General features: G+C 41.4%; 1 protein-coding gene and 2 long non-coding RNA genes across 3 annotated transcripts; 2 read left to right on the forward strand and 1 right to left on the reverse strand.

Annotated features, from left to right (window-relative positions):
- The first annotated feature begins 17245 nt into the window (after positions 1-17245).
- On the forward strand, positions 17246-22985 carry LOC119210675 (uncharacterized). The gene is made up of 4 exons (XM_062558862.1): positions 17246-17305; positions 21135-22169; positions 22250-22405; positions 22947-22985. The coding sequence occupies exons 2-4, from the start codon at positions 21300-21302 to the stop codon at positions 22983-22985; spliced, it is 1065 nt and encodes a 354-aa protein (XP_062414846.1). The 5' UTR covers positions 17246-17305; positions 21135-21299.
- Positions 22986-26520: 3535 nt separating this feature from the next.
- Positions 26521-29266, reverse strand: LOC134124405 (uncharacterized). Its single transcript, XR_009955853.1, has 3 exons — positions 28606-29266; positions 28309-28507; positions 26521-27541 (listed from the first exon to the last, which is right to left on the reverse strand). It is a non-coding gene; the product is annotated as an uncharacterized LOC134124405 (long non-coding RNA).
- Positions 29267-32045: 2779 nt separating this feature from the next.
- Positions 32046-34952, forward strand: LOC134124402 (uncharacterized). Its single transcript, XR_009955847.1, has 2 exons — positions 32046-33750; positions 33841-34952. It is a non-coding gene; the product is annotated as an uncharacterized LOC134124402 (long non-coding RNA).
- Positions 34953-72089: the final 37137 nt, after the last annotated feature.

A 72089-nucleotide genomic window follows, 5' to 3' on the forward strand; every position in this document is an offset into this window, starting at 1 on the left:
GGGAGATCTATAACATATCAGCAGAGGTCATGGATTTCATAGAAGAGGAACACTTAAACCGTCTGTTGCCTGGTGTTTAAACTCCATCAACTACCTTGAGAAGTCAAATGTTATGTTTTTTATGACAGTTTACTAATAGTTTAAAGGTTTAGCTGTCATTTTGACTATGGATGATTTGAATTAGTTTATATACTTTATAAGCAGCTGTTACGATCACTGGCGGTCTAGGGACAGCAGTAACACTAAAATTTGTCGATGTATCACGGGGGAGAGGTAAATGAAAGGAGACAAGGCAGGCACGTTGTAAAAGAAAAAAACTGGGGTTTTATTGTTCTCCCCGGACCCAGTCGAAAAGAGGGGGATAAGCACCCCTACCTGAATACATTGGGGAAAGAACGTAGGCGGCGCCAACTGAGAGAACCAAGTATAACCAAAACACCCCTACCTCGACCTACCCCTAGCCAAAGAAAAAGGTCGAAAGAAAACTGAGTCTTCGCGCACTCGGCGCCTACACCTACTATCTAATAACAAAAATACAGGGGGTGGCGCTCACCTCTAACCTAGTGTGTCTATACACAGGACAACTACGGGCAGGATGTATATCGCGATATACTAACCTACCGTTCTTCCCCCCGGCGTGGCTTTGCAGCTGATGCCGCTGATGACACAAAAACACTTATCCAAAACAGTCTGAGATGCACAACAATCTGGGTGCCGGAGAGCAGCCCACAACCGGCGGCCCTGGCGTCAGCAATACTGAGAGGGGTTTTAGAGAATGAGCCCGCCGTCCCTCTTAAGCAGCGGCTCCGTCTCCTGATTGGCCCTCGTCCTCCGCCCCACTGACGACCGATCCGCCAGTCACAGCGACCTAGAGGAGGGGCAATTCACAGGAAACCAATCAAAGTGAAATCAAACAATAAACAACACTCCTGCAGTGCACGGGGAACGTAACACCTCCCCCCTTAAGAACCAACTATATGTAAAAAAAAACTACTCAGCATATAGTTGTTCAAACGATCGTACTCACACGCCGCAAGAGGCAACTCTAGACAAGGCATCGGCGATCACGTTTTCTACGCCTTTTTTATGTTTGATTATCAAATTGTATCCCTGTACAATCAGCGCCCAGCGCATCAAACGCTGATTCTGATTATACATACGAGATAAGAAAACTAACGGATTGTGATCAGTAAACACGGTAACGGGACTAATACTCGATCCCACATACACGTCAAAATGCTGAAGGGCCATCAGCAAGGCTAATGCCTCCTTCTCGATTGTCGAGTAGTTTAACTGGTGCTTATTAAACTTGCGCGAGAAATAGCAGACGGGATGGTCAATACCATCTTTACCGCCCTGAATTAGCACAGCTCCCGCACCCACGTAACTCGCGTCCACATCGAGTTTAAAAGCAGAATCAAAATCTGGAGCGGCCAAAACAGGTGCGTTACACAGAAGATCTTTGATCGCGTTAAACGCATGCTCACATTCCGTGGACCACAAAAACGTCCGCGACGGACTGAGGAGCGACGTCAACGGCTGGGCAATCGTCGAAAAGTTTTTACAGAAGCTGCGGTAATAGCCAGCCATCCCTAGAAAACGACGAAGTTCTCGACGGGTGGCGGGAGCAGGAAATTCAGATATCGCAGTGACTTTTGCTTCGATCGGCCGCACTTGCCCGTGACCCACCTCCTTTCCAAGGTACGTGATTGTAGCCTGACCGAATTCACATTTGGCCAAGTTTAAGGTCAACGAACCTTCTTGTAATCGCTCGAAAACCGTTCTTAATAAAGCAATGTGTTCGGGCCAGTCGGACGAGTACACTACTAGATCATCCAGATACGCATTACACTTAGGCACCCCCGACAACACACGATTAACAAGTCGCTGGAAAGTAGCCGGTGCGTTACGCATGCCGAACGCCATCACAGAATATTGCAGGAAACTATCCGGTGTCACGAAAGCGGAGATGTCAGAAGCGCGAGACGTAAGCGGCACCTGCCAGTACCCTTTTAGTAGATCCAATTTACTGACATAACGGGCCGAGCCGATGTTGTCAATGCAGTCCTCCATCCGCGGCAATGGAAAACAATCCGGTACCGTGAGCGCATTAACCTTACGATAGTCCGTACAAAACCGATCAGTGCCGTCACTCTTCGGTATCAGGAGGCATGGAGAGCTCCAGGGGCTGCAGCTGGCTTGAGCCAATCCATGCTCCACCAAATACTCAACCTCTCCCCGCATACGCTCTCTCTTCACTGAGTTCATGCGGTACGCATGTTGCTTGACCGGAACAGCATCCCCCACGTTAATATCATGCTCTAATACTGTGGTGCGAGAAGGTACATCATTCAGTAAAGCAGGAAAGTCATTAATTAGTTGCACAACATCATTTCCTTGCTTTTCAGATAAGTGAGATATACACGATGACAGATCAGACAGTACCTCAGAGTTCTTGAGGCGAGCACATTGCTGGTAAGTGTGGCGAACAATTACTCCATCATCATCATCATCCGGGTTAGAGACTTCCACCGCAGCGCATGCCACGGAGGCAGGAGCGGGGGAGGACAGGGGAACAGCTGTTTCCTGTGTCGGCGAAACTTCGGACTGGATACCCTCTCTGCAATAAAAAGTCTTCAACATATTCACATGACAGACACGAGTCTTTCGTTTTCTATCGGGTGTCCCGATTACGTAATCTGTATTGCTAAGTTTCCGTACCACCTCGTACGGACCAGAAAACCGGGCTGATAACGCCGACCCTACCATAGGCAGCAACACCAACACCTGATCGCCCTCGTTAAAGGAACGCTGTACAGATTTGCGGTCAAAAAGACGTTTCATTTTCCTTTGCGCAACTTCAAGTGACTCCTTCGCCACCGAGCAAGCTTTATGTAACCGTTCACGGAACTTGCTCACATAGTCCAACACATTCAGTGATGGACTAGCCCCAGAAGACATCAAGTCCTCTTTAAGCATTTTCAAAGGTCCTCTGACAGTGTGTCCAAACACCAACTCAGCAGGACTAAATCCAAGACTTTCTTGAACTGTCTCCCTGATCGCGAAGAGGAGCAAGGGCACACCCTCATCCCACTCCTTACTGGTTTCCATGCAGTACTTTCTGAGCATTGACTTCAAGGTTTGATGAAAACGTTCTAGCGCCCCTTGGCTTTCCGCGTGATAGGCGCTCGCGATCCTATGGGATATATTTAAGCTGGGCAACACTTGAGTAAAAATTTTCGAAAGAAAATTAGTGCCTTGATCTGATTGCACAACTTTTGGTAATCCAAACGTAGAGAAGAATTTCACCAGTGCTCTAGTTACAACAGGTGCTGTTATCTTTCTCAAAGGAATTGCCTCAGGAAATCTGGTTGCAGTACACATTATAGTCAACAGAAACTGATTACCAGCCTTAGATTTAGGCAAAGGCCCCACGCAGTCCACAATGACGTGTTCGAACGGTTCTCCTACCGCTGGAATAGGAACGAGTGGGGCACACGGGATGACCTGGTTCGGTTTGCCAGTGATTTGGCAGACGCGGCAGGTACGACAATATCGGGTAACATCAGTCTTTAACCGAGGCCAAAAGAAGTGTCTTAAAACTCTGTAGTAAGTTTTCTTAATTCCCAAGTGTCCCGATAGGTCGTGGTCATGAGCCAAAGAGAGAACTTGCTGTCTGTAACAGGACGGAATCACTATCTGATACACACTGGTCCATTCAGCCCCATCAGCCACATCCGAGCACCACTTACGCATTAGTAAACCATTCTCCATAAAGTAAGCAGTTTTCCTCTCCCGTGCTTTCTCCGCGGAGACTGCCGCAGCAATGCACTTTTGCAGACTCCTCTCCTCATGCTGAGCAGCAATAACCCTCTCCCGAGTCACACTCAGCTTTACACCCGAAGTGTCTGATCCAGGCACCTTTTCAACAGCCTTATCACTCGCATCAGGTAACATGTCGCTGAGAAAAATAGGTGAAATAAAAGACGTAGCTAAATCTTCAGCCTCCGTCTTACGGGACTGAGCGCGCGTGACCACACAGACCGGAAAAGTTTCCGGAAAGGACTTCGCCAGCTCATCAGGCTGATCCGATACCACCGGGTTATTAAATACCTCGAGTAAAGGCATAACTTTCCCGCCGGCTAAATCATTGCCAAGAATGAGCTGCACCCCGCTCACCGGCAGACTCTCCCGCACCGCGACCTTCACAAGACCCGTACATAGTTTCGACTCGAGGTGAATCTGGTGCAACGGGACTTGAACCAGACCCATTTCTATGCCCTGCACTAGGACATGACTACCACAAAAGGTCTGCTCCGAGAACGGCAATACATCGGCACAAATAAACGATTGCATGGCCCCAGTATCCCGGAGCATTTTCACACGTATCTGCTCCGCCGAATTTCCTGTAACAGAAACTGCCCCCTCCAACAGAAAAGGGGCATAACTGGAATCAGGTTGATCACTGCGATCGGTATCAACAGGAGCCACTAGCTTAACGAACCCCGCACTCTTAGGCACAGAATTCGATTGTTTTCGTTTTAACCCAAAACACTCTGCAATTAAATGACCGGGTTTGTGACAATAATAACATTCACGATCCTCTTTCGACTTTAACGCAGCCGTTTTCGGATACGGTGAATTACTTGAACTTGCCTGAAACGACGTAACCCGCTCAGAACGTGTAGGGACAAAAACATTCTTATGCGTCAAGGTAAATTCATCTGCCAGGACAGAAGCCTGGGATACCGACGTCACCTTCTGTTCGTTCATGTAAACAACCACACGCTCAGGTACGCAATTCTTAAATTCCTCTAAAAGAATTAATTCTCGCATGTCCTTAAGATCATTCACCTTACTGGAAGTGCACCACTTATCAAACAAAACGCTTTTCTCCCTCGCGAACTCAACAAATGACTGACCGGGATTTTTTTTATGACTCCTAAACCGTTGTCTGTAAGCCTCGGGTACCAGCTCATAAGCGCGCAATATGGCAGCTTTCACCGCTTCATAATTCACGCTATCCTCTAAGGACAACGTAGCACAAACGTCTTGAGCTTTACCAGTCAGCTTGCACTGCAGCAACAACGACCAGACCTCTTTAGGCCACTGAAGTGTAGATGCAATCCGCTCAAATACGTTGAAGTACGAGTCCACTTCTGTTTCTCGGAACTGTGGTACGAGAGAGATGTGCCTACTGACCTCAAAGGTGGTCCCCGCCGAGCCAGCATCGGCAGACTGCGACGGTTGTGTACCCGGAACCGGTGTTCTGTCCGCTGCCCTTATTTCCAATTCCCGCAGCTTAATCTGCGTTTCCGCCTCGATTTCAAGTCGACGGATTTCAAGTCGGAACTTCATATCTGCCTCAAGCCGACGGCTTTCTGCCCGTTCGCGTGCCTCTACCTGCATTCGCGCTAAGCGGACCTTTAGACGCGCGCCACCTCCTTCCGACCCAACTGAGCCCGGAGAGAAAGGATCGGAGGGCGAAAAAGCAACCTTGGCCTCGGAGGTCTCCACCTCAGCAGTTTCGCCGCGCTCCTCCTCACCAGAGCGACCATCAGCCTCCGAAGGGATTTCACCGCCATCTGAAGACAGCTTCAGGACACCTAGTTCCTCCAAACCCCGAGCTACCGTAGACCTAATCTCCAACTTGCGCCACTGCTTCGAGACAGCAATTTTATAATGTGCCGCAATATCCACCAGGTCCTCCTTTCTACTTTTATTCAGCACTTCCACGGTGGGTGAACCCACGAAAGCGTCTAGATCAAAATCAGCCATCCGCTAACCCTTCAAAACAAAACCCTGAACATCCCATCAATCCACCAGTCACACTCGCAATAATCAACCTTCCGGGAAAATATGAATATTTTTAGTATCCCGGACGAGCCCCCATTTAATGTTACGATCACTGGCGGTCTAGGGACAGCAGTAACACTAAAATTTGTCGATGTATCACGGGGGAGAGGTAAATGAAAGGAGACAAGGCAGGCACGTTGTAAAAGAAAAAAACTGGGGTTTTATTGTTCTCCCCGGACCCAGTCGAAAAGAGGGGGATAAGCACCCCTACCTGAATACATTGGGGAAAGAACGTAGGCGGCGCCAACTGAGAGAACCAAGTATAACCAAAACACCCCTACCTCGACCTACCCCTAGCCAAAGAAAAAGGTCGAAAGAAAACTGAGTCTTCGCGCACTCGGCGCCTACACCTCCTATCTAATAACAAAAATACAGGGGGTGGCGCTCACCTCTAACCTAGTGTGTCTATACACAGGACAACTACGGGCAGGATGTATATCGCGATATACTAACCTACAGTTCTTCCCCCCGGCGTGGCTTTGCAGCTGATGCCGCTGATGACACAAAAACACTTATCCAAAACAGTCTGAGATGCACAACAATCTGGGTGCCGGAGAGCAGCCCACAACCGGCGGCCCTGGCGTCAGCAATACTGAGAGGGGTTTTAGAGAATGAGCCCGCCGTCCCTCTTAAGCAGCGGCTCCGTCTCCTGATTGGCCCTCGTCCTCCGCCCCACTGACGACCGATCCGCCAGTCACAGCGACCTAGAGGAGGGGCAATTCACAGGAAACCAATCAAAGTGAAATCAAACAATAAACAACACTCCTGCAGTGCACGGGGAACGTAACAGCAGCATATATTTGAAGATGTTGTGGACTTTACGAAGGGGGTTAATTTCTTTTTATATTGCTTGTAAAGTCCCTCTACTCCAATGAGATGAAAAATTGGTTATATAATGTGTTTTCTTTATATCTTCAATGTTACCATATTTGTGAGATTTCAATGGTCATTTTGAATGAAATATTTTTGTTTCTTACAAATTTGTCACCACCGTCAGTTTTGTGTCAACACCGTTGATGCCTGGTCAACTCCGTCAGATTGACGTATTGTTGTTATTTTTTGTAAAGATGAGCTGTTTTGTTCCCTCAAGAATATTTGTTAATAAAATGGTTGCATTTTCAAAGTTATTATGTAATTTGTATGCTTCTAAGTATCACTGTTCATTATGGAAATTAAATGATAAATTGATTAATCCATACAACCTAAACCGCAATCATTAAACATTGACTAATATAACTTTTAAAAGGTGATCTGATTCATTTAAAAAAAAAATCTGTGATTAAGACAATTAAAAACCACTAAGAGTCAAACTATCTGTGATAATTTAATTAAAAATAATTTTATAGACATTTCTAGGTGTCTGATGGTGTTGACAAAAATCCAGTGCTGATCCCGCTAACCTCTAATTTATAAAAAATAAAAAAAAACTGGGAGGTTGTTCCAAAACATGGTTACATAGCCAAACCCTTATTTAACAAATATGTATATGCTGGTTTTTAAAATAATGAAGATTTCTTTTTAGAAAATCAAAACCTGTTTTGTCCCTGATCTCAAGAATCACTGGCATATTAATCATATCATTTAATCTTAGATCCATGCTAATTGTGCAGGAACTAAAGATATGTAACATATTGAAAAGCATTGAAGACCCACGCTGCGAGGACGAGTCGGGAGAATGAGCGAGCTGGACGCCGGCTCGTTACCGAGCACGGACCACGTGAAAATAAAATCATTATATATTGCCACCCTGGTGTAGAGTACCTTTGTCCCGAGTCGTACAGACCCACATTACACTCACATTTTGAATTCTATGCATTGCACTTTTAGTTCTGACTGTTAAACTAGACTTTGTCACAAAATATAGTTGTAGTAAATAGCAAATGTCCGTCTTTGAAACTACCTACAGATTCGAAAATTCCGTTGCTTAATGACAGGACCTAACGTTAAACCAAATGATGGAAATAATTGTAACAGTTTTGTTGCAAAGCACATATTATGGAGAAATTACAAACCTTGTGTTTGTTGAGTAAAAAACTATTATTGTTGTATAAGCATTAAGCAACATAGTAAGAAGGCTAACAGACGAAAGAGTTACCCCACCAATTAGGAATTATGCTTAGGAATCTGTAGACCTGGGTTTGATTCCTGGTTAAGGCACTTAAGTTTTTTTTTTTTTTTTTCTCTTTTTGACCCGCGTAACCGGCTGACCGCTGCCCCCCCGACATGCAAGGAGAGGCAAAGGCCTGTTCATCGCTGATTATTATTATTATTTAGGCTGTGTAGTTACATTAGACAAAATCTATGTTTGGCTCTTGTCAGGAATCTGTGAAGAAGCAGATTTTTGAAAAGAGTCCAGAATGTGACAACTCTCAAAAAGAAGCAGGGAGCAACTCCTTCAAGAAAGAGGCCACGGAGCCTTAGCTTTCAGAGCAGCCAGGCAGGCAGGAGACGTCCACTGATGACACTGACGAGTCCACCACCTCAACTTTGATCTGGGAGAGATCACCACAATTTAGATGCAGTACCCCAGAGGTTGAATAGCTGGATGGTAAGTACACAAATGTAGTTAGTCCAATAATACCATATTATTTTCAACACTTTTAACTCTGCTATTATTGTCTTTTTTCAGTCACTGTGAGAGTTTGTCTGTTATTTTTCCAGACAAACTATAATGACAGTGGTATTCATTTCAAAGTACGTTTTTGATGTTGTTGGGTATGTTTTCTAGCAGCCGAAACTACTGACAGCTCACAGAACCAGGCGAGCCATTATAAAACTACAGGACATGTACGAAACCAAGGCCAAACCCAACAAGAAGGATGTTTCCCATTTGGACCTTGAATTTCAAGCAAGACGTGTCTTCATTGACAGTGGTGTCATTAAGGAGCAGGACAGGGCTACCACGATTCTTGAAGCATATCCCTGCTTCAGATAACTGGATCATGTAAGCAAACGTATTTGTTTTAAGTCTATGCTTCCTTAACCTGGTTAATACCTGACATAATCTTAAATGAGAAATGGTCGAGTATGAATATATAAAACAATAAAGTTCGAAAATGGGTTTCTGGTGCACATGCAAAATATTTTGTAGGAATGGAGCAGTGTTAGATTCCATAGTCGGAACAGGGGTATTATAAATAAAGATCATTGTTTTCTTTTTTTAAATTCAAATTAAAGATGAGTTTTGTTTATCTTTAAAAAATATTTATCTTTTTAAGTTTGGTGCTTTGGACATTATGTGAGAATGTATATCTCCGTCTCTTTTCTGCTCTGAAGACAGCTATGTATGGTGACCCCTTTCAATAGCTGGTTTATGCATGGTCAAGCTGTTTTTATTGTGACCAGATAATTTGGTTATTTTATCTGATCAGGTTCGGATCTCTTTGTCTGTCTGTTGGTCTGTCAGCTAATGGATGAACTTAGGCGGATGCTTGATCGAGGGAACTCCCACTTCCTGCATTAACTGAAGACCCGCTGTGGGGCCTTATTTTAAAAAGCAGTTTTATGGGGTTTTCAAGAATGTTGTGAGGCCTCCGCTGCTGGACAAAGGTAGTTAAACACTGACCATGGAAAAATCCCTCAGAAATATTAATATTTGTTTAGAAAATTGCCTACAGTAAATTAAATGAAATTTTTTGTTTTTAACAGTAAAGCACTCAATTGCAATGATGAAGGCTCTGCCATCACCCGTGGCTCCTCCCAAAAAGTAAGGACATGCAAGTGAGGCTGTGCTTCACTTTCTGGAGGTAAGAGATTTGTGCATATGAGAATTTTTACATTACTTCATCATAATATACAAATGGTGAATTGCTTTTAATGGTGATATTTCTTTTTTTTGTGTTTTTGCCAGTCTACAGGAGACCCCAACACCTTTCATCAGGCAAGACCACTCTTCAGCCCTGTCCTCATTGTATGCAAAACTACCTGCATACTGGCCATTGGTACCATGCCGTTACTGACCTTCCCGAAATAGGACATGTAGAGCCTGATGTATGTTATGGCATGTTACTACGTCTTTCACCTTACCTATCCTAAGTGCATAGCGACACTCCTCTCTGTGCTGCAAACAGAAGTTGTCTTGACCAAGACTTGACATCTTCGTATGAAAAGGCTATGGCCGAGTGGAAAAAGTTCTTTACTGAATAGGGTTGCAGACCATTGTTTTCATTTCTGGTCCATGATAACAGTGTATGGTGTATTGGCTGATGTGTGAACTGTGAAGTCCAGTGTTGTAAGAATGTAAAATGTATGTTTTATTACTTTAATGACACATCAGTTTTTTCCTCACAGGAAAGGGTGATATTGGTTATAAAACTTAAAAACAATAAAGAAGGGAAACAAAAGGATATTGGTTGATATTCATGTCTTTCTTTAAGCAAGCCTATTACATTTCTAGTTGTATTTGTATTACATGTATTACTTATTTTAAGTGAAATATGGTATTTTTCTCTGTGAATTCCAGGGTATTTTACCTTATTTCAAGAACATTGGAATAGCATTTGATGCTAAAGTAAAGCAACTTCTCATAGATATTGAGAAAAAAATTCTTAAATATTTTCTTTGTATCAAGACAAATGTACTATTTTGTAGTGTAGCTTTACTAATTCAAAGATGTTGTCTAACATACATAGCCTTATTTCAAGATGTTGGTACTTGCATTTGCTGAATTTAAGCACATTTTCCTACATATTGAGAAAATAATACTTGTTTCATTGTATCAAGACAAATGTACTTTATTTTTTATTTGCCCACACTAGTTAAGATGACGCGACCACCTAAGGACTCAGCAGGGTTTGACCTGAAAAACCTGTTTTTGGGAATTCGGTCCTTGAGGGGGGGGTTCTGTCACGGTTTGGGTCTGCTCTATGTCTTATTTTGTAGTTTTCATGTCTCCTGTCTCTCTCCTGGGTGACTACACTTCCTGCCTTGTCCTGTGATTGCCTGATTGATTCCACCTGTGTCCAATCACCTGCACCTCCCTTGTGTATTTAAGCCCTGTGTGCCAGTTGTCCTTTGTCGCGTCATTGTCTACTGTCGATTGTCGTGGGAGCACGTATGGTCTTTGTTGGAATAAAGAGCAGGTTTCGTTTCGGAAACCCCTGCGTTCGAGTCCTCCCTTCCTCCCTGCAACCAGCTTCCACCGACCCGTTGTGACATAAGATATTTTTGGGTTCTTCAAGGCTAGGTAGTTTTACTCGTTTTAAAGAAATCTTGGCAAGTCAAATTTTCCTGTTCTATTGGCAGATCATTTTGCTTATTTCAAGTAATATTTCCCTCACTTTATTACTTTTTTTTCTTGTTTTGAAAGCTGAATTTTTGCAGTGTGAGCTTTTATTTTCCTTGTAGACAGGCTGTTTTGAATCCCATCTTTGTAACCTCTGGGGAGATGATCCATGTGTGTGTGTGTCTCTCTGGCCATAGGTAATCTCTCATACTATTCTGCCCTCTAAGAATGCACCAGCCAGTCATGGACATTGACATATATATATATTTGTCACTTTCTTGACTGGATAATGTCCCTGTTTTTCTATCAGTGATGGAAGTTTTATTAAATCAAACTTTAAATAAAAGACAAGAATGAACATTCAGTACACATTTACGTCACGCAATTTTTTCATATAAGATTACAGGAAACGCAAGTTATTGAGAAGGAAGCATGCTGACATTGCAGTGTCTTATCCTTTGTCTCAGTGTTACTCTGCATCTATTAATAGACATATAATAGCATTCTGATTGCCAAACCACTGCCCCTCTTTTAAACAAGCTGCTATGAACATCAGCCTTCTCTGCATTTCATTAGTTTCATGTCAGGAAACCGTGTTCCTTCTGCTAGACAAGCTTGAAATGTCATTAAAGCTCCAGGACAGCTTCATTTCCTCATCAAAAGAAGGACCCATGTGGAACTGGATTGGTGCCATCTAGATTTTATCGATACTTATTTTGTATGCCAAAGGACACATTCAGCTATGTGGATTATTAACAGACATTTGAATTAAAAACTTTACCCGATGTTGGAAAGGTTATATTTCCCAACTGGCGGTCCCAGAAATGAATCTGACTTAAATATGTTGTCTTATTGTTAAAGGAGATTTTTAGCAGCAGGATACTGATAAGAAAACATATTAAATTATCAAAACAACTCATAGATATATGAATGTATGGATGTCCCTCTTGCTTTTATGTTTATGTATGCTTTTATTTCCCATCCAACGTGGGAAGTGGACAAAAAAAACAAAAGAGGTAAATAGTCAAAAAAGGGGAACAGAAAGCGCTCCTCAGGCTCAACTGGAGTCGGAAGGGAAACTCCACTGACGTCTTGTGGTCGGGGGAGATGGCAGGGTTCCGATGTGGAATTCCGAGGTCCGACACCATAACCAATTAAAACGAGTCACATGTACTCTGTGGTACTCCGCGGGTCTGACATTGCAGGACAAAACACAAACATGCAAACGAGTAAGCTACATCTGATTGCATGCATTAACGGCACCTTCATGACAGTGAATTGGGTCCTGTCTCAGAAGTGACAAATATGGAAAAATACATATTTCCGGGGTCGATGGCATACAACATGCAGTCAGTGTAACGTGGCTGATTTTCAGTGGTCACAAGTACATCCGCGAACAGTCTTTAATTACTAATGCAAATAAGACAGTACCTAATTTTGGAATTATATAAAAGATTTATGTGATACAAAGTGGTGTGTGGTGACTTGATACTGACGAAATTATTTTATGTCTAAAAAAATGTGTTGTTGACACATCAACAGTATTTGGAATAAGTACAATATTGAATTGTTATTTCAGCAGTTGTTACTGGGCAGTCTTGAAACCAGTCTCGAACAAATATAAAAGTTAAAATACTTTCAATTGTTGTCTCTAAAAGTAATTCTGCTTGGAGTACATAAAAAATAACTAAATTGAAGATATACTAAGTAAGGAAAACTATTCCTAAAATAAGCAAAATTACCTTACACAATCTGCTTTATAACTGCTGCTGTATATTATTCTTAGAATAAGATCAATAACACTTTTTGACTGGATAAGATTATGTGTTGTTTAGAGCAGGATTTTTTGCAGTGATGGCACACAAAATAAATGGTTTAAAGACATGAATATTCCTTTTCCATTTTCAAATTCTTCTTAACATATCAAACAACTCCACCACAAATGTCATAACCACAACTGAGCCGTCATAAAGAGTTCAGAGCATACAGGGGCCGTCAGAGATTAGTTGTCGGGGAGGGTTTTTACCATTGAAAAGATTTCCTGATTAATTATATGCAGTGGTATTTCTGGCTATTGAAATGAACATATAATAAATTGTAAAGTATAAAGGTGTCTGTAATTCTCTCAAGGCCACCTTTGTAAATAATGTAGGTTAATATGGTCAATATGAAAGCCAGATATAAAAAAGGTCACATTTAGTAAAAATTGATGTAAATATGAAAAAGATTCAGGGAATACCTACATACTTAATTGACATATTACCTTATACTGTAACAATTAAAATAATATTCATATGAATTTATTTATTTATTTTGCACAATTGCATGTATATGGATAGAGATAAAACTAAAATTATTCTGCAGTAAAAGCTCTTTGGAAATATCAGGTGTATTACATAAACTTAAGAAAAAAATGAATTGAACAAAAGTATATAGGTCCATTCATAATCTTCAGTCTTCCTCCTCATTGTCCTTAGTGGGCAGGTCCCTCTGTAACATCCTCTACCTTAGGGACCACCGCACACGTCACTGTGGACATTCTAGCATTCTTTAATTTTCTATTTACTCCTGTTTAAATGTTTAGTTTTGTGAATAGAAAATCTAAAAGTAATGTTACTACCATGGGCTGTTGAAGACAAATCATGAAGGAGTTACCAATTATATTTTACTTTCAATTAGTAATGACTTGAAATCTTCCTGCATGAGTTTCTTTTCTGGTTGTTTCCTGTCCTGACACAGTCCTCATAAAAAGTGAGACTGAAAAAAATGATTTTGTGGTCTAGTAATATTTATTAGGTTAACTGTCATAATTTTTATAAGTATCAGTGAGAACTGGAATTATTCAAGTAAAACTATATATGTCATTCAAGTAATAAATAAACTGTGTGGGATGAGTACGTTTTATTATGTATTTTCAAGTAATATTTAAAGGTTTCATAGTCATTGCACATGAAATGCCAAGTAAGTTTAAATACTGTTGGTGTTTGGAATCCGCGCATGCGCCTTGTGATGCGCATACAGGACGCATCTGTTACAGGTCTCACCATGTGTGACGCACACATGGTGTATGGTCACATTTGTGTTAAATTCTTATTCATTTAAATGAACATTTCGTCATTGCGTGTGGCGCTATCTATGCCCAGTAGGGGGCAGTGCAGCGTTGTGGCTTCGCATGGGGGTCCTAACTGTATTTGCGCGTGCAGTGTCTCATTGTTTGAGGAGACGCTGACAGGAGAAGCCACACGTCTGCTTGTCTCATTGATTTCTACTTTCCTCAGGTCAGTAACCAGTAAAGTGCACTTACCAATATGGGTAAACAACTTTTAGAAGATCGATATTAATTACCTACAATTCTTAGGGGCAATTTGGTTTTAGTCAGTAGCTGACGCTACGTAGTTAAGAAGGACCCACTGTTAGCTAGGATAATAGTAGCCCTGTTACCTCCTTGTTTTATCTGGCTCGTGAACACTTTACTTTTCCTTTGTAATTAAACCAATCAATTTGTTGTTTTGTTATGTGATGTGATGTTAAATTGACTTAGATTGCATATGCTAATTCAGTTCCTTGCAATATGTATTTAAAATGTCTGTTAGCACGTGTTAGCCGTTTGCTGTACCAGAAGCAGCGCCGCCATTTTCAATAGTGTCCTTCTCATGTACGCCACAGTAGTGTGGGCACCTTGCCAAAGGTACGGATTTAATCCAGAATAGTAAAGCAAGCCTCTATGGTTTAGTCTGAGGATTTATATTGTTTGTAATGTTGAAGTATGTTGTTAGGAAAAAAGAGGCATTTGTGAACATTTGTATATGCTTGCTTTTATTTGAGGAGACGCTGACAGGAGAAGCCACACGTCTGCTTGTCTCATTGATTTCTACTTTCCTCAGACACAAGTCTGTCATCAGGCTCTCTCATCCTGAGACCTGTAACACATGCACTCCGTTTTCCGCCAAAACACAAGAAGACGACGACGACGGTCAGGTTTAATGGAGGCAGGAGCACCTAAATTATCTTGAAGGTAAGTAATTCAGGGTTTTTCCTGCATATGTAACGGAGTTAAAATATAATATGATCCCACTTGCCATTATCACATAATACGTACCATTTTACCATGGTCACGAAACGCAACTTACTTGTGGACTTGGGTCGTGCGCCCCGGGGGTACAGCAGTCAGACCTTGCTGTCCCCTTGGTAAGTGCACAAGTTATGAGCTCCACCATTGTTTTTATTAATTATCTTAATTGTATACAAAACGAGTGGTTTATTTGGTTATGAAACGTATACCTCCTTTTATTTAAAGTTGATGGTGGTTTTCTTTATTTAAATAATGTGGCCAGTGTGATATGTGTTGCTAGCTAACCAGCTAACCTCTTTTTATTTTGCACTTGCAGTAAGACGTATTTGTGTGTCTAAACCGGGACTGACTATGATTAATAACAGAGCTGCCAACTCTGACGCTTTCGCCGTGTGACACCCGTTTTTGCCTGTTTGCACACACACTCACGCCACACATCCGATTTGTCACACAAAAAGAAATCCGGCCGAGACTCGTTCGTTCCTTTTTCAAAACCCCCCAACGATAGATGGCGCTGATGAGCGCCACTGAGCCATATGCGCTGCACCCCGAAATAAGCGACAGAAGAAGAGATACCAGTGGCGCGAAAGAACCAAAACGGAAGAAGAATATTGGGCCTTTTGACCGGGTAGTTTCTGCCGAACTTTTTTTTTCCACCAAACCCCAACTCGGCGGATGCTCATTAGCTAATGTTAGCTTTCTAATTTCACCCACCCATCAAGTTCTGAAAATGATGTAAATAGTGAGTTTTAATCACACTATAATTGACCATTTCCTTTAGACTGTTTTAAACTCAACAACATGAATTTCTCATTTGGGTGCTTTTAAACAAATACTGGTTTAGTCAGAGAGACTAAATCTGATCAGATTATAGATCATCTACAGTCTGTTAATTAAAATCAGCAACAGATCGCAGGTAGAGTATTTTGATAGCTTTGATATCAGATATCTGATCATTAGACAATAGTTTTCTGGTTGAATGTTCAGCTCAAGTCTAGAATGCTGAAGATGAATCAGAATTTCAGGTATTGCACGTTTAGCAGACCACTCAAAATCCACTAGAATGCAGGAAATCACATCTAAATAATCCAACATGTCATGGGGGGGTGGACCTTCAGCTATGTCTGCTTCACAAAATGTAACTAACATTGTCTATAGGCTGCCCCTATCAATGGCTTTGTGCCTCCCAACAAACCACCAGAATGCAGGGTACAACATAGGTTCAATGATTAGCCTTAAGTATTGGAAATTCAGATTAATTTGTGGGAATTTAAAAAAATTTAAATTATCTATCCAAAAACATTTGTTGTGATAATTTGCTTCCACATGCTTCCTAAGGACCATCACCTTATTTGGATCGGTTTATTCTCTTTATTTTCTAATGTTTTACTCATAATTTGATATAAAGCCTCATTGTTCTCTATTCTGATTCAGTTTACACTGTTTAAATTTGTATTCTGGATTATTCTTGATACATATGAGACAGCTCTCCCTCTCTCAATGCTATACTGCTTTTTGAGGAGAGGAACAGAATCACTACGGCAAAAAAGCAGGATTTTCTTATTTTAATATTTAACATGTAGAAATGGTTCAGATTATGTACGAAAGATGTAATATTTTAGATGAGAGCGATTTTTTCAAATATTTTGACAGCATATCAAAAATACATTGGTTTGACAGTGGTAGAGTTAATTTTGGTTACATGATTCTGTAGTTTTAATGTAGTATTCTGTAGTTTTAATGTATTCCTTTGTCTTTCTATTTTTGTCCTTAAGCCCAAAGCAACAACTTTCTACATTTGACAGTGCCCTCTCAAGCAGCAACTACAGCAAGCTGTGTCACAAGCAAAGCCATCTGGCTATTCAGGTAAAACACAAAATATACTATTCCAAATTACAATGAAGCAGAATATATTTTGAACTGTGAAGTCATGTGTTGCGCCACATAAAATGTAATGTATACAAAAGCTGAAAGGACAATCTGATGTTATATATATTCTAGTGATATGAACATAGCCCAAGAAATGCTGCTTCTTCATTATCCCTGGCATTAAAGTAACTGAGTATGATGCATTAATAGATTTCTTTGTATTTTTCAGCCTCCACTGGAAAAGTTCTCCTGCTACAGGATTGGATTTGAACGGCTAATGTAAGGTAAATCTAAAACCATAGGTACTTCTTATTCTTAGTTTTAAGTTGACTTTTACACTGATGTGAAAATGTAGTTCAGTGAGGTTTGATTTATTTCTCTGTATTTTCCAGATTTAAAAAAAGATGAAATGGCCTTGTAAAACATGCAGATTTGAAGCTGACACAAGGACAGAACTGTTGAAACACTACAGACTAAGACATGGATTGGTTAGCCGTGGACACACAGTGCCTTGCCTTTATAAGGATTGCCCTTGTTCATTTAAGACATTCAATGGCCTTAATATTCATTTATCCAGGCAGCACCCTGAGTCAGTGACATCAAAAGAGATTCTATCTTTTAGTTGTGTCCTGTGCAGTTCTGCTTGTTTTGATTGAGAGAGGCAATATTTTGAACATCTTGGAAGCCATTTGAGGAGATTTGAAGTAGTTGTGTGTTCAAAAACTGCACCTTCAGCTCAAACATATATTCAACCTTCGCCTCGCACAGAGATAGGAAACATTCTCTACATGGCCTTGAAGACTTTAAAGATGAAGTATTGAAATAATACTCAGATCCAGTTGTTGCTCAAGATGAGCCATTGTTTGACACTGAGGAAGAGGATCTTCAACCTTTGATTGAGGAAGACAAGGATCTATCTCGGATCATTAAGGAGAAGTTTGGCCGCCTTTTCCTTAAGTTAGAGAGCACCTTTAATGTGTCCAACAAGTGCATTGATGAAATTGTGGATGAGCTTCAATTCATATCGTGCACAGCATCAGTTCCTGTTATAAGAGAGTTGATCGAGTCCACTCTAAGGACCCATAGCTGTGAGTTGGACACAGCTGTAATCTCTGATTTGGTTAAAATTCTCAGCGAGGCACACCCAATCAGCTCAGCTTTGGCAAGCAATGGTCCCTTTTCAACATCCTACAAGAGAAGACAATTCATAAAGGAAACATTTTCAGTTGTTGAACCGAAGGAGTATATACTCGATAAAAAAGAGGGCAAAACATTCCAGTATGTGCGAATATTGCAATCTCTTAAACAGGTTCTGAACAACAAACGCAATCAAGAAAAACTATTGGATACTGATAGAAATTCGGCAAGAGCCTTACAGTACCAATCTTTTCATGATGGATCCAACTTCCAGAAGAATGATTTTTTCTCTGAAGAGGACAGACTTAGTCTTATCTACGGTGGCCCTGAAGTGCAAAGCAACATTACAAAGAATGAAACACTTTTACAAAGCTCGAGACAAATTAACATCTTGCGTGTAAATTTGTTTTATAAAATGTTTATTTGTTAGATCGGCTAGATGTGTTTTCCAAAATGTTAATTTGTCTCGAGCTTTGTAAAAGTGTTTCATTCTTTGTAATGTTGCTTTGCACTTCAGGGCCACCGTACTTATCCTGTACATTGATGACTTTTGAGGTGTGCAATCCTTTGGGGACTTCAAGGAAAAAAAAGTGACAGCTGTGTATTGGATCTTGGGAAACATTCCGTCACAGTCTCAATCAGCGTTAACATCCATATATTTATCCGTTTTGTGTAAGGCAGTGGACACCAAGACATTTGGATACCAGAAAGTTTTAGAGCCGTTGCTAACGGACCTGAGGACTTTAGAAAGAGATGGCTTATTTGTTTCAGCTCTGGGAAAAGTTGTCAAAGGCGGAGCTGAAACTCCCTCTCTACCTCAAGACGCATTAACCGTACCTTTAACCTGGCGTCAAGCTTAGATCCAGGAGATGAATCTACAGACATTGGTTCAAACGGTGGCAAGGTGACCGGGTGTCGCTCGGCTTCCTCACGTCGAACAACCGGAGTAATATTAACGGCCTGATCTTTCACATCAGGTGCACTCACCTCTTGATCAGGTCCGCTCACGGGTGCAGCAAAAACTCCCTGGCTAACAAGACCATCGAAGACATAAGCCTTTAGCTCAGCTTTTCGGAGGAAAACGGACAGAGAAATATCATAATATTCGGCTATTGCATACAGATCTTTCTTTCTACACCGATCAAAAGTACCCAGCGTTGGGTCAGACACAAAAGTATCTATCTGAAAAGCCGCCATATTCAGGTTACAAGCACAATCACGCTGAAAACGGCAAGTTTGTTTGATTTTAATACACCCAAACTATAGGCACCTCAGCCTCACTTCAAGGTAACAGCAACCTCCTCAGAATCTGCCTAACCACCACTAATCCCTAGCTATCTTCTGGAGTCATGCCGGGCTCGAGGCAACTTACAGGCAACACTTCAGCGGCCGAATCCCTGAAACGCCAGCCCCCTTTCGAGAGCGCTGTCTCCGCCCAGGATTGACTCCGAAAACAATAAAGGCAAAACACAAAATTAGTGCCCGAAGGAAAGGCTGATTAGGCCAAGCTGGACACTACCCTATCTAGACTGAGGAGAAGCAGTTTCCCAAATACACGGCAGCACACAGGGATATATCAAAATATCAAACAGGTAAACCTACCGCCACAGACAATGATGCAGGTACAAACAAACAAAAAAGATCCCAGACGAGCCCCTAATAGGTCTAGGGGTGGGGGACGTAAACAATGTAAAATTATAAACCCGGGAGGTCTTAACAGACAAGTATTTAATGAAAAAGACTCAACAAAAAGCAAATGAAAACAATCTTCAAACGGAAGACGAGCTTGGCTTCTTTGGTCTGCAACTGAATCCACCACCTCTCTGCTCACTCTGGGCTCCAGTGCCACAACCACCCTAAACTCTGGCTTGGCACCGCCATATATCCTTTGCTGATCAGCGACGTCACCTTCACACCTGAGGAGAATCACACTCACACACACACCACACAGCAAAACAAAACAAGGCACGTAACAGATGTCCTCATCAAGAAGAAGTATTTTTCTCTCGTTGAACTAAACAATGTCATCCATCAGTTCCCTTACAAGTCGGTGGGAGGCAATGCTCATGAAAATTGGTGCCTGCTCCGTCTGCTGCCTCTGATGATAGGTTTGAAAGTACCTGAAGATGAGCCTGCGTGGCAGATGGTAATGACTTTGAAAAGCATTGTGGAGCTTGTTATTTCACCAGGCCATACAGAGGAAAGCATTTGCCATCTTGACAGTTTAATATCTGAACATCGCAGCAGACTTCTTGAAGCTTTTCCTCAACAGAAGCTCATCCTTAAGCACCATTTTCTTGAGCACTATCCCCAGCTTATCCGAGAATTTGGTCCTGTAGCTGCTCTGTGGACCATGAGATTCGAAGCAAAACACAGCTTCTTCAAGAGAGTTGTCAGACACACAGGATGTTTCAAGAATATCTTGCTTTCTCTTGCAAACAAGCATCAGCTCATGATTGAAAACCATCTCCATGAATCAAATGTAGTCAAACAATCACTCTTGGTTACAAAAACAACAGAGGTGTCTTTGGATGTTCTGAAGGATGGCATTAAAGACTCATTGAAGTGCAGATTTCCAGGTGTCACTAGAGTACATGTAGCCAACTCTGTGAACTGTTCAGGGACAACCTATGCTGCTGGAATGGTGGTGTGCCATGGTTCTACTGCTGGGTTGGCAGACTTTGGAGAAGTGCTACAAATTATGGTAGTTCATAACAAACCAGTGTTTATCATCAGACTAAAATGGCATGGTACAATGAGCACCTTCGAGCAATGAGCAAGTAATTGAGCAAAACGATCTTCCAGATTTTTATCCTTTGGCAACATACACTCTGGCAGGAAGACGTCTGGTAACCTTGAAGCACATTTGCCTCCCTTATTAGTGGACACAAATCAGCACACTGTATATAGTTGCAACTTCAGATCAGAATGTATGTCTGTAAAGATTAACAAACAATTTTTGTGTTTATTATGCAGCTTTCCTTGTCAGGATGGGCACCCCAGCAAAGCTCCGCATCATTTTTGGAGACGACAATATTCTGCATTCTACCTGCAGGCATACCAAGCAGCGTCACAGACCTTATTTGTGCTATCAGAGATTATTTTGATATTCCTGGGGAATTTTCTGTGCATTATCAGGACATGGATTTCAATGGACAGTTTTTTACTCTAACCCACATTGGAGATGTGGAGGATCATGCAACATTAAAAGTTGTGCCAGTAAAGCCAGTTGTCCTCACTCTCAGTACAGTGGAAGAAATAGAGGCTGACTTGCCTCCACCACATGAATCCTCTGATACTATTTCCACCCACTCATCATCATCAGACACTATCATTCTCTCCTCATCTGATGAAAGCAGAATTTCCAGACGCTCTCAACAATCAAACAGATTTGAAATACCGACATTTTCCTTTGATGTAGAACAACATTTGCAGGCTGGAAACCAAGCATTCCTGAAGGATGGTGCCCTGCTCAACCACCCAAGTTTGACAAGCAGCATACTGGAGAAGCTTGCAGAGGTGGTTTTTGGTTACACAGCATACCCCACAGGGATTCAAATTTTGACAATGGTTGAAGCCTTGATCGAAAAGTTCCCATGTCTCAGGGAACCAGGGTCTTTTAATGGCCTTTATGGGTGGCAGCAGAGGATGAAATGGAAAATGGGGAATTACCGTGCAAAATTAAGAGGCCGTCAACTTCCCTGTCCAGAGCTGGAAGTGAACTCGCGGAAAAGACCGAGGTCAAATGAGAATGGCTCAAGCAAAGGCATCAAAAAGCCCAAGAAAGCGGAGGTAAACTACCTGCCTCCACTGCCAATTGGGGACACGGAAGCCACTTTAGATAAGGAGAGGGTAGACGTGCTGCACGAAGTTAAGAAGAAAAACAATGAGCGCATAATATCTGAGAAAATGGACAGATCTTTCTCCTTCCGAAGACAGGAAGTTGTAAAGCAGTGCCCCGCCATCCACGATTTCCGGGAGAGATGGCCTGCTCTTCTCTCTGAAGCTCAGGTATGTGTTGCATTTATAAATCCATTAAGAAATAATGTTTGTTAGAAAGTAAATAGCATAATCGTACCTCCTTTTTTCAGATCAAGGAGGAATTCAAAAGAATCACAACGGTTCCCTTGGAAAGAACTTTTCTCACTAAGCTGGACTTCTACACTCCAAAAATGCTGGAGATATTTAGCAAAAAAGGCGGCTTAGCTGGGACCAAAATACGACCACTTCCGGATTCACTCAGCCAGGTAAAGCAGGGGTTCCCAAACTTTTTCGGCTCAATGCCGATTACAGACAGTTGATGTGTTGCTGGAAACCAAACCTGATCTGTGTGCGTGTGAAAATAACTTTTTTTATTTGAAATTGTTCACATTTAATTGTTTACAGAACCGTGACAACAAAAAAGGTTTGTCTCTAAGAGTCTGTGTGTCGGTGAGACGGGGAGAGAAATGGAGAGAGGACAAAAAATAGAGGAACAAACTTCCCGGTTGGTTTACAGTTAGAAGACGGCTGTGTCTCATGTTACGTTGTTTTTTGTACACGGTGTGACTCTACAAATCACTAATTGTAAATAGGAACATGTTGGCGTTATTTAGTCACTTATTGGGAACAGTAGGCTAGTTTGAACCAGTTACCTGCAGAATTTGAGCTAGGATAAGTTAATGCTGGAGCCGTCAGACAGCGTTACAGCACGCACAGAGATGAGAAAGGTATGGATTTGTCTAACTCCGGGGGTTACCGTGAATAATCTTAAGTCCCAATAAGTCGCCGTGTTCCTTTAACCTACAGCAGTTCAGAGTAATGACCTCAGAGGAGCAACCAATGTAGATCTAGGATATCAAAGTGTTGTATGAATTTAGATGTTGCTTCTATTGACAACATGTATAGATTAGTAAATTCATATAGTATTTTCTGTCTGTTAAAACAGCAACACGTTGAAGCGAGACGGGAGGCGATTATTCGCGCCCTGATGGAATTCCTGGGGGAGTCTTCAGGGGAACTCATCAAGGACTACAAGGTAAACTCAAACATTTTCAGATCACAAAGTTCACTTGAGTACATTATATTGAATGCTTATTCACTTCCCCTTTAAATACAACTTGCTTGAACCATCAAATAATTGTCGGAACATTTCCATTTTTTTTTATTGGTCCCTTTGAACAAATTCTTTTTTTCCCCAAATATTCTCCAAATTTGATTTTCACAAATGGTTTATATTTCTTCTTTTTTTTTTTAACAAGCAGAAATGTAATATATATGGGAGCCCATTTCCTCTAATGGAAAAAAAAATTGAAAAGAAATCCCTATGGATATAATAATGATTAAAAGTCCCAATACTTATTAAGAAATTATTTTTGGCTTATTTTTCGTTTGCAACTTCTTTATTTTACATGACCATCTGTATTATTCAGTGTTTCCAAAGTTCAGGACTCACTAGAGTTGTGCATAAGGTCCATAAGGCCTGATTTACTACAGGTTGGTGTAAAAGCGAGTGCAAACTCAAGCTGTTATCGGTACTGTGGAACAAGAATATTTTTAGAATCAGAAAAATGTATTTCAAACTGAATTTTCACAAGACACTGAATTCCGCTTGAATTCACATATATTTTATAGGATATCAGCAGAGAGGAAGCTCAAGAGGACCAGGCTGAGCAAGTCCTGAGGATCTGTGTCTTCCACACGTAGTAAAGAAGATGAAAGTGCATTCAAAACGGATGTGTCAATTGTTATTGAAGGGATTGAGGTACTTAAATGTGGAAGTGTTGCAAAGGCCTGCCTCCTTCTCATGGGCATCATATATGCCATGAACCTCAGTTATCCCCCTAAAATGAAGTACACTTTTGAGGTTTTTCAAAAGATCCTTCTAGAGCTCGATGTCCTTAAAATCCTGTCTCTGCGAAACAGTTCATATTTGAACGTTTAGAATTGTCAAATGTTTTTGTTCAGAGTTCAAGGTTAAAAAGCCTATCCAAAAGAGGCTACATATTCTCGATGCAAATAGTTCCTGAATGTTTCCTTGTGCCTTTTACTTTTAGCCACCCTAAGATGACATTTCTGTCTGTCTGTCATCTACTCACCCCGATGCTAAGATTGAAGTGTTGTCGAACATTCATGGTCTTCTGGGAGTTTGGAACACGGATGGGTTTGATGGAAGTTAGTAGTTAAGTTTGTGTGCGGCGTTGGAAATTGTTTGATTAAAAATTGTTTGATTAAAAAAAATATTTTTTCACTTGAAAATAAATGGGTTTTTAAATTAAACAGTTGCCTAATTTTTTTGAAGCCATTGTTTCAATAAACAAAAACATTAAGAACAAATTTAGCAAATTTACACTGCAGAAGAATTATGTATAATGTTGTGTAAATGTTACTTAAATATAGTCCATAAATAAGAGTTAGAAAAAGTATTTAGAAATTACCTTGAAAAGCCATTGGTTTCAGGTGAGATTCTTCAGTTTGAAGCACTCAGAGTTTAAGTAAAACTTACAAAGAATGTGAGAGTAAAAATAAACAACAGTAAATTACCTGAGGTTTGCTAGTAAAAGAAACTTGGGATCTGCAAGTAAAGTTTACTTGATGATCGCCCTTGTAGAATTTACTTACAATTTTTAAGTGCAAAAACTTTCCTAGGTTTTCTCAAGTAAATATCACTCAACATTTTCAGTGAACCTAGGGAGAGCTCTTGGGTCATATATTTAAGTAATTAATTTATTCGAGTTTTTGTTTCAATTCATACAGAACAGTCTGGTGAAATAGATCCAATAGGACTTGCTGCTAGATTTGGGTATTGCACTAGCGCTAAATCACCGTACTAAGTATTTTTCTGGCATACCGGATAGAATGGTAGTATTTGCATTGGAGCACACTTAGTATTTCTGAGCAGAGAGTTCGGCAAGGCAATCATCTATGTTATCGCTTGTAGTGAGTGAGGAATCGGCAACAGCAGTATTAAAGAGGCCAAAATTGGTCTTGAGAAAGCTTGAGTCAATGCAAACTGAGAGGTCCTTTAGCCTACACACAGCCACCAATTACACAGCTGCAGCAGAACAAGACACAGGTTGAAACATGGGTAGATGTTTCTACATAACTAAAGGAAATCATGGTAAAAACACAAGATAATTAGGAAATACTTAGAGAAAGTAAATTTTGTGCAATATGAGTGAAGGTCAGAAAATAGATTTGAAAAATGATTATTTCAACCTTTCCTTATCAAAAAGTTCCACATGTTTGCATAAAAACGTTTCTTTCAAAAGACTGAATTTTTCCTCTTTAAAATAGTCAAGCAGTTGAAGGTGACATGCTTGTTTTGACCAAAACATGTTTGCATAAATATATGTATGGAAATAATAATTTGGGGTTTTAACCCAATCACCTCCACATGGATTGGTCCTCTGTATATAAACACTTGCATGAGTTCAATTTATTTGATTTAGTGTAATTCAAAATCTCGCACCACAATATTGCCTCAGTAGGTTTCATTCCAGCATATCCCCGTTTTATGGATTACATTCAGCATAAACCATGTCTCCTATCATGTCCTTTTGTTTGAAGCATTTGCTTCCATTTTTTAAACAACATTATCGCCGTCCATCAAGTTTACATACAGGTTAATTTGATGCATAGTGACACGTAATTGTGAAATTTAATTTAAAATTAAACAACACAATGCTTGTCTTTGGTTAACAGATCGGCAATCGTCATTAACTTTTCAACTGACTAAAAATCTGAAAGTGAGTTTTGGTTTGCACTTGGGAGCAATGTACAGGAGATCCCGTGAGGCTTTATGTTTTTTCCGTTTGGTTTGTTTTCTTCCTCCTACAGCTGTCATTTCAGGAAATGTTCTGGAGGGATAAGCAGCAGCAGAGTTATTTAATGATCCCTGCTTGACCCCCACAGCATTTTTCACTTGATTGATCAAGGCTCAGACTCTATAAAAGTTTCATATGCTTAGGACCACGTGGCTGCAATTTACCAGCAGCAATGTGGTGCATCATCAGAAAATCTTTAGCATGCTCAAACTGTGTCTCCTTCACCCGGTCCTGGCCCCGTCATCGGCTCCCTCCCTGCCTCCCTCCTGCCAGGCACAACGAGAGCTGGAATTCGTAAAACTCTTTGATGGAGTCGTCGGCATAATTATCTTGGCATTGGCACGGATGCACCAGCATGTTTTCATCGATGACTGTGGTCAGGAGATAGAATGATGAATAGGGTCATTTTTTTAGGAGGGAAGTAGAAGAAAAATGCGGGATGGAATAACTGAGGAGAGAGAATAAGAAAAGGACAGTCTCCTGGGCCAGTAAATTGGACTGAGATCTAGTCCCTTTTAACCTGGGTTTGAGAAGGCAGAATAAATTAAAGCTGCAAGCAGCGATGAACGGGCCTTCGCCTATTCTCGCACGTTGGGGTGGGGCGGCGGTCGGCCGGGCTCGCGGGTCAAAAAAGACTAAAGAGACTAAACAAATCACTCTCGGGGCTGCCATTCAAACCTGAATCTGCGGCCTCGCGAACGGAATCCACCGACGCCGGGCTGTTGCCCCGCTGCAAAAGACCTGCGGAGTAATTGTTACGGGTCTCGGGCACGATGACCACAATAAGTATCACAGCAACACTTGTCTCGTTCTCCAGTTTGCGTCTGTATAATTGATTCAACACATATACACATCCAGTGCATTTTTCTTGTCCTGTATATCTTAGATATCATAAATGCAGTCTCATTTAAGGTTAATTCCCAGAAATATCCACCTGTAATTACCTTAGCTGTTATTACGGCCTACTATAGTTCCCATTGACCAACTACATAAGGGATATTTCCATACCATATTGACTATGATAAACGTATACAACTCTTATTCACATATGGACATTGCACTTTAGAATGTATATTCATTAACTCAGCATGTACCAAACCATATTGTCATGTAAAAAAAACCAAAACATGACCAAACATGACTAAATAAATCACTGCCCCTGCATACTGAACAAATATTACATTTTGGATTCATTTTAAGTCACATGAGGAGTCTTGTGCATGCCAAGAATCAAACCCTGGTTTAATGCGCCAGGGGCCAACGCTCTGCAGATGACCTATATGGTCCAATACAATTTCACATTCGAAACGTCACTCAAATAGGATTGGTGCCTCTCTTGCAAAAATACAGCGAATTTTAATACTTAAATGACAGCTAAAGGAGAAAATAAACGCAGTAGGGTCACATAAGTTCTGTCGGATGTTTAAGTTGCCCAGAAGGATGAGCGGAGAGCTGTCATCTGGAAGTTGTAACTTTTCCATTCATTGTAGAAGTAAATAACTTCTTCTCTGGAAGGATCATTTTCCGCTGTGGTCCAGTCAACTTTGCCATGATTGTGACGCCAACCTGTGCCGTGTGCTGGGAGAAAAAAAGAAGGCCAAATTATTACATCGATATGTAATGGAATGCTGTTGTAAGAACACAGGAAGAAGGCTTTTACATTACATGTCATTTAGCTGACGCTTTTATCCAAAGCGACGTACAATAAGTGCATTTCCACATAGAGATACAAACTCAGAAGAACAAGTAACAAGAAAGTACATTTTTCATTAACTAAGCAGTTTCAAAACATGTTAAAGATAAGTGGCATTATAAGTACAATTTAAGTGCTACCATTTGTTAGTGCTACGGTTTGCTAGTGTTTTAGTCAAGGTAGAGTCTAAAAAGGTGTGTCTTGAGTTTTCGACGGAAGATGGAGAGGCTCTCTGCAGTCCTGATGTCATCAGAGAGCTCGTTCCACCATCTGGGAGCAGGACAGCAAAGAGTCGCGATCTCGTCGAGTGCTTTTCTCTCAGTGAGGGAGGAACAAGCAGCGTGGCAGATGCAGATCGGAGTGTGTGGGTTGGGATGTAGGGTTTAACCATGTCCCGGATGTAGACTGGTCCCGATCCATTCACAGCGTGGTACGTCAGTACCAATGCTTTGAACTGGATGCGGGGAGCCACTAGTAACCAATGAAGAGAACGGAGAAGCGGTGTGGTGTGGGAGTATTTCAGAAGGTTGAAGACCAGTCGAGCTGCTGCATTCTGGATGAGCTGCAGTGGTCGTATGGCGGTACCTGGGAGACCCGCCAGCAGAGAGTTACAGTAGTCGAGGCGAGAGATGACAAGAGCCTGAATCTGTACCTGCGCCGCCTTCTGAGTGAGAAGGGGTCGTATTCTCCTGATGTTAACGGTGTTCGCCAAAGTTAACAGTCAGGTCCTGAGTGGGCGAGTTTTTTCCAGGGAAGAAAAGTAGTTCAGTCTTGTCGGGGTTGATCTTCAGGTGATGGGCGGACATCCACTGGGAGATGTCAGTCAGACATGCAGAGATCCGTGCCGCCACCTGAGTGTCCGAGTCGGGGAAGGAGAGAATTAGTTGGGTGTCTGTGTTTTACAATTATGCAGACAGAACAAAATATACATAAAGAAATGCTTTCCCACCTCGCTGGAGTTGAAAGCCACGTGTCCAATGTGCCATTCCCATTGATGGTGGCATGACTTTGCACGCGGCATCTGAAAGTATTTGAGCACCAACATGTATTATCAGAATACGATTAGGGCTGTCAACAGATTATAGACAATTAACTAGTTAATCACACATTTTGTAAAACATTTATCTTCATAACAATATTTTTTTCTCTTATATTAACTGTTTACAGTTTAGTAATTTGTTGTTTCAACTCCATAATGAGCTTGACGTGTGTATATTATTTCATTGGAATGAGGGGCATATTAATCATATCATTTAATGTTAGATTCATGCTCATTGTGAAGGCAATAAATATATAACATATTGAAAAGCATTGAAGACGCACAATACATTACGTGTCATTTAGCTGCGCCCGGCTGCACGCTGCGGGCAGATTATAGACAATGAAGTTAAACAACAAAGTAGTTAAGTTAGCTGCTGTGAGCACGGTTCTACTCATAGTGTGTAAATAAAGTGATTCAATCGGGCCAAGTTATTTAGGGCACACGGAAACGTAAACAAAGTGGCGTTAATAGCGTGAAGAGGTGTCTTTTGACGCTGTAAAGCTACCGTAGTTAGCTTAGCTAAAAGACGTATGCTGGGTAAGACTGGAGAACGCACAAGGAAAACGTAATCACTCACCGTCAAAAGCGTTTCCACTTCGTTGAGTACATGTGGACGTAAGCATCGGTGTGTAGTTAGCAAGCTGGCTGACTGGCTGGCCCGTCCGGCAATCGCTAGCTCCTCTCTCTAGCCCAGTTAGCTGTCCGTGCCGTCGAGCAGATATAACAAGCCCTTAAACAAAACGTACCTCACTGGCTGCACACATCCAAGAGGGAATGAGAACACTTTGCTTACATCCACATAGTAGTAATAGTTCCTGAAGTATAGGTGTGTAGTTAGCAGTTTAAAATACGGAGCGGTGATACTGTGCCTGTTCAACACAAACCCGGAATCCAGTGGCGTACATGCGCAGACTACGTGCGCACAGCCGCGCACGTAGTCTGCGCATGTCCGTCAACCAAGAATAGGGAATTCTGGGTGATGAAGTTCTTTAACTTACCAGTTCCCCGTAACATCTATTTACATCACAAAACGTGTTTGCATCTCCACCCGTATGTTGCAGAATACGTGTATTTAAATCCAGATGTAAATATATTGAACTGTCCGTGTTATTTGTCTAGGCTAGATATGTCAAACCCGCGACACGCTGCCGAACGGCTGCGCCGTGAGCCAGCTGTCCTGCATCAGCCTTACCTTCTTCTGTCAGCTGTATGCACGGCCACGGAGCAGTTTCTGGCCTTAAACTGAAACGAGTTTGACATACCTGCTCTTAAGTGTACAAAGTCCATAACCTCAGCAAGGAGAGTAAACTGAATCATTTTGTTCGTTAGATCAGAAGACACGCGTTTAAAAAGAGGAGGAAAAAAAAAAAAAAAATTGACTTCGCCGGGACACGATCTCACGACCATTGCATCGGGGGGCCAACACCTTAGTGACTGAGCTATTCTTCCAGATGGCTTGAGAATTCGAAAACTCACTCAAATAGGATTGGTCACTCTCCGCCAAAAATACAGGGAATATTCACACTAAAAAAATTGTAACTGCCTTCCTGTTTGTTTTAGAGAAAATTCCTCAGAGACTTTTTTAAGTCTCCCTTTAATACATTTGGTAAAAAATCAGCGGACTTGTCGGTCAAACAGGGTGCGGGCGGGGCTTCGTCAAAATCTTCCAGGGGGCGCAATGGAGGCAATTTTTCGTTTTTGATCCAAACCTGCACATCAGGTCTGTAAAGGTCATCACGTAGGATACTCACAGAGGTTTTCAAGAGTTTTGGAGTGTGCCGAGGCTCAGAAGATGTGCTTGAACTTTCATGCGAATATGGCGACGTCACAGCCACAAAGTTGGTCCAAAACTCCTAATTCTCACTGTGAGCCATCGTCACAGTCTTACGTCTTATATTCCCAGATTTGAAGTTGATCAGATTAAAGGGCTAGGAAATGGACATGTAAATGTAGAAACTTTGCATTGACCTAAGCCAATAGGTGGCGCTATACTTTTTCGAAAATCACTGCATGGCATTACTTAAAGGCCTACACAAGCATCATGAATATACATTTCTAGCCAGAAATATCAATGTTCCTTGGAGTTATACCATTTTCCGTTCTGGAAAAAAATCTTCCAAAATTGTCCAAACTGCACGCACGCTCACGCCCAGGTAGTTTTATGAAAACTCTTGATTTTAATAACTTTTGACCCCAAGGGTGTCAGGAACCAGTTGCCAGATTTTGAAATGGATCGGATTTAAACTGTCGGAGGAGTTCGTTCGTTTGTAAATGCAAAAATTGAAGGAAATGGCCAAAAATACACAGAATCACTACAGCGCCCCCTAATGTTCAAATATTCTGGGAAAATTTGGGGATGTTCTAGGACTCATTGTGAACATGTCCTCAAAATTTGGTGAAAATGGGGGTTGGAAAAAAAAAAGTTATAGGCCTTTGAACTTTCAGGACACAAACCTACAAACTTCATTGGTCCATAACTTTATTGAAAAATGAGATATCAACATTCTTTCAATAACTTTTGATCGCATCGAGCCAACGATCATTTTGCCGAAGATTTCGTAAGAATCGGACCAAGCGTCTGGGAGGAGTTCGCAAAAACGTGTTTTTCACAAAATTCAAAATGGCGGCCATAAAACGGTAGGTGCATTTGCATACCATAATTTTTTTTGTGTACAGCACATCCAAGAGAACCTGTGTGAAAAGGTTCCAAGTCGATCGGTGAAAGTAAAAAAAAATATTAACATTGCGGCCACTTTGGGGGGCGCTAGAGAGTTCTTTTTTTTCTCCTCTAATTGCGGGACCCCAATCATACGTCAATTTTGCGCACTTCCGATGCGAACGCACTTTCGGGGACTTCATCATGTTCAAAAACTCTTGAATTTTTGCACGCGCATCAGAAGTGTGCAAAATTGACGTATGATTCGGGTCCCGCAATTAGAGGAGAAGAAAAAGAACTCTCTAGCGCCCCCCAAAGTGGCCGCAATGTTAATTATTTTTTTTACTTTCACCGATCGACTTGGAACCTTTTCACACAGGTTCTCTTGGATGTGCTGTACACAAAAAAAATTATCATATGCAAATGCGCCTACCGTTTTATGGCCGCCATTTTGAATTTTGTGAAAAACACGTTTTTGCGAACTCCTCCCAGACGCTTGGTCCGATTCTTACGAAATCTTCGGCAAAATGATCGTTGGCTCGATGCGATCAAAAGTTATTGAAAGAATGTTGATATCTCATTTTTCAATAAAGTTATGGACCAATAAAGTTTGTAGGTTTGTGTCCTGAAAATTCAAAGGCCTATAACTTCTTTTTTTTCTAACCATCATTTTCACCAAATTTTGAGGACATGTTCACATTGAGTCCTAGAACATCCCCAAATTTTCCCAGAATATTTGAACATTAGGGGGCGCTGTAGTGATTCTGTGTATTTTTGGCCATTTCCTTCAATTTTTGCATTTACAAACGAACGAACTCCTCCGAGAGTTTAAATCCGATCCATTTAAAAATCTGGCAACTGGTTCCTGACACCCTTGGGGTCAAAAGTTATTAAAATCAAGAGTTTTCATAAAACTACCTGGGCGTGAGCGTGCGTGCAGTTTGGACAATTTTGGAAGATTTTTTTCCAGAACGGAAAATGGTATAACTCCAAGGAACATTGATATTTCTGGCTAGAAATGTATATTCATGATGCTTGTCTAGGCCTTTAAGTAATGCCATGCAGTGATTTTCGAAAAAGTATAGCGCCACCTATTGGCTTAGGTCAATGCAAAGTTTCTACATTTACATGTCCATTTCCTAGCCCTTTAATGTGATCAACTTCAAATCTGGGAATATAAGACGTAAGACGGTGACGATGGCTCACAGTGAGAATTGGGAGTTTTGGACCAACTTTGTTGCTGTGACGACGTCATCTTTGCATGAAAGTTCAAGCACATCTTCTGAGCCTCGGCACACTCCAAAACTCTTGAAAACCTCTGTGAGTATCCTATTTGATGACCTTTACAGACCTGATGTGGAGTTTTGGATCAAAAGTGAAGAATTGACTCCATTGCGCCCCCTGGAAGATTTTGACGAAGCGGCGCCGCCATCCTGTTTAATCTACAAGTCTGCTGATTTTTTACCATATGTATTAAAGGGAGACTTAAAAAAGTCTCTGAGGAATTTTCTCTAAAACAAACAGGAAGGCAGTTATAATTTTTTTAGTCTGACAATTCCCGGTATTTTTGCAGGGGAGTGACGAATCCTATATCAGTGACATTTCGACTTCTCAAACCCATCAGAAAACATAGCTCTTTCGTTAAGCGTTCGCCCCCCGATGCTATGGTCGTGAGATCGAGTCCCGACGAAATCATACTTTTTTTTTTTTGTTTCTGCTTTTTTTAAACGCGTGTCCGGCTGATCTAACGGACAAAATGATTCAGGTAACTCTCCTTGCTGAGGTTAAATAACTGTACACGTTAGAGCAGCTGTGTCACACTCGTTTCAGCCACATACGGCTGCTGGGCACAGATGCCGTATGTGGAGCTGCTGGGAGACGTCAGTGAGCTGGCGTTTGCAGTCGGGTGGCGGACTGCTCTGGACGTTCTGCAGTTTGACACATCTAACCTAGACATATAACACGGACAGTTCAATCTAAATACATCTGGATTTAAATAGACGTATTCTGCAACATACGGGTGGAGATGCAAACACGTTTTGTGATGTTACTAGATGTTCCGGGTTACTGTTAATTTAAAGAACTTCATCACCCAGCGTTCCCTAGTCTGTGTTGAAGGACATGCGCAGAGCAGCGCGCGGCAGACCCCGGGGGTAGCATTACAGTGGACTGTGCTAGTTTAGCAAAGTATAGCTCGTGGAGTGCTAGGCGGGGTCTCCTCGCTAGCTAGTGAAGTGTTTAGCTAACTTTAGAAACGTTATTAGCTCGTCACCAACGCCGAAGGCTTCACCGCGAACGCAAACGGCAGCCAGCCGCCTTGCCTCTACAGCCAGTGATGTGCCCGGAGCTCAACGGCTTTCTCCCCCCTCTCTCTCCCACGCCACTAACAGACGTTTGTGAGTATTGGCCACAAGTGCCACAAGTGACGCCACCTTGTCCACCCACAGCAACGGGGCCAGCAAGTGTGACTCCTTTTTTTTTAACAGAACGGGCAGAACCGTGAGCTGCGAGTGGACATAATACTGAGGACGCAGTGTGAACAACATTGGACATTATTGTATACAAGGATCTCTTCGTTATGGGTAGTCTTGAATGATGTTATTTCATGTTTTCCTGCATTCAGTTAAGAGCAACAGTGTTAAGCTTGGCCTGTCGTTTGCCGCATCCATGGCTCTATGTTGCTAATGACTGTCACACACATTGGAATGCATGGATGTTGTTACGGGGGATTTATCTGTTGTGTTCTGGTTAATGAGTTAGAATAACTCTCAATTGAGCAGGACCGGTGTGCCCCTGTTAAAGCTTTAACTTAATGTATTTCTGTTCAAAGTAAGCTCTATTCAGGTTATGGACTTTAATAACACTCCTCATGTAACTTTACATGTCTTTAATGAATACAGGATGTAATATTTGTTCAGTATGCAGGGGCAGTATATTTCATTTGTCATGTTGTACATATTTTGTTTTTTTACATGAGAATATGCTTCGGTACATGCTGAGTTAATGAATATACATTCTAAAGTGCAATGTTCATATGTGAATAAGAGTTGTATACGTTTTATGATAGTCAATATGGTGTGGAAATGTCTCATGTAGTTGGTCAATTGGAACTATATTAGGCAGTAATAACAGCTATGGTTTTTATCTTAAAACAAAAAAGGATAACTCTGTTGGACAACTACTCAATTGTCTTGACGACATATAGGCCTGGATGGCTTGGAACTTTTTTAATTTTAATGACTTGGGTCAATGCAAAGTTTCTACATGGCTTAACTGATTCAAACTGAACTTACCAATATATTAAGCCCTGGAGGAAGAGCGTATCTTAGTCAATGTATTATTAATTATTTCATTCAGCAAAGCTCTCTTCAGGAAGACAGCCACGTCGTCATCCAGCGGGTTTGGTTAAAAAGTTAACATATCTTGATGGAGCAAAAGAGGTGGGGTTAGCTGTCGTCCTTGTACCTCGACTAAACCAAGGTGTGAATTAACCTTGATTGAGACTGCGTCTATAAGATATACAGGACAAGAAAAATGCACTGGATGTAAACTGTACGCGTGTTGAATCAATTATACGGACGCAAACTGGAGAACGAGACGAGCGTTTGCTGTGATTCTTGCGCTTCAGACTCTACCTTTATTTTACAGGAATGCATCTTTTTGTTATCGTGGTCATCGTGCCCGAGACCCGTAACGATTACTCCGCAGGTCTTTTGCAGCGGGGCAACAGCCCGGCGTCGGTGGATTCCGTTCGCGAGGCCGCAGATTCAGGTTTGAATGGCAGCCCCGAGAGTGATTTGTTTAGTCTCTTTAGTCTTTTTTGACCCGCGAGCCCGGCCGACCGCCGCCCCACCCCAACGTGCGAGAATAGGCGAAGGCCCGTTCATCGCTGCTTGCAGCTTTAATTGAACTTGTTACGTGCCCCGGCCTGCTTGTGGGAGGGGGTGTGTGTGTATGTTTTGATTTGTGTTCCCACAGGTGTTCTGACACACCCACCATGCAATAATCTCCACTGCCAGCTCCCACCTGCAGCCACTAATCACCCTCACCCACAGCCAATCAATTGCAGGATGCCGCGGCTTAAAAAGAGGTCGGGAGAGACAAGATGCAGAGCTGTCGGAGAGAGAGCGGAAGAACTTTCATGAGAAAACTAACTTTTGGGAACGAACTATTGTTTTGAGCAGAGCTGTGTTCAAGTGACATTTCTTTTGTTTTGTGTACGTATGTATTTGGTGATTTGAACTGGTGAAGGCTAAGTTAAGAGGAGGGCGTAACAGAACTACAGGGCCTAAGTGATGATCAGAATTCCCCATCAATGTCTTCCCTCTAAAATACTTGCTAATTAGTTCAATGTGTTACTGGGTAAACTCTCAGATGCTCCCCCCTGGTCTTCTCTCAAAGGCTCCTTTTTAATCAGATTAGTTGCATGTGTTTGGTGTGTTGTCATAACTTCCAATGAGCGTTCAAGGGGATACAACTTTAGTTCTTACTGTCCAATAAATATGCACATTAAGGTGTTAACTCCTCAATTTATTACACAATTCACTTAACCTCTGATGTGTTTTGGTGTTTGAATCTTTATTGCTCAAAGAACCGTTGACACATCCATCCAGATATCTTTGTTATTATCTGGATCCCCTGAATGAAAGTCTCAGGCACAAGGCATGGAGCAAAACCATTTTTCATTTTCTTTCTCAATTACTCTCTTAGCTGCTAAAGAGGCAACGAGTAAGTTAATAAAAATGGTAGCATTTAATGTATATTAACTCTCCGCAGATGTTTGTTGATGTCTATAATTGCTTGTTTTAGACCTGAGGCAAACACTGGAATTAGTTGGTTTCCTTGATGGTGCTGGGTCATAGCCATAATTCCCAATCGAATCTCCCAAATTTTTTTTATTTCTGGGGGGAAAAAAGCTATCCCTCCCTGCATACAGTGCAGCAATTTGGCCAGCCTCCATTCCTGGTCTCTATCCAGGTTGAAAATCAACAGTGCTTTTTATTACAAAACATAACCCTGAAATAAATAAATAAATATATATATATAACTTGAATTCATGACATTGTTCATGTAACAGGGTGTATTTGGTGCCTTAGGTTTTTAATTACCCGACTTTAAGCCTTCTCTTGATCTTAATATTAATGTCAGTAGATATAAATGGGGAGAACGTCTCTGCGGTTAAAACAGCATTCCTTCTTAATTCTTATGTTTATCACTCATTATTCTGTATCACAGATGATCACGAGAGAGAGAGGGTAAGTGTGTGTGTGGCTTAATTTGTAATATTACTATTTAGTTATTTAACATAACTAGTCAACGTCAGGCACTGAGTGCGTGAAGAGAGCCAGCAGACGGTAAAAAAACAAACTCTGAGAGGGAGAGAGAGAGAGTAGGTTAGTGCATGAAGTAAAAAAAAAAACAACTGGTAAGAGCCGACTGAAAAAAAAATCTCCGACAGGCAGAGACGCAACGCGAGTCGCATTCTTAAGCACCCTGTCTTAACAAGCCCCACGTTTAACCTGAACTCTACTAGTTAAGAACAAACCGAAGTAAAAAAAATAAACCTGAAGCCGAATAAATCCTTTAAATTTACCAGCGAACCTGCTGACTGAGGGAGGGAGAGAGGAGTTCTGTGTATGAGTGAGCCGAGCGGGACACAGCAACACAAACAGTGTGTGTGTAGGGGAGGGACGCAGTGACTACCAGCCAATCACAGAACGCAGACACAGACAGCTACCCAATGAGGACTTTTATTCAATCCGAGCACGGATATTGACTCGTATAATACTCGTACTCGGCAAAAGTGCTTTATCCGTACCGGATACTCGTTTCAGCCGAGTATCCGGCTCAACTCTAGTAAAGACGCTGTGGGAACTGTATACCCACTCATCATATGAGCAAGTGACCGTGGTGTGAAGTTTTAAGACGCACACTCAGACGAGAGCACCTGTGCTCAAGGCGAGGGTAAGGTGCCCGACAGGAGGGCTTCTGCAGCCGCCATACCCCAGGTAGAATGGGCCCGGACAGCCGAGATGCAGGCTGGCCCGCCGATTCATACGCAAGTGTGATGGCCTCAACCATTCACTTGCTGCGGCTCTGTTATTACGCCTGGTCCGACGTCAAGAACGGAGGAGACAGGGTGCCACAAAGGAAGAGAGATGCCCAGAGGCAGACGGGATGACCTGTGGGAAACATAGCAGGAACTCCAGTACTGAACCGACCGGGCAGTTAGCTGGGTCCGCAGTTGTTCCTACAGCAGGTGGCACCATCTACCTGCATACGCCCTCCTAGTGGCGGGGCTCTGGAGTAGGAGGTGGTCTCTACGACCTCAGTCGAGAGACCGGACCTTGAAGGGCGGGCCCCCTCAAGGACCACGCCCATAGCTTCCAAAGCTCAGGGCGGGGGTGGACTATGGACCCTGATGCCTGAGACAGCAGGTCCGGCCTGTTTGGGATCTCCACCGGGGGGCCTGCGAGGAGCAGACAATGAGTTGTCTCTGCGGAGGCAAATAAATCCACATCGGCACGTGCCTCCGACGCTGGAAACGAGCGCCTGGATCCTGAGGTGAAGGGCCGGGAAAAGGCCTTAGCTGTCCCGGAATCCTCTGCGAGAACCATTTGTGATCCCCAGGAAGACATCCGGCGCTCTGCCTCGGCACGAGCTGGACCGGAGCCGCGGGGAGCACGCCTCATCGAGCCGTCCGCGTTGAAGGGACGTCTCGACGGGAGACGCGAGATTGCCACGACAGGTGCTCACAATCTGTACAGGGCTAGCTGAGCGTGCTCCACGCCTAAGCAGACAACACACAGGTCGTGTAAGTCGCTGCCCATAATAAAACGGGTGCAAGGGGGAATACATTGGACAAACCGCTCAGCCATTACTAAGTGGGAAAACTTCCCTACCGCACTAGATGAAGGCACAGAGATGAATGGTCCTGCCCTTCGGGTCCCTTTATATCGCCCTGGTCCGGCGTCCCCCGCCTATGACGTACCAGCTCGCCATTGGTTAGATTTCACACGTGCTTCATGACGCGGTCACTCAGGGGCGTTCCCACAGCGTCTTTACGCAGCTCGAGTTCCCTGAGAGGGAACTCCACAAGAGGAAAACATGTGCCAACAAGTCCCAGTCCCTTGGCTTGCAGAATGAGTTTACTTGTTTTTCCCTCAGGTTCTCTTTTTTTTGTTGGATTTTGACCCAAACTTTCCAAAATTCTTCACTAAAACCAATAAAAATCCAGGTTGTTCTATTTACAGGACTGATGTCACGAGGCATTAATATGAGCAATTACAGTTACAGCATGTTCTTTGACTCACACAAAGACAGGTTGTGTTTCCCACTAACCTTTGTACAGACCAACAGTCTCTTGTTCCATCTCCACCACCGTGCTCCTTTAATGACGTTCTGATGAAGTGGATCCCACCAGAGACCAAGGACATTATTAAGGGTGAGATGTCGTCTTCACAACAGCATTCATTTTACCTCCATTTTAACAGATCAATGTGGCAGGTATGATATATCTTTTGTTATTCAATGAAGGATCTAGACTGACTGCACCTCCATGTGTTTCCTACAGATATAAGTACAACCACACGGTACTTGTCTCCTTTTAACTAAGACAGTGGGGAGACACCGCCTGTGATCCAGCAGAAAAATAACCTGGGTTTGGTAGTACAGGGGAAGGAAAGGTGCAACAGAAAAAGGATTGTTTTTTTAAAAGGAACTGATCCTTTGTAGTGACACATGGAACACTATGTTTCACAGAAAAATGCAAATTGCTATCAACAGGAACACAATGTAACAGTATCAAACGCTCTTGACAATGAGAAGTCACACAAGACATGTCCTAATGAGCGGAAATAAAAAAAAAGAACCTCAGACATTTTAATCTTTTAAAACCCCGGCAGGCGGTACATTGTTAGACAAACTGCTTGTCAGTATGCTTGTCCCTCTGCACTCCGTTACTTCTTTTACAGGCTTTATTTAGTAATTTAAAGCCCCTGCCCCTGTCTTTGAAGGTTCATCACATGGGAGCTGTTGTCCCATGCATCCCATTCTCTACATGCACAGCAGTGTGTTTTGTGGGATCTGTGTGTGTCTTCTTGTATTTACTTTTTAGCTTGTAGAATAGATGTCCGCTTGTAGGACAGATGGCGTGACCGGATCGGTCCTTATAAGGCAGACAATGTGAATGGTGGAAGAGAGAACACAAGAAAAATGAAGATAAAATATTATCTGAGATAAAACACCTGCGACCGAAGGGAGAGCCAGTTTGAACCCATTTTCAGGGCAAGGCCGAAGGCTGCAGGAGAGAGTACCAGACACTCATTGTTCGGGGAAGGCATTTGTTACAGAAGGATGAACTGGGTTGAACCAACGTTCAAGGGCACCAGAGGGATTAAAACTGGTCAGTGTCAGAAGGCAGGCGGACTTTGGAAGGGATTTGCTTGCGATGCGTATTTCATTGTCTCCAGATATATCTGCGGAGAATTGCTCATGTACAACTTTTTCTCTTCTAAATAAATGTTAAACTTTTTAACTAATTTCCTGTAGTGGATTCTTCTATCAACCAACTCGGGTGGATAAGGAATGTCCTAACAGTTTCATAGCTAATCTTAAATATGAAAGACAGTCACATTTCTTTAACACTACATGTCATCATTCAACCATTCATACAGTGATGACATGAAAAAAGCTCTCTCAATCTTCAAGTACCGTCTCAGTCTCGCCGATCTAAGGTAGCTGACTGCAGCTAGCGACGGTTGGAAACACTGGAAAACCGGAAGTAAACAAAGTTGCGTTAACTGCGTTTATAGTATGTTATCACATAAATCTCTGTCACATTCCAGATAGCATTCGATTCATCGCACCATCAAAGGGGAGACCTGATTTGGATCCGCACATCAAGTGCGCACCTTTTTTTTAAAATTAAGATACAAGCGACAGGCCGCTTACATTTAGGAGCCACGCAACTTCAAAAGTTTTGAATGCGATCAACCTCAAGGCAAGCCTTTGTTAGCTCTTTTCATTTCCTAAATTGGTTTAAAAGCATGATTTTAAGAGTGGCATTTTCAAAACATGGTATATTCTTTTTTGATCATAGCAAAAAGATTTAAAGGGGACACATTGTTCATTGTTCCATCAAATGTATCAAACCCCTGTTTTCCGATACTACTGAACGTAGTGTGCGTTTTTTAAACATATTTTTGCTGTTTTCTTCCTTGTCGGCATTGTGCTGTGCTGACGGGGGATGGTAAAGTCGCATGCAGATCAGCTACAGCTATGGTCTGTGTAGGTAAAGCTAAGCCTGACATTGACTCTAAGAACTTTGTGTAAACTTGTCTAGAACAAACCCATTTCTGTTTAATCATATTTTTACAGTATGCCTCTGTTTTCAAGCACTAGATCAGAGGTCACTAACTGGCAGCCCGCGGACACAGACCTAAAGTTAAAACAGAGTTGCGATTTAACTTTTTGATCGGCGCAGCTTTAGTAGTCTTTACGGCATTGGCTTACAGCCCATCATTCTAGGTAAGCCATCCCCCATGTGATACAATCAAGTCTTTGCCTTCCAGGCAGGACAATATCATCTCAGCAGTGCAGAAAGAGAGAGATTGCGGCAAATTTTAAAATAAGAGACTAGTGAGACGGAAAAAGTGGCACAGCAAAAGTAGGACATTTCATCCAAAATGGACACTCATTTCTGTTAATAATTCCCACTGGGAGCATTAAACCATTGTGTTTCATATGCTCAGAACACGTTGAAACGCCATTATGAGAGACAATGAGCACCTCCACGTGAGGAGAACGGCCCTAATGCAGCTTTATTATTTATAATTGTCTTAGTGTCACGTACGGCTGGCTGGTGCAGGTAGGCGCAGGGAGGACACAGAGTTTCCAATTGCTCTTTAATAAAACGAGGATTGCGACTGACGTGCACCAATAACGAACAATGACGCGACTGGTTAGAGCTGACTGAAAAAAAAAACTCCGACAGACAGACGCAATGCGAGTCGCACTCTAACAAGCCCCACGTTTACCTGAACTCTACTAGTTAAGAACAACAAACCGAAGTAAAAAAAAATAAAGGCGAAGAAATCGTTTAAATTTATCGGGAAAGACCCGCGAACCTGGTGACTGAGGGAGGGAGAGAGGAGTTCTGTGTGTGAGTGAGCCGAGCGGGACACAGCAACACAAACAGTATGTGTGTAGGGGAGGGGCGCTGTGACTACCAGCCAATCACAGAACGCAGACACAATGAGGACTTTTATTCAATCCGAGCACAGATATTGACTCGTATTACTCGTATAATACTCGTACTCGGCAAAAGTGCTTTATCCGTACCGGATACGTACATTAATAAACAAATCATTTTTGCATTCCATGTTTCAAAATTAGATTAGCAATGACTTAGTGTCTTTAGGCCATAACACATGATGAGAGGCTGCTTAATTCACATTTGATAGTTCATATTTCGCAGTGGCTGATAGAAATGTCAAATTAAAATAATGTATGCCAAAAACGGTTAATGCCAGTTTGCATGGCCTGCTCATGACATCCAATCAACAAAAACAAAGAATAATTAGATGAAATTAATTGTAATGTTTGTAATGCAATTTAACAGAAAAAATTCAGTTTCATAGCACAACAATGAGTTGATGGAGTCTGGAAAACCAGACAAGAGAACCAGCACAGGAGCAAAGTAATATACTGCTGTGGACGCTATTTAGAATCCCATGAGTTTGATGGTTTAGAGATGATAATTTAGTTATTTGTTACGTGACAATAAATATTGTCTAAGAGTTTTTGAATCATACTGAATTCATTTGGTTTGTTAGTTGTGTATTGATTATATGCAGATGTTGATGCAACACAAAATAGACACATTTTGATGATCTGGATGTTTTGGAAATTTTCTCTAATTGGACTTTTTTGTTGAATACCACTGGTTTAGACCATAGGTGTCAGACTCAAGCCCTGCAACTGGTGGGACCCGTTCGCATGGGAAAATTAAAAAAAAAAAAATGTCATCCTGTGATCTTATTTTGAAGGGACTTTTTGTAATGCAGCGGAGTTTCGTCTTTTTTTCCGGCTCGTCCGTCCATGTTTTCCGTCAGCGCTGCAATTAGTACGCAGAAGCACCCCCCCCCCGTTGACCGATCGAATTGGGTCGCGGCTTGTCATTGAGGGGTAAAGTTGGGTCTCGGAGCCAGACAAGTTGAGAACCACTGATCTAGTTGATAGTGAAGGCAGTACCAGTAGATCGCCTGTCAACAATTTTTTTTTTTAAATCATGTCGTGCGGGAGCTGACTAAATCTAATGCTAGGGTTATTGCATCAGGTAATTCTCATGCGTTAACCCAGGTTCTCCTTTCTTTGACAACTTTGTGCTTGAGGGGTACTGACAGCCTTGACCTAGATTAGACCCCTCAAATGTTAGGCTCTACTGGATTTGTCTCTCCCAAAGGAGCGATTTGGGAAAAAGCTTTCAGTTCCAGGCTAGCGTGCCACAAATGGTAAAGAGGGGTACATGAGCTAATGAAGTAAGAACTGACTGAGAGCAGCATTGGCTTAATTTTATTGGGTTCTGTTTCCACTTTTTAACATGCCATCTTAGACCTTTGTAACCACTCTTGTCTGTTCTCTTCCTGTCTCTCCATTTTGGTTTTCATAATCAATTAGTCTTCATCCACTGCATCCCATTTCTTCATGGTTTTTTGTGTGGTTTTTCTCCTTCCTGCCATTCCTCCGACCCTCCCTGTCATCCCACATATATGTCTACCCCTGTTAATATGGGAACTGAAAAGAGCCTGAAGGTGACAATGTGGCAGGCAAATCAAGCTCTCGTTGTTTGCCATCACTCACATCTGTCAAAGACTTTAATATGATTTCATAGGCCATTTGCATTTCATTTATAGCATTCAAAGTTACCATTCTGCCTCCTTTCCCTTGGTGATGTTGACTGACTAGTGAAAGTCATCCTGAAAAAGAGAAAAGAACAACTGCGAAGTTGCCACTTTAAGCCATGACATGTAAGAAACATTGAAGTTACAAACGTTCAAACAACAAGCTTCACACAGCCTGGGTCTAGAAGCAAAAATAATTGCTTATACTATATATGAAGACTCCACGAAAAAACGCATTTGTTCAAATAAAGTGCTCCAAAGTGCTTTTCTGTTTTACATTTTGAATTTGACAGTCTCAACACATTTTATCAATTGAACAGTTTTATATAATGTAAATACTCCACTCTCCCACTTTTTTGCTCAGTGGGAGAATTGTACAGGATTTTAAACCTGGGCGGAAATGTAGTCTGGGCCATTTTCATACTCACTTGGAGGTGCTCATTGTGCCTCATAATGGCGGTTTAACAGTTTCTGAGCCACAAATGTTTAGTGCTTCCAGTGGGAGGTATGAACGGAAACAAGTCCATCCATTCTGTATTAAATGCTCTACTTTCGCAGTCCACTTTTCCTATTCGTTCCTTATTTTTCTCACATCACTATCTCTTTTTCTTCCCTCTGTTCTTTTTTTTGTAATTTGCTGATTTTTCTCTAATCTGTCTGCACGTCTGAGATCATCCTGCCTTGAATGCAAAGACTCAATTCGTCGAGTGGTATCACGTGGGATGGCTTAACTCGTTTGGAATTCTTTAAAGCCACTATCAGAAAATACTTCCACAGCTGCGCCAGTTGAAAAGTGCACCGTCAGGTTTTGAATCACAACCATCTGTTTAATCTTCAGGTCCGGATGGGACAGCTACTGGGTCCAAATCTGAGCCGTCTGCCAATTATTGCCCTTTGTACGTAATCACATTGAAACAATTCAATTCATTTTTCATGTTATATATTCATTTATATAAACAGTATTCCCAATGGTTGGTTCCTCTGATTACCAGGCATTTCAAACCCACTAACAACAACATCAACTGTGAGTCTAGATGCCGGATAGACTTTTTTTCCATAAGACCTGCAATTTGAAATATTTCAGGTACAAATGTAGTTGTGGGTGACTCAGTTGCCATTGCTTGCCAGTGCCACAAGGAGGATCTCGGCCCTGCTGTGAAATGGACCAATTTTGAGTCAACCACCCAGGCGAAAAAAGAATACAACTCTAACCTTTAAAAAAAAAAAAAACTGCCTGCTAAAATACTACATATCCAAATTTTGAGCTTGAGGACAAAGCCAAAAAACATCTATTGTGCTATTACACTTAATAGATACTTTGGAGAAGATTTTTTGGATTACAATGTCAAATTGGGGTAGAGTAGAGCCTAATTTTATTACACGCACACACACGCAAAGGCCTGCCTATAACTAAGTTATTGCTACATTTTTTAATTAGGGCACCCCTATGACTTGAAGCCTCACCAGCTAACTTATATTGACCTACAGTGGACCTGACATTTTTACCTTTACCTTTTATTTTATTATTTTAATCATTTCTGATCAAGACTACAATAATGAATATTAACTAATTGTGCAATTGACATTTTTGAGTAAGGTATGTAGAGTGTTGTGCTGAATTAGAAAGGACACATGAGAGTATTAAAATCAATGCATTGTGCCCTCTGCAGCACATTGAACTGGAAAGGGTCTGTGATATGCTGAGCTTGGTTCAACCATCGACAATCCCACATTTTTCTTTGTGTATATTTTCTGCAATGTCTGCAAATTAAGGGTTTCCAACAGATGTTTGTCATCGACATGTTGAAATAGTAATAGCAACTTGTAAATTTATTTGAGGCTCATGAAATTGTGGCACCATCCCTGCTGAGGACACGGTGCTGTTCGTTCTTGAAGCGCGAGAGGATGAGAACAAGTTGAGAGACAATATATTGTGACAGACCAGAAGCCGCCAGGGGCCTCTGTTTGTTTACAGTTGTATATTAATGTTTTAGATTGAATACGGCAATCATTTATTGAATTTCAAAAGATGATTTTATAGTATCATCCCATCTGAGGACAGGAGGTTTGAGCCGACGCGAGGGCAGCAGAAGGGACAGTTATTGTGTGTAACCTGATAAATGTGCACGTCAGGTGAACGCGGTCTTCGTAGGGGAGTTGATGGAAAAAATGCCTTCAGCCAAAACTCTGTCATAGCGCGTATTCAACATCATTGCTCTCATGGAGAAAATGGTTCATTCAAGCATACTGGGTCACTTCAGATTTATTTTATTTTATTTATAAGTAGGGAAAGTATATCTGAGGGAACACACGAGCAAACAGTGACATTATCAAAAACTGTATAAATGTTCATTTTAAATCTTTTAACCTTCAAAATGTTACAGGTCTCAGGATGAGAGAGCCTGATGATAGACTTGTCCCTGAGACGAATTGAGAAAAGTAGAAATGAATGACACAAGCAGACTACTATTATGGATTAAATCCGTATTTTTGGTCAACAATATATATATTGCAGTCAACTGAATTAGCATATGAAACCTAACATCACATAACAAAACATAATGAATTGATTGGTTTAATTACAAAGGAAAAGTATAGTGTTTACAAGCCAGATAAAACAAGGAGGTAAACAGGGCTACTATCAATCTAGCTAGCTCTCGACAGTCGGTCCTTCTTAACAACATAGCGTTAGCTACTAAATAAAACCAAATTGTCCCTAAAATTATTAAGTAGTTAAATCCGATCTTCTAAAAATTGTTTACCCATATCGTTAAGTGCACTCTACTGGTTACTGACCTGAGAAAAGTAGAAATGAATGACACAAGCAGACGTGTGGCTTCTTCTGTCAGCATCTCCTCAAGCAATGAGATGCTGCACGCGCAAATACAGAGTTAGGACCCCGAGGTGAAGCCACAACGCTGCACTGCCACCTACTGGGCATAGATAGCACCACACACAATGAAGAAATGTTCATTTCAACTGAATAAAAACACAAATTTGACCATACACTGTGTGTGCGTCACAAAACATTTTTTAAACTGTTGTATAAACTAAATTGGCACAGATATAGTTATCTATGTTATAGATATAAACAAAGTAAATGTAAAGCAAAAACAATTATGGAATTATAAAATAATCAATCACACACTGTATATGCACATGGTTAACAAAATAGTAATCCAAAAAGCCTGTAATCGTCTTTAAAACAAAACATACATATATATGTGTGTAGTCCCCTGGTAAACTTAGGACTTATAGTCTTACTTTGAAAAACAAGTTGCATGCCTATTAAAAAAATAAATGTTTATTTTACATTAAATAAATAATAGGGGACACCTGATTTCTAAATAAGGAAATATTAATTTGTATTACATAGAATTCATCACTGTGACAAATATTAACGTGTAAAGTTCATATTATTTAGTTAAATAATATTTCCAGAGGTTTTATGCCGTTAGCCTTGTATTACTTACTGGTTTTATGTTACTGGTCATTTGTGTATTCACGCTGTATAGCCAATGATGTTTGGTTTGAAAAAACAACGGGGGAGACACATGACTGGAAAGTGCTGGAAGTTTTGCTTTCGCGAGGGATCGGAAAAGAGCATGGGACGCTGGCGTTTGGGGAGAGAGAAAATACGCTAGCCAGAAAAAAGAGGTCGGATAAACCGGCGCGGGAGACTGGAAGGAGTGGACCGCGGACTTGGGGTGTTTGTGAGCCTGGCAACTGAGGAGAACCGAAGCTGAAACCCCTTCTGACGGAGCGGGAGAGCAGAAGCGGAAGTCGCCAGGGTGGACGAGGCCGGGCGGAAGTGTCTGTTAATCGCACCGCGACTGGGGATTCGGTCCACGCACCCAATGTTTTGGAAGACCAAACCGGCCTGCAACGTGTTTGCAATTGAACTGGTGAAATATTAATAATAATTCTTCGAAACTCAATAAGGCTTTGCCCAACTTTCAGTCGGCTCAGGCCCTAATTAAAGCTGCGAGCAGCGATGATCGGGCCTTCGCCTCTCCTTGCATGTGAAGGGGCAGCGGTCAGCAGGACACGCGGACAAAAAGAGAATAAAGAGACAAAATAACTCACTCTTGGGGCTGGTATTCAAACCCGAATCTGTGGTTTCATAAATGGAATCCACCAACTCTAGGCTATTGCCGAGCTGCAAAAGACCTACAAAAAGTAAATAAAATGTAGGATCACCTTCTTTCAGTCAAGGCAAAGGACGACAGCTAATCACACCACTTTTGCTCCATCAAGAAATATTATCCTTTTTTAACTACACACGCTGATGACTATGGAATTCCGTTTTATTCACAATGAAATATGCATTTGAAATACATTCTGATATAAATAAATGCGGCAAATACATAAATATTAAATAAATGCAATTATTTCATGGTACTTGAAATTTCAAGTGACTTATTTCATAATAGGACTTTTATTTCACCTTCTTATATGCAAATCAGGGGGCGTGGCTATCTCTCACATTCAGAACAGACAACAGAGCCGTGTGCAATAAAAGGCTGGCAGTGAAAGAGCTAGAAATAGGCTAGTTGTAGTTGTAGCCTTCTTATATAGCTACTGTCTATGGTTGTAGTAGCAGATAAGGTACTGGTTCATTCATTACAATGTCTGAGAAAAGTATCTCAGACTTATTGAGAGTGACTGCCAACCGCCTCGATGGGATGGAAACCACCACCTACAACCAAACACCACCTATAGCTGCCGAAGTGGGAACCGCAAGCCCTAGTATTTCCAAAAAACCCTCAATATGTGTCAAAATAGTATCTGCAGATAACCCATGTTGATCGATTTTGATCTGCTAATACTAGCATGCTATCTCGGAGCTCACCGATGTCTTCCATTATGTCAACACTCTCACGTCCATTAGCCAGCCATTTTTTTGCACACAGCTCTGTTGTCTGTTCTGAATGTGGGAGATAGCCATGCCCCCTGATTTGCATATAGGAACGGGAAATTAAGTGGACTTATGAAATGAAAGTACCATGAAATAATTAAATTTATTTAATATTTATGTATTTCAAATGCATATTTCATGTATTTATTCATTTATTTAATTGTGAATAAAATGGCATTCCATAGATGACACGCTGTATTCCTGATGAAAGCTTTGCTTTGATCAAGTCGTCGTTTCTGTCCAGTCATGTCAGTGGTACATTTGACCAACTAGATCCATTATTTTCATGCCCATTCTGCTGATATGCAGGAGAAATATGCAGCGGTATCAAAGCTGCAGCCTTCGATCAGATTGAAGGGCTAGGAGATAGACATCTAAATTTTGCATAGACCTAAGCCAATAGGAGGCGCTATACTTTTTAGAAAATCACTGCATGGGAATACTTGTACGCCTACACAAGCATCATGAATAAAAAATTCTATCCAGAAATATGTTCCTTGGAGTTATAACATTTGACATTTTCAAGGAAATTGATGAAACTGGACCCAAGTTCACGGCCAGGTAGTTTTACGAAAACTCTTGCTTTTAATAACTTTTGACCCCACGGGTGTCAGGATCAACTTGCCTGATTTTGAAATCAATCGGATTTAAACTCTTGCAGGAGTTCATTCGTTTGTAAATCCGAAAGACAAGCAAAAATACAGAGAATCGCCACCTAATGTTCAAATATTCTGGGAAAATTTGGGAGTGATCAGGGACCCAATGTGAACATGTCCTAAGGATTTTGTGAGGACATACAACGCATACATTTGGAGTATGAAAATATATGCATCTCCTATATAAATGCATGAACAAATGCGGATTTTGCTGTACATAACGGTAGAATGACATACAGTATCCTCCAGAATTATAGTAAAAAATAGCAAAACAGAAATGATGTCTTAATCTAAAATGTCTTCCTCATGGTCTTTAATTACATGTTTTTATTTTAAAGAAAAATAAGGTGGATATTTAAATGATAATGGAGATGTCTCCAAAACATGTGTTCCACAACACCTAGAAAATCTCACTGAAGTATAATTCTAGTTCTGTTTGATTAGGAACTAATTAATAATTGTTCAAACATGGCTTCCTGTTTCACTGAGGTATAAAAATGAGGTGACACAGGCCAATTCTCCCTGGAAATTCACCACAATGAGGAGACCCGAGCATGCACTGAAGATGTGTGAAAAGAAGTTGTTGAGCTGCACAAATCAGGAAATGGATACAAGAATCTCTACAGTTGAAAATGCTCATTTCAACTATCAGGGCAATAATTAAGAAGTTTACAGCAACTTGGGCCTGAAAGACAACGTGTGTGTACATTGACACCATGAACCGAGAGGAGGATGATTAGACTGGCAAAGGAAGCTCCAAGGATCTCAGCTGGAGATTTGCAGAGGCTAATTGAGTCCTGTGGTCAGAAAGTCTCAAATTACCATCCGGACGCCACTCTGAGATGTACGTTACTGTTAGTTTTTTTTTATATTTTTCATCTAGTAGAAAAAATAATTACACCAGAGACCGCTCCTTTAAATACAAAAGGCCGGCAATTTACTGAATGCAAAAAACACATATGAAATACAGTACACAATTTTACCCTGCAGGATCTTAATGTTGGTGAGATGAATGAAACGGTATTTCACTCTTATGCGCTCCAGTTTACGTAAGTTAATTTACTCAAACTAATCTAAATTAGACCAGTCTTTTTCCTAGGTTGCACCTATTTTTGAATTTCTATTTTACTTCCTGAGTTAACTCTTTTTCATTTCCCTTTACAGGTGAGAAAACACCTTCAATTTGTACATTCAAACATCGACTCAATATGAAAATAAAAGTATGACACCTTAAACTCAATTAAAGTCCAAATGTGAGTTCGATTCGGTCCAAAAAAGAATGGTTCAGTTCAAACTCAATTCCTGATACTCCGGCAGCGAGTCACCACACGCGGGAGATTCCCTCACTGATGCGATGGGGAGGTGAGTTGAAGGTCTGGGTCTAGCTCGCCATCTTGAATCCCGCCCGTGAATGTGCACGCCCGCACACTGCAGACAAATCTTCGCTCCGACCGAGCTTCAAGCCAAGCAAAAAATATCTGACCAAACCGGTGTGACTCAGTTTTCATAAAATCCCCGTCAGTTCCCGACCGGTTAGATTATATTTATCAACTATTTTAACACTTTTCTCTCTCTGCTCAACAAGCTACGTACGCTCTCTCTCCTCTCTTGCTTCCGGTCTCTGTTTTCGCGCCAGACGTGCCGCGTCTAGCGTCGCTAGTCTCTTAAAGGGGCAGCGACAGATTTCCTGACGTTACACACTTTTAATCTAAGACATTGAATTAATGTTGTATAAATCTTTTTAATTAACTTTTTGATGAACTAACTTAAATTTATTCACGCAGCTTTTAACCGTTTATGTCATATTTTAATGTGGGTTACATCGGCCTTTCGTATGACCATATCTGGTAAACATACGGACTGGGGAATGGAGAAGTGGGATAAGCCTAATGATGTCAGGGCAGGTGCCTCACTGTTCCAAATAACCGCCTAAAACAAGCCAGGTTAGACCAGTTCTTAAGGTGTGGGGAAAATATAAAAAGATGTCAGTCTACAGCTGACAGACTCTTTGATAGATTTTACTTTTGATGCCTGCATAGGGTGTCCAGATAGATTTGCGGGAATTGCTCATGTATTCTTTTAAATAAATGTTGAAGTATGGTGGTGGATTATTGAAGACCCTAGACATCTCGTTAGGATACATGGAATCATTGATTCCATTAAATGCCATTAAACTGCTGCTAGGTAGCTCAAAATTGGCTGTGGTTAGACCTTCCAGCAGAATAACGATAGGAAGCACACCTGAGAATCAGAATCTACACAAAAATGGTTCACAGCAGCCTTTGACATGGCCAACACAGTCCCCCAACTTAAACCCCATAGAAAGTCTGTAGGATTAGCTGAAGAGGAGAGTCCACAATCGTCAACCTTGGAATATCAAGGATCTGGAGTGATTTTGCATGAAGGAATGGTCTTCGATTCAGTGCTATGTGTTCACCCACTGTCGACGACTCAAGAGCAGACGCAGGACACAGGTAGAATAAATGCAGAGTCTTTATTTAGGAACACGACCTGGACAGGCTCACGATGAGTCGTGGTCAGCCAGGCGAGGAGCGGGCTGGAGACAGGCGTGGTCAGAGAGGCGGGGATCATTCACTACGAGCAGGCCGGGAGAGACAGGGAGAAAACCGCTGGAAGGCTTGGCACAAGACGATCTGGCAGTGAGCCAACAAACAAACAGAGGTTAAATACACAGGGGAGGCAATCAGGGAACGGGAAACACCTGGGAGGGGGCGGAGACAAATAATTGACAAGACAACAGGCTGTGACACCCACCTTGTCACGCATCATAAAGGAAGATTCAGATTGGTTAAAAAAAACTTAAATGAAGCGGTACCAATAATCGTGGCACATACTTTTTTTTAAACAATATTTCTTTCATGAAATTACCGTTACAGTTATGTTATGTTCAGATAAAGGTTCAACTTTTGTGAATATTTTCAATGAAAGATCTTTAGGATAAAAAATTAAAAGCCATTCTTTCGCATCTTGTCTTGTGCTTTACAGAGTTTAGCCAGCTAGCATGATGATTCTACCATCCATTGGTTCCACTGGTTAAAAAAAATGAGCTCAACTTCGGGCTAAGTGGAATATCATTTATGGAGCCGTGCAAATATTGCAATCAAATAGAAATAAAGGCCTAATATTATAAATGAAGGAGTTCCCTCAACAGAAATACCCTCACTTTTATTTTGAAACAGAGGAGGTGATAAATGATGGGGTTTGTATCATGACCACTACCCGACATGTCCAGTCATCAAACCACTAGAAGTATTTTATGATTTTCGTATTGATTGCCCTTCACTACCCGACCGCACCATGCACCATACAGAGCCCCACACTCAAATCTGCTCAAGGGAGATTTTTCACTGGGTCCATAGAGCTGTCTTCCTGCCCTTTCCGTTGGGGAATGAGATTAAGGGAAATTTAAGAGGCTCCTCTCAATGAGCCAACACTGTGGAGAAGATGCATTCTGAAGTCTTCAAGCAGCCTCACAAGATTTCAAACGAGCTCTTCCCGGAGAGAGATAGAGGGTCACTTGTGCTGTAATGTCCCTCAAAGACATTGATTCTCATGAAGTAGTCAGCAGATGCAAATTGACTGGGCTCCAAATGTGGATTGTGTTCACTTTTATGACGACTCGTCATCTGAGTTTTGTTTTAGCTTGAATTTAATACCTCGAATGACCCAGCTTTTAAGGGATTCAGTTTTGTCCAGCTCTGTGGCGGCACCGACCGGTAAATGACACATGAGGAAGAGGAGGCCCTGAAGTTGCAGAGAATCAGGAGGACAAAGATGGGAGTTAGTGAAAAGAGGAATGAGAGGAGGAGCTAAAAAAAGAAACTCTTGCTGGACTTTTGAGAGCCCTTGACCTTGCCTCGGGGTTCAAGTCTCCTGCATTAGCTCTGGTCACAACGTGGTAATGAGCAGTCACATGCTATAAGGGTGGTTGAGAAACCAGGCCCCTTGAGAGAGGTGGGATGCTCATACTAAACAAAGGAAAGACAATCAATGGAAGCAGTTGACACGCCGCCCCCTCTGTCTATGGGACAAGGTGAGTCACGCCACCAAGAAAAATAAACCTTCAGTTTAAGTTCTTGGAAATATTGGAAGCAAAAGCAGGAGAGTCAGAAGTAAATAATGTATGTTCTCCTCTCTCTCTGCAAACAATAGCTACTTTTGTTTGAAATGGCAGGATTTCTTTTCTCCTTCTTGAGCTGTCACGCTAGAGATTTCGAATTCATGACATGTACCCGCATAATGGGTTGCAGGGGACATGGAAAGTGAAAGGGAGCAAAAAGAGAAATAGAAAGAGACAGACTGAGAGGAAAAGTAAACTCATTTGCAAAGGGGAATACATTTGTAATTAAATTTCAAGCTAAAAGCCCTGTTCATCATGCACTCTCATTTGCATCCCTCTCAAATATGCATGAATTTATTTTGCATGAGTAGGCACAGTGTCTACACGCGAAACGTCAAACACCATTTGCAGAGAAAAAGGATAAAGTTGCAATATTGAACGATTTCTTCTGATTTGAGCTATCACAAAGACTTTTATTTTGTTCATATGTTCTTACATTCTTTTTTCCTTTGTAATTTCAAATCACTATTGAGCAAATGTATAATTTACACGTTGTTTGTGTATTATGATACGTATGAGAGATCACTGTGCTCTCAAACAGTACATCAAATCAAGGCCTGCTATAGATCAAATCTTTCTCACAAGATATTTTCATGTGTTTCCATGGCAGACCATGCAAACCATAATGCTGTGTAATTTCTGGCCTCCATTTACTGGATGTAATATGTCTTCATAAAGATGTAATGAGCTCCAAAGGATTTCTTCAGTGCAAGGTTATTAAGAATCATGTATTAAAAGACGCAAGAAGAAAAATAAACATGGTTCCTCTCTACGTTCACTCATAGAAGTTTCTATGAATAAGATGCAGGGGTAATGAAAGCTCAATGCCACTGCGAAGAAAATAGACCAAACATAAGCAGGTGGTAAAACATTTCTTTGAAGTTACAAGTTGTGTTTAGGTTTGAAGTAGTTTACATCTTTATTTTAAGTACCATGAGAGTTTTTGTTAGATTAGTTATATAATAGGTCTGTCTTACTAGTTCAAAGTGTTTTGTGTGTAGGCTTGTACAACTCGTACATTACTGGATATGCTTTTTATGTGTCCTGCATTAATTTATACTATGTATGTTGACATTAACAGTGCAAAGCTGTCTTTGAACTGTGATCATTTGCTTAGTTCTTAGAAAAAATCATGAGGGGAAGTTCTTATGATCTAACGGCCATTATTCTAGTTTCTATTTGGAATACGTCCTCTCACCTTTCTATCCTAATACTGATACAGAGCAATTTCCTGTGTGACATGTAGCGGCGGATAAGTTAAAAACTGTGTGTGAACAGAGTTTTTTATCAACTGATCGCTTCCACCTGGCACTGTTCCCAGCCACTCCCCCTCTCTCCCCTCTGCAGCCGAGCCGAAAACCACGCCCTCCACCACAATATACTACATCTATCTATCTATCCATAAATACATTCATCCATCCTTTTATCAATCATGCCATCAAGCTGTGATACACTCAATACTTGTTTGTAGATCAGATGGAATCAACTTTTTGGAAGAACAATTTAAATATTGCCAGACAGACTTTTTCAGTATGTTAAGCGCTGTTGGCCACCAGAGAAGAAAAAAAACAGGTGGAATCTTGTGCGCTGCCAGACGCTGAATAAAGAGCATCCTATTGTGAAGTTTCAATAAATCACCAAAGCAAATGCTTTGTGTTCACTAAATTGTCCACTCTCTCTCTCTATTAGTGTCCCATTTAGGAGCTGTGCACGTCTTGCACTCAACACACCAGCCTCTTCCTGCATAATTAACAGTGTGAGACTAGCGCAGAAAGGAATGCAGTTTGTAAATAAGTAAAAAACAGAGTGTGGGCATGTAAGGGTAACATGAGAGGACTATCAGTGACTAAAAGTGTAACAATGCTTCTCTATTCCAAGTTGCATAATTCGAAAAACCATCCCCGTCCTGTTGTGTTGTGTTCTGCTTCGCCTCAGGTTGGATCCTGAGATGCTCTGCTGAGTCCTCCACGATTGGGCCGTAACTGTACAGACAGAGTGGGAGAAAGTCTCTGGCAGCGTTTTGCTTTCCCCTCGTCGGAGCAAATCACAGTTCCATGTTTGCGACGCAGCAACCTTTTTTCCCAGAACACACTTTGCATTTTAATGAGGGCCTGGCCCGCATACTAAGTGCACATCAAGCTGGCTCTGTGGGGGTGAGCGTGGCTATACATCACGAGTGAAGCAGCACTCTTGAAATTTTTAAAAGAACAAAGGCTGAAGCTTTTTAGTTGTGGGGGCTGTAAGTCGACGTGATGATTTTAAAGAGGTTATTTCGTTGAACTGGAAGGTTTGGATGAGGTGGGAAATGGGTGCACAGCGAGAGCATTTTGAAGGGATAATAGATGAGCGGAGACGTGGAGAAGAGTCTGATTTCAAGGCTTCCTGAATACTTTATTGTGAGGACTACTTAAGTTGCTGGCAGATAGTGTTGGTGATGAACTGGAGAGGAAGAGAAATGCACACACAAACTATACGTTGGACTATTCTATACCATTTGCATTCAATATGTTATACAGACTGATTGTGTTTGCAGTCAACATTTTGTAATGAGAGAAAATAATTGCGCTAAGCTGCATCTTTCAGATACCACTGCCATTCATGCTTAATGCAAATTCCCTCTCTAATATAGAGTTCATTTTTTCGTCTGTAACGAAGCCCCTGTATTTTCCGCATTGCCAATAGTATGCAACAGCAAAAAAACAGTCGGCATATGACTTGTTTGAGTGTACATCATTTTGCCACATCCCAGTGTGGATGGGACACAAACCTAAAAGCGTGTATTGTATTTGAATATGGCCACATTCTCATATTCTGCTCATGGCTGTTTAATACTATATATATTTATAATATCATCATAAAGACTAGAACCAGATGCATTATCAGTCAAAGATTATTACTTGTCATATGACATAAAATAAAATTCTTCTGTGTAATCTGGACTTAAGGCCTCATTACAGAAATATATCCTCAGGTCTTAACTTTATTTTTAATTAATAAAAAAATACCTAAATTCTGTCTTATCTCAGACCTCTTATCTTGTCTTACGCATATACTAACTTTATCTGTAAATGATTCTTTAATTAGCACTTCAATTAGCACAATTAGTCTCATGCTTCCGGCAATTTGATCGGGTTGTACATGTAGGTTACTCGAGGCGGACACAAAACCATAGCAACACTTCCCGCTGCTCAGTGACTGGCCTGCTCTCTGTCATGGAGAGATGCTTTTAAAATTTAGCTACAAGCACCCGAAAGCACTGAAGATGTCGGAACAATATGACTAAATGTATTCATTATAGCATATTATTCCTTTTTAAATGAGAACCCGTCTCTAACATTCTGAACAACAGTTTACACCATCCCCTAGTTCAGCTTGTGATTCAGAGACATCTACATCTGGTTTGGCAATAGCTCAGGCTCTCCATTGACATCTATGTATGTATCAGGGTCTGGCCATCTGACTACATACGAAAGGGGGCCTGTCTGTCTCACAACAAACCCTGGAATCCACTTCTTCCTGGAATGCAAGTGCTGCGCAGAGTGACCTGTGCACCTGTGTGATCATGGTGTTCTTCGCAATACTGTTTCCTATCAAAACTAAGGTTGAAAGGACGCTTCAGCCAACTTACCTGATGGAGCACAACCTATTATTCCCTTTGTTACCACATTTTCATTAAAATTGAAGTCCAAAGACATTTTCAATTTAACGGAACCTTCGGCCGAATTTACAGTTACAACTGCCTTCCAAAAGAATACTAATTTATAGAATCTTCTAGTCCATGCCTCTCAGAGGAGTAGAAGGCCACCTATCGGTAATGCATATTTCAGTGCAATCAAAATGTATTAGCAACAAACATACAGATCTCGTAGCAGTTTCCAAATCTGATTGACAGCATTCGTGCGGGTTATGTGATAAGTTGTATATTGGGCAAACAAAATCTTCACTGAAACAAGGCTACAACAACATTTGTATGAAATACAATGTATTGAGAAAACAAATAACGGTGGAGAGACGTTGGATGAAAAAACACCCAGCGGATTAAATGAGATTCTCTAGGATTGTCCAAAAAATGGTTTTGTAAGATTTCTTTCAAGTCATTATTTTTCTTACCTTATAAATTCACCTTTTCCTAGTACTAAAACCATTACATATTTATCTAGAATACCTACCATCTAATACATCATCTAAGACTCTCATTCTCCTGTTTGAATGATCTACCGATGCCAGCATCTTTCAATTCCTGTCTGCTGATTGTAGACATGTGGGTCATTCAGGGTTTCCAGAGGTCAATACATAAAAAGTTCACGTCAGAGTACACAGCAATTTTTGAATGAAACCCAGTTAGTAAAGCTACAAAATAAGAAGTAATGCTATATTTGGTTTAGTTTTAATGGTATTTGAACATTTTCTGATCCTACTCTGTATTACTAGCAGATGTGAGAAAATTGATGCTTCTGAGTCAACCCTTTAAAGACCACAAAAAGTATAAAGAAAAACACATTTTAATTGTAACCCTTATCACTCAATATGAAAATTAAAACTTTTAAAGAGAAGGAAGAAAATGGCGTTTTAAAATGTTGGACCGGCAATACATATTTATTTCTGACCATTATTATGAAACAACAAAGATCAAAAAAAAGAAGAAAAAAAACACACTGGAGATGACCCACTGCCTTCTGTAATACGAAATAATACCTCTCTGTCATGCTCACTGCAACTTCCTGGTTTTGTACTTAGTGGCATGGCGATAGCATTGACACACGCCATGTCTGCTCAGTCTCAAGCCAAGTCCTCTACGAACACCAGGAATTAAACAGACACCGATATGCCCCGTCACCGAGTGAGAGTTAAACAATATCAACTATTTCCTGGGGCTGAGAGAGTTGTCAGCGCTCGGAAACACATTAAACACTAAAAGCTACTCAGTTCAACTCACTGTTAAGCACAGGCTTTGAGCTTTATAATGTATTAGCACGGCTTGGGGCTCCTCTGCAGCTGTTATACTTTGATTTAAAAGAGATTGAGATTCTTTGGGGGGTTGGTCGGGGGAAAAGGGTGTTCTTCCATGTCAAACTGTATTTCACAGCCATATAGCCGGCGCTGTAATATAATGAACCTCTCTGATCACTTACTGAGACATAAGTTCAGACAGTGTAAGACCTGCCGCCGGTGGTCTGATCCGTAACTTACTGCTGTTTCACAGGTTAGACCTACAGCCTGCTGTTAATAGTCCCGGAAACATTTGTTTTAGACCTGTTTCAACCAATAATGGAAAAAAATCACAGAAGGCAGATTTAAGGCACTACAACAACGGCCTCACCTTGCAGCGTGGAGGTTTTCACCTCATTTGAACCTGCTGATTTTAACTTTAACTTCAACAGCAGTTGCTACATGACTGTTACTCCTCCAGGAGGAGTGGACTCCCAATGAGAGTGTGGTTGAAAGGACCATCACCCCTACATAGAGATGTTGATTTGTTATTTTGCCTTTCCCTATTAATATAAACAGTGTGGAGTGAAAAATATTTAACCAAACTTGTAGGAGCCTCAACTAGCACTCTGCTATAAGTCGAATGTAGACACAGCCACCATGGAATAGAAATAATACTTATTTGCTCACCTCATTCATCTATTTTTTTCCAACACAAGAGGATTCCTACCAACACAGAGTATCTGAGTAAGATCAGGAACGTGGATACGATCGACAAAAAGGGACAATAAATTAAAAAAATCTTTTAATGAAAAGAAAATATACTAACTTTGGTCCATGACATATCCCAGGCCTTACCAGACGTTCTTACCCAGATGCAGGGTGACTTTGTTGTAGAGAGAGAGAGAGGCTATTCTCCAAATGACATACCATTGAGCTAGTTGTACTGAATATATCAGGTTAGAAGTGTGTTTACAAGTTATGGAATGTGGATTTTGTGTCAAAATAAGCCGTTTTACAACTTGTTATAGGTAAGAGCCATTATAAGTACAATTTAAGTGCTACAATTTGTTAGTGTATTTAGTCAAGGTATAGTCTGAAGAAGTGTCTCTTTAGTTTGCAGCAGAAGATGTAAAGGCTCTCTGCAGTTCTGAGCTCATTCCACCATTTAGGAGACAGGACAGCAAAGAGTTGTGATCTTGCCGAGTGTTTTGCTCTCAGTGAGAAAGGAAAAAGCAGCTTTTTGCAGATGCAGAGCGGAGTGTGGGGTTTGGGATGTAGATTTTGATCATGTCCTGGATATAGACTGGACCGGATCCTTTAAGAGCATGGTACGTGAGCACCAATGTTTTGAAGTGAATGCGGGCAGCCACTGTTAGCCAGTGAGGAGAGCGGAAGAGTGGGAGAAAGGTTCATGACCAGTCGAGCTGCTGCATTCTGGATGAGCTGCAGAGGTTGAATGGCGGTAGCTCGGAGACCTGCCAGGAGAGAGTTACAATAGTCAAGGCAGTAGATGATGAGAGACTGAACGAGTACCTGCGCTGCCTTCTGAGTGAGAAGGGGTCATATTCTCCTGATGTTGTAGACCGTGTAGTCGCTGTGATGTTGGGACTCAGGATGAGTTGGCTGCCAAGTGTCACACCCAGGTCGTCCCCTAGCCGTCAGAGTGGGCGTTAACACAGTTAACAGTCAGGTCCTGGGTCGTAGAGTCTTTTCCGGGGAAGAGAAGAAGTTCAGTCTTGTCAGGGTTGATCTTCATGTGGTGAGCGGACATCCATTGAGAGATGTCAGTCAGACAGGCAGAGATCTGTGCTGCCACCTGAGTGTCCGAGTGAGGGAAGGAGAGAATTAGTTGGGTGTCATCAGCATAGCTGTGTTAGGAGAAACCATGTGAGCGAATGACTGAGCCGAGAGAGTTGGTTTAGATAGAGAAGAGGAGGAACTCCAGTAGCCAGAGGACATGGTTCCAACAGAGATCCTCTCCAAGTTACCCGGTAGGTGCGGCCATCAAGGTAGGACGAGAGAAGGGAGAGAGCAGAGCCTGAGACACCAAGTCCCTGAAGGGAGGAGATAAGGATCTGGTGGTGTACTGTGTCAAATGCTACAGAACGGTCCAGAAGGATGAGGACAGAGAAGAGAGAGGCGGATCTAGCAGTGTGGTTTCTTCAGGAGTGGGTTAACTCTTGCCTCCTTCAGACGGTTGGGAAATCATCCAGATAACAGAACATTGTTAATGAGGCAGTTGAGAAAAGGAAGAATGTCAGGAGCGATAGATTGTAGAATATGGGATGGAATGGGGTTGAGAGGGAAGGTGGTGGAATGGGCAGAGGTTACTAAGGTAAGAACTTGCCAGTCCATTGAGATGACTCCTTTATCACTTTAAATGTAAAGATGGGCTTTCCATCCACAGACAACTTACAACTGCCTTAGAAACTTTCCGCTGATATTTCTTTGCATACTCAAAAGCCAGCTCACAGCATTTCATGGTACTTATGCCATGAAACATTGCTGCTAGTGCCTTTTAATATGTATTGTTTGAGGACTTGGTTGGCAAGTCCTGTTCTCTTATACCCTTTCTTTGTTACTTCTCGTATCTTTTTCTTCTCCATGAACACTGGAACAACTTAACCCAGGCGGCCCTTTTGGCACAAATCACCCCAGACCCACAGATCTAGCTAACATCATGTTAACTCTGTAGACTCATTGTATAGCCTGCTATAGCACTAAAACATGTGTGAAATGTTTTCAAACTTTAATTTTTCAGACACTATAATAAAAAAAAAAAATGTACTAAGTATTTTGTTACTTGAGGATATTGTAAAACTTTCACTTCTATGAATATGGGCAGTGGGCAGAAGTGGAACAAACAAACCTCTGTGCATGTATGTTTGTGATCAAACTAGCAGAAGAATTAATAGGTTATATATATATATATAAACAGGTTCCATTGTAAATTTGCTCTTTGCTACTCTCAACAACACTGACTTTGACGGTATCAGACAGAAGCCTGAACCCTGTTTCGCACCCATTTGAATCAAATCAAAGCAGTCACGTGGCTGTGCGCCGGAACAAAGCTTCGGACGTCACTGATCACGTGATCAGCAGCGAACGAACCAAGCACCGATACATTTGCTTTGCCTTGCACTGGTTCATATTTCGACACAAGCTTCGACGCAGGAGGGTCGGAGGTAACAACCAGAGGTGTGGACTCGAGTCATGTGACTTGGACTCGAGTCAGACTCGAGTCATGAATTTGATGGCTTGAGACTCGACTCGACAAAACGTACAAAGACTTGCAACTCGACTTGGACTTGTACACCGATGACTCGTGACTTGACTTGGACTCGAGAAGACTTGCTACTTCCCATGAATACTGGGGGAAAACATTTTCACACCACCGTGCCGCTCTGTTTATCTGCATCTGTCAAAAAAATGTGCGCCACCTGTATGCAGAGAGCGCGCGCTGCCTGCACGACATCCAATCACTGCAGTCCATTTGACCGTATCAACGAGACAGTTCTTTCATGGTTACAAAAATCGGGATTTTTGAACCCGGATTCAGACTCCGATGGAAATCCTCGCCAACATTATGTCAACGTCCGTTTTAAAGTAGTGTAATGAGCTGAGTTAAAGTTATTAGTTAATCAGTTATGCAGATGTTGCATGTGTTCACGTTATGCTCTGTTACCAGCTGTAGTTACGCGAGACAACCCGAGTTTTGGGGGGCCGTGTATGCGGAAGTGTTCGTTCGGCGTGGTGACGGCCAACAGTGACCGAAGTTGAGTTGTTTTATATAAATAAATGCACCGGAGTGGCAAGCCAGTCATCGCCTCCTTATTTACGCTGCAGCATTGAGGTGAGCGTTACAGCACTATAACACAGTCACAGTCGATCCACCATTACCCTTCCCTTCCCTTCGTAGTCTAGGTCTGTGAGGCAGCGCACCATCACCCAGGGTTCCCCGTCCCCACTATAATAAAAGGACTCGAAATGACTCGAAACTAAAATGGTACGACTTGTGACTCGACTTGAGACTTGTTGGCTGTGACTTGTGACTCGACTTGGGACTTGCTTCGTCTTTGACTCGACTTGACTTGGGACTCGAGGGCAATGACTTGAGACTTGCTTGTGACTTGCCTAACAGTGACTTGTTCCCACCTCTGGTAACAACACTAGCTAACACTAGTGTGGTCACAGGTAAATGCCAGTGACACCCAGTGTCCTCCCTCTTGTGTGTAAGTGTGTGTCCTAAAACAGGTATGTGGGTTTTTTAGTGTACGCGAGCAACCGCAGTATTTCAAAGGCAAAATTAAATGTATTTTCCTGTAACTAGGAGTTACATAAATAATTTACATAAACAAACATGAAAATAAATTATATAAAAGATAAAATTATAAATACCAAATACCACCACAATTACTAAAAACACAGATTTGGAACTGAACATTGTAAACGCAGAAAGTATTCAAGTATATAACGGTGTAAGTAATAATGTGCACATTTCTTCAGTAAATAATATACATAAGTCAAAATAATAATAGTAAAGTGCAAATTTTAAAGTGCAAATAACCATACATAAGTACAAGCACAGTAGAATTTACTTTACCATCTCTATCCGATAGAACTATATATTACAAACATGTTCACTACCATCAGTTGTCAAAGGCCTTACAGAGGCACACACCTGCATTTCCTAGCTGCAAAATCAGCTCTCAGGCCACGTCCCCATTGATGCTGATGACAGTTTAAGCATAATCAGAAATACCATTGCTAGCTAGCTAGCAACCTAAGGAATGATTGCTAGTCTTATTGCTAACGGTAACAGAAACGATAACGGTAACATCAATGATAACAAAAACAACAAATAACAAAAACGGTAACAGAAACTTCGGGCGGCTCGCGGACGAGTAGCGAATACGGCGATCCGTGCGGACATTATGAGCGCGAGTACATGTGGGCAGCCGGCCGCCCGGTGACCGCTAGCAACGGTCCTCACAAGAAAAAGTTTGGGGACCCCTGATTTAAAACAGTCTTACCTGAGATCCCGCTGTCTCTTCTTTTTTCCGCCCCCGACTCTTGATGCCTTTTCGAAGCCATTTCAAAGCTGTCTGCCACATTTGAGATTTGAGGCATAATCGAACAAACCACTGGGAGGTGGGGGGAGGGGGGGCCGCACAGGAGATTCCCCTTTTTCTCCACTAATTTGGACTAGGCGTATTGCTTTTGCATATTAACATGCTTTAGACACATTTTATTTGTTATTTATACTTGTAGCCTACTGTGATGATTTTTCACGTCCCAGATTTTTTGATGCCCCCCCAGGCAATTGGTGCCCTACGCGCAGTGAGTGATGTGCGTGTGCGGAGCGCTGGCGCTGTCCGAGAGGCTGAGATGAGATGAACAATACATTCCATTTCCTATAACAGAGATGATTTAAATAATTGCGAGCAGTAAGCCAGGTGTATGGTAGGACCACTGCAGGGACAACCACCATCAGATAGAACCATGATCCACAAAAGCCTGTGGAGAGGGACAGCAGAAAGACTTGAGAAAAAGATGATGTTGGTTTATGATGACATTAATAGTAAAGGTGATTAAAATTTAAAATAATAATAATGATGATGATGATAGCTGCAGCAGGTGTCAGCAGGGCCACAGTTGGAGGCAGAAACACAGGAAGCTCCTCTCTCACTCTCACTCTCTCCTACGATAATCCACATTTTATTAATGCAAATCACTAATTCAGTTTTTGGGGCTTTTTTGGGCTTTGCAGGTCTCCGTTGATTGTAGTTCCGTCTGGACCCTGGTCCTGACACCTACTGCTTCTAACACCATTAATATTCCCATTTCTATTACTGTAAACATTGAAAGCACCAAAGTGTTAAACGCATCACCCTGGGGGAGTTTTCCCCAGCAGTCCTATCTACTTCTGCGCACACACTAGCACAACTGCACAAACAGGCCTTTACATGCACATAAAGATGCTTACGCAAACATCAACACACACACTGGAGCTTGCTCCCTAGTGGTCATTATGTGAATGCTGGTCTCTGATGCATCCTGGGGATTATTTAATTGTCAAATGAATTGAGCTGGGTATAACTTTATCAGTAAGCCATCATAATGTGTGTGTGCCAGCAAGTACAAGCTTCTGTGCTTGTGTGTGTATATATGCCTGCGCACATGTGCGTGCCTGCCTCTCTACACTGCCATAATTTATTTTAAACGAGCTGTGGACATGTTTCATTCCTTAGGTCCCCAGATATCCTCAGTTCCCTTTGCTTTTACAAACAATGGCCTCTGTTGGTTTGTGCCTGCATTTTGACATTATAAATAAATAATTACACTTTGGTGTAAATTCAGTCAGGAAGACTGGATAAGCTATCGCCTATGTGAGCATGACACAAGCTGATTGGGGGCGGAGGCATAGCTGGTTAAAAGCTGTACTCATCTCTGTTGCTGTCAGTTGTCATTTCAGCAAGCACCAGATGCAAAATATTACATTTGCTCGGGAGCATTTTGAAATCAGACGACGACCCATTTAGGAGACACGAGTCTCAACAACCGGAGCCGGCTAGCAGTCCACCGAGATGCTGGCGTAGGAGCACTCGCTTGAGGAGGCGCAGTGTCTCCACAGTCCCACAACCGAAGAGGAAGAAGGATGCATCCCGGGCGAATACTGACAATCAGGCAGTAGTTGATTAACAAAGGGCGCTCATCGGCAGGTGCTATCATGCCATTCATGAGGAGTATCACATGGTCTGCCATCACCGCCCTCCATGTGCCTGGACAATTGAGATGAGCGAGTACAGCATTATCTGTATCTGTACTTGTACTCGCATTGGGCGGGGCCTAACCCGAAAGTCGGCGGTGCGTAACCCGTAAGTTTGAAGGATTTAACCCGTAAGTGGTCGGGTTGTCTTGAAATGGGATGGGCTTTAACTGTTTTGCTCTTTTTTAAGCATGCAATTGACCCTTCGCAGGGAGCTTGATTAACAGGTGATATGATGTATTATACATGAACTTGAAAAATAGTGTACTGTACTGACGCATTTCTGCGGTTAAAACAGCATTCCTTCTTAATTCTTATGTTCATTTATATTTATCACTCATTATTCTGTATCACTGATGATCATGAGAGAGAGGGGAAGTGTGTGTGTGGCTTAATTTGTAATATTAATATTCAGTTATTTAACACAACTAGTCAACGTCAGACACTGAGTGTGTGAAGAGAGCCAGCAGACGGTAAAGACCTGTTTGGACCTTGCCCTGATGCTCTATTAAAACAAGGTCAGCGCATTACATGGAGTCAGCCAAACAGTACACGAGGAAGGGCCTAGCAGCGTCTACAATAAAAGCATATGTTTTCACATGGAGTATGTTTGCCCAGTTGTGTTTCCATTAGGTACCCGGTTAAACCTGTTACCATAAACACACTATGCACGTTCATATGTTACTGCACGGATGTTAGGAAATTCAAGCATCCTTAAATTTGGTCGGTTGACCACCGGTATACAATTTAGCATTCGGTGTGATGATACTGGGTTCCCCAGATTGTTCTCACACATCAGCATTAAACTACTAGTGAAAGGCATAGCACAAGGGTTGCCACTCAATTCAATTTGTTTCCTGAGCTTATGCTGAAGGGCATGCAGAGAAATCTGTAGTGCCCAAAAGGCGTACTGAATGTAGTCAGCATTGATGACCTGTGGTCGAGCTGTATTTGCCAGAATGACCTCTTTGCATCTAGAACAAAGAACACTGTAGCACCTGCCATCTGGGTGGCAACTTCCTCAACGCTGCGCATTGGATAGTGAGGTCTCTTCAGGGCACCAAGCAGTGTGTCTATTTCACAAACTTGTAACTTACACACGGTTGTGTTTCCGCCTGCTACCACATACTACTCGGCTGGAGATGCGTGTACCAAACTACCCCGAGTACGGTGTCCCGCAGGGTGCACCCTGTCACTCACAGTAACTGACAGACGGCCTGCATTAGCATAACATCTGTTCCACTGGATGATCACTTTGTGTGATAATCACAGCAGCTCACTGGTCAATGCTCCTTCTCAGAGCTGTGTCAGTTCTTGTGATGGGATTCAGCCTGAAGTTAGGCTATCTAAAAATATAATTGAACATTGGTGAAAGCAGGCAAATTAAAGGGGCCCTGTGGAGTTATCTTATGAACAATAAGAGTTATTAACATAGTGTTAGTACATGGACCTCAGTGTTTTTGTAGTAACGCTTTTGTGCCCACTTTGTGTAGTAACAAATAAAGTGCAAATAAATCTTATCATAAAGAGTCCCTTCATGTTAATGAATATATTGGAATTAGTTATCCATGGTTTATTTGATATCTTTTTGTTAAAATAATTACTCATTAATACTTTATGTAATAAGTAGCCTGATCAGTTACCTTAGGATTGATTGCTCCTGCATATTCTGGGAATTTGTGCTTTCCTCATTCTACTGAAGTGATTACTTCTCCCCGTTCAAAGATATCTTAACGTTCTACAGTTGTCAAATGGTTGGAATGAGTACCTGAGTCCAAGGTGACAAGAAAATGTGGATGCCGTTTTTTTGAATAAATAAATACAGAGCAAGATTATCTGCACGTGTGGGGTTAGCGCTAATTGGCTTGTCACTATTAACTTCACCAAGTGATGCAGCTATTTTGGGAATTCACCTGTCAATGCTGATTATTCTGTGTTTTATATTGTAAATGTATGTATGTAACTCATTCTAGCAAATACGTTTACTGATAAAACACAGCAAAATAACCCTTGTAATTTATTTCCAGCCATTTGCAGGGGCGTAACATGTGCGTGTATCTTTGATGTCTGCCCACTCCTGTTCGGTCCCTGTCTGCTCCTTGTCTGTGCTTATGTTTTGTTTTTGTTAACCTAGAGTTTAAATGAAAGCTAATGTTCTCCCCACAATATTCACTGTAAATGGCTCCAAACACACATAAAATGAATATAATATAATTATAAGTATACAGGTGAAACTCAAAATTAGAATATTGTGCAAAAGCTCATTACTTTCAGTAATTCAACTTAAAAGGTGAAACTAATATTATATATATATATATATACATACACTAATATATCAAATAAAGGCTCGAAATATCTCACTTTGCATGTAATGAGTATATAATAGTTTCACCTTTTAAGTTGAATTACTGAAAGTAATGAGCTTTTGCACGGTATTCAAATTTTTCGAGTTTGACTTGTGTGTAATACAGATCAAGGATTGATCATTTGTCAAAAGAATAATGTCATATCTCAGGAGTATATAACAGATTATGAAGTTATGGAGTGTTCTTTTAGGTTGACTCTATTCCAGGTGCATGTTTGAACCTTTCAGTAAGTCCATGAACTGCTGTTTGGAAACCTGCAGATCATCAAGACTTGTGTTTGGACCGCAGCATGCCCCCTCCCTCCTTGTCCCGCATATTAGACACTCCATTCAGGACCATCCTCCTAACCAGCATGCTTCCCTTTGAAAAGCTCTGCGAAACAGCCGTATGCTGCACTTTAGTCAGAGGTGGTAAAGTTGACACACAAAGAAGACAATTACAGGTCGATAAGATATTCAAACTAGAGATCCATACCCTTTTAGTTTGTCTTTTCCACCTCCCTCGACACTATTCCATGGTGACACAGAGGAGAAAGTGCTGTGTCACACTAACACCATGAAAACCCAGGATACCTTTCACAATGTCTACATGAGGCCTACGTGTTTCTAATCTCTCTCCGATGCCATGACTCTGGTCTCAGCCTCCTGGGGAAAACCAAGTCCCGGCAGGACTCCATCTCCAAAACCCATCTGGTTATTGATCACACGCGGACGGGTTCTCATTTCCTCTGATAATAATTAACATGATAATAATTAAGACGAGGTCAACTTTCTTATGACACAGAACAGACAGATTTCTTTTAATGTGTATTCAAATCCCAATCCTGATATTAGACCTGTAATATTACTTGAAATATTTAGACTGTTGTCAAAGTCTTTTTTTTTGTATTTCCTCTATGTGAACCTACTACTCATTTGAATTTGTTACTTACATATGGACCCATGAGTATTGTTGTCTGTGGTCCCACCTCTCTGTGTCCAGTTGTATCCCATCTGCTACATTAAAAAAAAACCTGTAAGAGACGGAAGTGTATATATTAGATAATTGGAATTTTGAAAGATATGTAATACATTTGGTGGCGCATGGACTAGTGGGATGTGCTGGGAGCCGCAAGGTTGCCGGTTCAAATCCCAGCTGCCCCGTGTGCCATGTCAAAGTGTCCCTGAGCAAGACACCTAACCCCTAATTGCTCCCCAGGCAAAAATGTGACACATGGTTTATAATGCAATGTAAGTCGCTTTGGATAAAAGCGTCAGCTAAGTTACATGTAATATTGAGAAGCTTTTATGTTAGATTGACGCTCCTTGTTTCTCACAATTTACTGACCTTGATTGCAACAGGGTCAGTTAAGGCTTTGCTGCATGAAATAAAGCCAAAACAAAAATAATCAAATATCTGTTTTTGCGGAAGGAAATGAAGTCGCTGGGTAGTCTTTGCGAATACGGGCTCTGTGTCCACTGGTGGCAGCGTGCTCACCTGTGTGTCTGCCTGTGTCCACTAGGGTGGAGCTGCCATACACAGCCAAAAACCTTCAAGACATTAATAGTAGGGGGGGGAACTAATTGATAGAAGGTAGATGGCTAGCTAGCTACTGTAGCTATACAAACTGTAGGCTATTGTTACCTGCTGCCAGGATGGCGTCATCAGAGTAGGGTAAAAAAAAGTATTTTGTCTCAGGCGCTGAAAGGCGTCGGAATCTCTGCTGCGTTTCGGTCCGGTAGGTACAAGTCGTACAGGTTTTTGGTACTCTTACTGGTCAGGCTTTCATAAGCCACAGTAAAGATGAAAAGAGACCAAATTCAAACATAAATGCAGTGTAATTGAAGATTACATTGTACATTTGTATTTTAGGTAAGTGAAGTATTTAAACCCAAACCAAGAAGAGCTGTTGCTTAAAACTAACCAACCTGTGGTTAAATTAGAAATATGATTGTTACCTTGAGTTGTTTGTATTTTATGGATACTTCCACTACTAGTGATACTCCTTATATATCATCTTGGTTTTTTTTGTAACCAAATAAATATTAGAATACAGACAGATTACTGACAGACTACAGGCTAAAGTCAGACAGACAGGCTACAAAGAGAATACATACAGACCGACTACAGACAGACGGCAGACAGTCTACAGACAGACACACATATGATAGTCAGACAGCTTCTATTTAGACAAATGTGCAGTTGGCTCAGCCAGCGTGCTGTGCTTGTTTAAACAGAGTGGTGGTTGAGAGACTGCAGGAGGAGCAGATCTAAAGCACATGTTCACATGTTTATGCCTGTTGAGCATCTGTTGATTAAGTTCTGTACTTTTAATTGAATTACAAGCGTTGCTGTGGAAGTTCTCTTCACTTCTGTGTCGCCACCACAATCAAGTTCGCTGACTTGGTTCCCTGTGTTTGCATGTGTGTTTGTGCAGTGTGTGTAGTTGGAGAGGCTCAGCCCGGACACAGAGAGCAGAGATGCTTGCTTCAGTGTGATACATACATCAGATAACCAGACATAATCAATACTTATTCTTACATGTTGGACTTGTTCCTGTTTACAGTTACCGACACCAATCGGTAGGGGGGTGCAAAAACGTGGAACGGATAAGAACAAGAGAAAACAATATGTTAAAAGAAGGTAGGGGATGTAATTTCTGCATAATCACAAATCAAACCAAAATACTAGCGAACAGAGAGCCGGAGAGAAAAAAACGAAGACATGATGCTGTCCTGCCACCAGTAGGGGGCACTAGGGACATCTCAGAGGGTGAAAAAACCCAGTGCAGGGTTCTATGGGTAGAAACCCTTAGAGAATTTTTTCGAACAGTTATATATTTTTTGTTTCGTTAAATCTAGCATTGAGGTTGCAGTCTTCTTCTTTCCTGTCTTTGCTGCGTATAGATCAGCGGAATAGTGTGAGCCTCAGGTAGAACTATGTATTACGTCATTGGTGTACAATGTTGTCTTGATCTGCAGGATATCTAAAACTCCTCACTGAGCAGATCCAGGCCGTTCTAATTAACATGAGAAATAATGCACTGCTACACATGCATTTGTGCATATTTCATACACGTTAAATTACGTCTCAAGGAGATATTTACATGCATGTGTGTGATTTTAACCTCTGGAAGCTTGATTGACACACTCGTATACAAGTTTTGTATGTGTGTGTAAATTCTCCTCTAGAGCAGGGATTAACTAAACAGCATCTGGATGCTCACTAATTGGTTCTCCTCTCCATACAACCATGGAAAAATAGCACACCTCACCTCCTTGTGTGAGACACACACAGAAAGTTCTTCCTCCTCCAGTAATTGGGGATTACCATGGTAATATGGTAAGCCATGGTCACTAAGAAAAAAAAAAACAATTATGGAAGGTAAATACCAGACAATTGAAAGAAATGTCTGAATGGTCACTCCTGGCACTTCACCTCTTGTGTATTTGTTCATGCTGATTAACCTGGCTCTGCTGCTGCTATTGTCTTCTGGTAAATAGCATCGCCACGTAACAATATAATGGGACCGCTGCCAGTATTATTACACTGTTTCAGCAATTAAAAGGCTGTTATTGAGCTGTCTGTCCAGACTTAAGTTTGGGATGGAAAACCATACAGATGGAGAGGCATCACATTACGGTGTAGGCAGTGAAGGACACACAGCCAGAGATGTGTATTGATTTATGTACAGTATATGTGATTACACTTCACAATGATGCATACATTATGCTGCAAATGTAAGACTAAATGTTAGGTATGAATGATGTTATCATTAACACAAACACATTTAAACATTTGAACTCAAATAAATCCAAAATATTTAGTTTTACCATCGCCATGATGGATTTAATTCCTGACAATTCAACATCACAATCGTTTAATTGCTTTCTGTGCCTTATTAAACAGCAGCATGTTTATGCACTTATATTTCATATTTCAGTCAGGAAGAGGTTCTACTGGACAGTTCAAGTTGTGTACGCCTGTATGCGGTGCTTTACTACGGGGATTGCCTGTTTGGAGAGTAAAGATTGGAAAACAAAAGCTTTAACAGCATGTCCGTGAGGATTAGGTTCACTGATATGTTAAGTAGTGGTCCGTGAGCTCCTGGTTAAATGTTGCTGTTATCACCATCACATCCATATTGTTGTTAGTAATAAGTAAACCGTTTTTGTGACTTTGTGAACAAATATTAATGAAAAATCATGTTAACATTTTCTGAATCTGCCATTTTAATTTACAGACAAAAATGATTTCCATAATAATTCAATAATCTGAAGAAGGCTGTGACATGTGTAAATAATGCGATTATGACTGTACCAGGTATTGCAGAATTGCATATGATTGTAAGTCAAAACCTTCCCATGTTCCCACGAGAGAACCCCCAAACCACATATCTCCTTGTGTATTTTATTCAGTGAAGATATTTACGATGCATTAATGATTGCTGATAAGAGCAAAAACACGCAGGAAGTTGAGGCAAACATTATCTTCCAAATCAAGCAAGGTTCTGACGTAATCATCCTGCATAACCATCCTTTGTTATTGTTCTAAATTAATCTCCATGAAATGGCTTAAGAATAGCATAATACCCATCAGCTCTGGCCATGTTCCGTTGATGAACATGCAGTGATATTTAGTATGTAAAAGGAATTTTGATTGCTTCAAGCTAACTGGTGATTGTTTGGTTTTGTAATCAGAGGAGATTTTAATGTTATGTAGTCAGCTTTAGCTGCATCTAGACCTGTTCCTGTGGCCCATGAAGCTTTTAAAACTCCTATGAACTCATCCCCAGCACCCATATCTCATTACCACTGTGGTTCCTCCTGACCCAAATAAGTACAACAATCTATTTAGGTTTGTGTTGGATGTATTCCCCCTTATTTTACCCTCTGTCTATTGCTTTAATAATCCGTCATCCGTGTATGATCCTTTTAGGAAGAGCCTTCTGATTTGATTAGATGGGCTTTCATTATAGTAATGGTGGATTAGGCAACAAGGGAGATCAGAGGGGATGTTTGTGCCTGATTCGGCTGCCCTCAGTTACGAGACAACACAAAAGATGCATTCA

Source organism: Pungitius pungitius, chromosome 2 (genome assembly GCF_949316345.1).
Source record: "Pungitius pungitius chromosome 2, fPunPun2.1, whole genome shotgun sequence".
Classification (NCBI taxonomy): Eukaryota; Metazoa; Chordata; class Actinopteri; order Perciformes; family Gasterosteidae; genus Pungitius; species Pungitius pungitius.

What these genes read in the sequence shown, in the direction of transcription:
- LOC119210675 (XM_062558862.1), top strand. Translation starts at nt 21,300, where the DNA reads ATGGATTTCAATGGACAGTTTTTTACTCTAACCCACATTGGAGATGTG. An exon ending in CTCTTCTCTCTGAAGCTCAG is followed by an intron (nt 22,170 to 22,249) that starts GTATGTGTTGCA and finishes TCCTTTTTTCAG; the next exon opens with ATCAAGGAGGAATTCAAAAG. An exon ending in TTCCGGATTCACTCAGCCAG is followed by an intron (nt 22,406 to 22,946) that starts GTAAAGCAGGGG and finishes TTTAACCTACAG; the next exon opens with CAGTTCAGAGTAATGACCTC.